The sequence below is a fragment of the Pseudocercospora fijiensis genome, assembly GCF_000340215.1.
Source record: "Pseudocercospora fijiensis CIRAD86 unplaced genomic scaffold MYCFIscaffold_8, whole genome shotgun sequence".
Taxonomy (NCBI): domain Eukaryota; kingdom Fungi; phylum Ascomycota; class Dothideomycetes; order Mycosphaerellales; family Mycosphaerellaceae; genus Pseudocercospora; species Pseudocercospora fijiensis.
Genome location: NW_006921539.1, coordinates 3,478,402 through 3,549,065, shown reverse-complemented (window position 1 = coordinate 3,549,065; position 70,664 = coordinate 3,478,402). Strand labels below are relative to the sequence as shown.

The following is a 70,664-nucleotide window of genomic DNA, read 5'->3' as shown; positions in this document are numbered from 1 at the left end:
TACGATGTCGATAACCTCCGCGACTCGGCGGAACTTGTCTAGGAATACGATCGCCTCTACCTATAACAAGCGTTACGATAGCAAGCGTTACGTTAGTAGGCGGCACGTTAGCAAGCGCTATAATAGCAGGCACCGATAGCGCCGTCCCTAAGCGCGCCGCAGTTAATAGTAGGAGAACTATAGGCTCGGCCTTCTCGGAGGCCTAGCTTGCGTAACTCCTAAAGAACGGCTATATAGAAGGTTAACTAAGCAGCACTATACGCAATAATAGGCATCTCTATCGCGGTATATTACGTTATAGTATTATTGTCTATAATTGAATCGCACCCTACTTTACTTCGTTTTGAAACGCAAATAGTTCACTTTATTATTCCCCCCCTATTGTTGCTCTAAAGCGCGCGGCGACGCGCCTTATTGTTGTTGTTAACGCAGGACGCGTCCTATTATCGGACGGGCCGTACCGTATATATAAACGGCGCAGCGCAAGCGAGGTGAAGTTTGCGTTATAACAAGCGTAGAACGCCCTAGTAACGCTGCAAATTCTTAGTTGCTACGTACACGCAATATACTAAATTCTCTCCGCTTATTTATTAGCATTACTAATATCCTTACTAAGCATACGCCGCCTTAACGACTAGCCCCGACAATACTATCTATTCCTAAAATAGAGCGTACCGAGCGCTACCGTCCGCTAGCGGGCAAGCGCGGCCCTCCTATACAATAGTAATACGCCTATAAAGAAGACGAACTCTTAGAACTAAGCTAGCAGTAGCTACCTTAGCGTCGCAAGGTTAGCGGCCTACTGTTTACCGTAGCACTACTATAAATCGAGTACTACGAGGACTACGTTAGCTCGCCTAAAAATATCGCGTAGGCGAACCTTAACAATATCCCTTACAATAAGGTCCTAGTAGAGTTATACCGCGAGCTCGACCGGCCGCTACTAGAAAACATTAGTAACTTCGTTAACGCTACGGTATAGGCACGAATCTATCGTACGCTAGTGCCGCGCCCGCTATTACGCGGAAGAACTACTCGGGTAAACCCTATTACCTTCGAGGACTTCTTCCTAAAGCACTACGGCTCCGATAGGGCATATATTATACGTATTCGCTTAGTCGACCTCTCCGAACTTACCTACCTGCTACTACTACTACTCGACCCCGAAGCTAATCTAAAGGACCGCAATACCTTACGCCGTATCGCTATCTTATTATAGTAGGGCGCTAGCATTAACGGCTACGAAATAGGTAATTACGCTAGCTAGGCTACGTTTTTCGGCCTGCCGCAGTTCTGTTAGTTCCTAGACGCTAAGCTAGACGTCGCTTAGGACGGCTAGCGATACCGCGTTATTGTCCCCGATCCTTAGTACGCTAAATTGTTTTGCGACCTAGCAGAGATCCCGGACTAGGTCCGTAACTACGATATCTACTACGCGATCCGGACGCTCGCTAAGCTCGACCTTACTCTAACGTCTTATAAGGAGAACGGTATGCCCTTCGCGGTACCCTATACCTAGACCGCCTTTTAACTTATAAGCGCCTTAGCTACCTACGGCTTCGCAAAGAACGCCCTCGATAAGCTATACGAGATCCTTACTAGTATACTAGGCTAGGACGAGACCGAACTAAACCTTACATCCGTATACGTATAGATTGTATAGATTGCAGCACGTACGGTAGATAGACTAGAAGACGAAACGCTAGAGCAGGCCGACGAGCGCCTTAATTAGACTGCTAATTGCTACAACTTGCTAGGCTAGTTCGAGGAGGAACAGGACGTTACCGTAGAAGCGATAGTCTAGTAGCAGACAGCCGCGATATACGTAAAAGTATAAGAGAAGATTATTGCACTCGAGCCCGTCGACCTAGTTACGTTCGATAGTACCGATTTACTAGAAGCCTACCCTAAGTAGTACGCCGCCTCCGCGCGATTCTAGACGGAATGCCGTTACTAGAAAGAGCGTACCGTAACTATAGTACTCGGCCCTACTAAGATTGTTAAGATAGTTAAGCCTAATACCTAGTAGATAGACTATCGTAACGATTAAGGACAGGTATAGGGCGACAAGGACCTTCCTAAGCGTCTCGGAGAAGCCGTAAATTAGTACTAATATGCCTCGGACGCCGCAGTAGTACGCGACGCTACCGCGCTTAACGCCGATACTAGCGCCGTAGAGTTAGCTACTAAGCGCCCTAAGGGAAAGGCGGCCCTACGCCCTAAGGGATTACCTATACTCTAGCGATATAAGAAGGAGCTTAAGGACCCTAACGACGCGGCGCATTAGGACACTGTTATAGTAGAAGAGTAGGAACTAAGAAAGGTAATCGTAGGTAAAAAGTAGGACGCAGAAAAGATAGACGTCGATAGCGAGAACGTAGTAGAGAAAGAAGAGTAGGAAGTAGGAAAAGTAAGCGTAGATAAAAAACAGGACGCAGAGAAGATAAACGTCGATAGCGAGAACGTAACGGAGAAAGAGTAGTACGAAGTATAGAAAGAGAAGGCTACGGGAAAGGATATCGGTATAGGTAACGCTAGAGCTAAGGACGGCGATAGCCCCGCTCTGCTAGATAATAAAGGTAAGGACGAACTTTAGAGTAAAGCGATAGACGCTATCCTTATCCGCGCCGACGCCCTAATAACCGCACGCTAGGTCGTAGACGCCGTTTAGTTAGCCTTCCCGAACCTCTACGCTACTAAGAGCGCGGAAGATACGGAGGAATTCCTTAACGCCGATAGTGCTAACGTAGGCTTAGATCCGGACTTAATCCGCATTTCTAACTTAATCTGTAAACAAGACAGCAACGGTATATACGTCTATAAGCTTAGTACCTTTAGCCGTAGAGCCGCACTCTTGCGTAATGCTAAGCCCGCCTTTAGTCCTATATACGGATGCGATGTTACTATATACCTAGTAGAGAACTCTACCGCTAGGGACTCCGCTCGAGATAAGGTAGCACCTCCGTAACAACACCCTACTAAGCAATAGCAAGGTAAGACGCAACCGACTACGCTAGGTAAGGCAAAGTAGCGCGACGGAAGCAAGCAGAACGATAAAGGCGAATAGAATAGCTCCGACGGAGACGAGGACGACGACGCCCTACTAAAGCCTTATCGTAAGCGCCTCCCTTTAGTATCCCTAGACATTAGCAAGGAGGTACGCGATGCGGTTACGGCTTTAGGCGCGCGTTAGCGCGCGGCAAGCTACGCCTTTACGGCGGCCGCAGTAGCAATTATTAACGCCGTACGTAAGGACGACTTAGCCGTAGACTGCCTTATTTAGGTTAACGATACGGCACGCTAGACCTATACCGCCTTAAACCTAGCACGAGAACTTAGCTTTACGAGACGCACGTATAGGGAGGACACTACGCAATAGCGATATAAGAACTTCCTAGCAGAGTATACCGATTCTCTAATAGGCTCCGACCTACGTAGCGCGCTCGTAGCGATATTCTATCGCGTATAGACTATAAATAAGGGCAATATAGAGGAGGGCACTTCCCTACCTTTCTTCGGATAGAACGCTACGCTATAGCTATTACGCGAGGTAACGCCCGACGTAGGACCTAGAGACGCTAGCCTATCTTACCGATAGGAGGACGACGAGATTCTAGAAGAGGCACCTATAGACGTCGACGCTTAGGAAGAGGCCCCTACGCGAGTTACAAATATCGAAATCCCGATCCTATTATTAGCTGCGACAGCTACGCTAATAAGCGTATAAATCGCTATCCCGATAAGCGTACGTACGCCGATAGATAAGAAGGTTCGTCGAGGCGCCGCTAATATAGACGAGGATACCTACCTATAGCGCTCCGGAATGCTATACTCCGACGTCGAGCAATGGCTTAAGTCTAGCTACTAGGCCGATACTACGGTACTAATCTACAACGTATTAGGCTTTATTACGATCGATTGCATACCGCCTACGGGTACGCGACTCTTAGACGTTAAACTTAGCAATATATTTTAAATAATCGATAACGCTACGATTACCTTAAAGGAGCTCGGTACCTAGCATACCTATATAGTAGAGGCGTATAGCTTCCTACGCACTAAACGCAAGCTAATCGGCCCTCTATACCTATACTATACGGCAAGCACTAACGGCAAGTATAAGATCGCCTTAATCTATAGCCGATACATCCTTATAGGTAGTATAGTTTTCCGGCGTAAGGTAGCGCACTAAGTCTAGCTTACCTCTATCGACAACGCCCTAGATTAGGCGATAATCTCGTAGGTCCTAATAGACATCCCCGGCGAGACGGAGCCGCTAACAGCCGCGCGCGACTAGTAGAAGCGATAGAAGAAATACCGCGAGGACCTAGTATACCTACTCTATAGCAAGTAGCTAAAGACTATTACGGCCGGTTAGCTAACCTTTAAGGAAGACTAGGTAGAGTAGCCGACGGAGATTAATATCGTCGCGGTACCGGACTATGTCTTAGAGAATATAAAAGCAGCCCTTAATCGTAAGGTAGCCGCCGGCATTATAGACGCAGCCCTCGACTACTTCTTTCGCACTGCGTACCTCTAACTATAAATAGGCCGTATACTACGAAAGGATCGAGACTAGACGCTAAGATCGGCCTATAAGAAGGACACGACGCTACGCCTAAACGACATCCTATATAACTACGATAAGGAAGACAACTACCTAATCTCCCTCTATTAAGGACTAGGACTAAAAGGCATCGCTAGACGTTACGAAGCGCTTATACCCTAATAGTAGGCCGACCTATACTTATGTATGCTAGACGAGCTCGCTGCCGTAGTAAAAGCTAAGACATACGCTAGCACCGCGGCGATAGACGAGCCCGGCTAGCCGCTATAGAAGACGCGCGCCCTGCTAGCTTAGGCACCGGCACCGTAGGTACTAGTACCGCAACTACCGACGCTAGGTTAGTTATGCCGCAAGTCTAAGTACGTAGCCGCACCCGCAGACAAGCTCGCCTTGCTAGTAAAGCTATCTACTCTATAGGTGCTAAGCGAGCCTAAGGCCCTCGCGCCGCTAAAGATTGCTACCTAGCGCCTAGCTATACGCGCGTCTACGCGCACGTCTACGCGTACCCTAAACTCTCTAGCTACGCGTACGCTAACTAAGCGCAAGGCAGCCGACAGCGATTCGTCTATAAAGAAAAAGATGCGGAAACTATAGAGCTTTACGGAGGGCAAGGCAACTAAGGCTAAGGCTACTAGCTCTAAGACGGAACCGGAATTGATTAACTCTAATAAGTAAGACTATAGCTAGTAGACGCGACATCGATACGAATGCGAGATTTAAACTAAAGAAGGGAGGTAGAGATACCCTAACATGCATAAAAAGGTATAAGCTATACGGACGGAAGGAAGGAGTACGGCACGGCTGTCTTAGTACGCTAGCTTCCGTTCTATCGGACGGGGGTGCTATTACGGTAGGCACGGAACGCCGGGCCTGTATATACTTCCGCAGAACCGTAGATACTTACCCTAATACTATACTATAGCTAACCTACTAATCGTCCCTCGCGTAACAATAGTATAGTAGGGCTAGAACTAAGAAGTAGTAGTATAAGGAATAGTAACTACCTAACCTATAGTAAGAGCGATTAATATACAATTATATTAATTATCCTACCGAGCTAGTACTCCCTCCTACGGCTATAGTAATAAAGAATTTTATATATTCGATCTATAGCAAAATGCCTAGCAAAAACTAGCCTACTAGGTCTAAATATAGATACTAAGACAAGTTAGATCTAGTATATATTAGAACGCTTAATAAATAGCGTAAGAAGGCTAATAGTTATATCCCCTATACTGACTACTTCGAGCGAATATAGCGCTATATAATATATTAATAAGTATAATATATTGCTAGAGAATATTCTAGATATAGATAAGAAGGGCTTTGTAATTAGGGTATTAGGTAAAGGGTTAAGATACTTCTCGAAGAACGCTATTAGGAGTAGAAAATTAGTAGGATATATATAAGACGGTAGTAGAGAGTAGATTATATATATTACGGCTGTCTCTACTAACCTAATACGCCTTCTACCTATACTAATCTATAAGGCTATACCTAGTTAGTAGTAACCTATAGGATATCTAGGTAGAAGATATAGATCCTAAGAACTTAGAAGTATATAGCCTTCTTTATAACCTCTATAACTAGCTAGACTAACGACGAGCTTAGCTTTAAATAGTTAGAAGAAGTCTACGAGCGATTTATAAAGAAGGCGGCTAGTAATATTCGCTATTAGCGGCTTCTGCTAGTTAATAGATACGGCTCTTATTTAACTATAAAGCTTATCGACTAGACTCTATCTTAAATGATTACTATTAGTATATATCTACCGTATTTGACTTATTAATTTGTAAGAAGGGTATATTAGCAGGTAGATAGGGTAGTAGTAGGTACGAGTAGTATTCGATAAGGAGCTAGGAGGAGAGGGAGGAAGGCAGGCAAGTTGGCCTATTACTAAGCGCTAAGCCCTGCCTAAGGCACTAAGACCCTAGCTTTACTTAGCCTAGTTACATGCCAATTACGTGTAGCCTCTTTAGCCCTAATATACGCTTCCCTTCTAAAGGCCGCGCCCTCGTAGCCTGTCTATATTCTACGACCTCTATTGCCGCTAACTTAGTAAGTCTAATAAGCTACTTAGCCTGCGCTAAATTAAACACTCAACTACCTAATTATATAACTATATCAAACCTTACCTCTAAATAACACAATATACAACTCTAACTGCGCTATCTCTATATACAATAAACTATAAAGTAATATATATCTATAAGAATTGAAGGCCTTCGACTAATTACAATACGAGCGCGTCTTCCCTGCTATAATAGGTAGACGTACGAGGTATTGCAGCACTGCCTCCGTTCTAAGTAATATCGTACTAAGTTCTTTGCGTCTACTCTTAAAAGACCTAGCAATGTCCGCTTCCGAGGGTTTGTCCGCTTCCGAGGGTTATTGTTCTTATTATTCGTAGTTTCGCTAGCCCTAATTAGCTAGGTTTGGCAGCCTTTAAGTGTCAATCTTATCTTATCTTTTCAAAAAACACAGCTCGTCTAGTTTCTATAGGTAAAGGCTATTATAAGTATAGTAGTAGAGGTTCGCCTCGCTTAAAGGGTTAGATAGATCGAGAAGTAACCTATTGTCCGCAAGATCGACCCCGGCTAGCTTAGCTCTATAGTTTTGCCCTTAGTTAGTCTATTAGTCGCTTAATCTTTTAGGCGGCTTAAAGTTTTAACTTAGCCTTAAAGTTTTAATTAAAGTTTTAATTAAAGGTGCCTTAGGCTCGTAGTATAGGTAAGGTTAATAATAGTAGCGACTAGGTAATATTAATAATAGCGGCGCTAGTCGTCTTAGCGCTAACTTTACCTTGCTTTCGATTTCCTTCTTCGACTAACAATACACTCTATAACACCGTTACTAACATAGCCGCGCCGGCCGTGCCGTTATAAGCGCGACGTCGTCTTCGCCGATTAGTTAGGCCTCGAGGCCTTAACAGAATAAAGGAACAAGAGGGGGACCTAAATACTAGAAGAAGGGCCTCGTAGGGCGCGTTAGTAGAGAGGTAGTTTCCTAAAAGAGTAGCGAATAGTTAACGCGTTATAGCGCGCTTATTAACACTTAGTGCGCGTTTACTATAGTAGTATAGTCTTATTGTCCTTTATTGCTAACAATTGCTTGCCTCTAATTAGTTAGCTAATAGCACCCCGGGGGTAGCATTATTCCTAGGCTTAGTAGTAACATTATAGGCATTATAAGCTCTTAGCCTTCTTTGTGTTCTTTACGCTAGTCTAATACTTATCTAACAACTTAGTTATATCCTTAAACGAGTCTTTAGCCTCCTATAAGTCCTATTTAGGTAAATAGCTTTACTATCTTAATAGGTACTCCTTCTTGCCTTGCCTAGTCCGATACTTTAGGATACGTTCTATAGACTACAGCTCTTCGCTATTAGCTAGTATATCCTCGGATTTAGCAGGTGCTTTATCGCCTTCGCGCTAGTAGTATAGTTTAAGGAGGGAGATATAGAAGGTGTTATAGATAGTATAATAAGGTAGAAGCTATAACTAGTAGGCCTAGCTATTGCCCTTCGGTTCTCGGATGCGAAATAGGCTAATGTATCTTAGTACGAGCTTAGGCCTTGTTTTACTATTAGGCGATAGGTGTTTGCGGATGCGGAGGTTCTTAGTGCTAAGTATAACTATATCGCCTTGTTTAAAGGTTATTAGTATATAACGCTTATCGTAGTAGGCCTTTTAGTATTCTTAAGCCTTTGTCAACTTCTTAGCTATCTTAGTATAGATTTCTCGCATCTTCTAGATACGTTCTATTGCCGCTAGTGTCTCTAGTACTTAACGCGCTTCCCTTTCCTTGCGCTCGGCCTCGAGCGATAGTAGGTCTTATAGTATAGCAGCGTTCTAGCCTATTATAGCTATATAGGGCGAGATCTTAGTTGCTAAATGTATACTATTGTTATATACGAATTCTATAGGCTATAGGAGGTTAACCCAATCCTCGGGGTTCTTATTAATATAGCTGCGTAGGTACTGCTATAGGGTAGCATTCTGCCTCTCTGTTTAACCGTTAGTCTATAGATAGAAGGCTGTTAATAGCCGATGCTTTAGTCTCAGCTATAGGCATATTTCGCTCTAGTAGTGCGATATAAATATCGAGCCCCTATCGGAGACTATCCCCTTAGGGGTTCCCTAATAGGTATAGAAGATATTAGTCTATAGCGCCTCTACTATATTAATAGCAGTCTAATCCTTACGCGCCGGGATATATCAAGCGCCTTTAGTAAATCGATCTACTATAACAAGGATAGTATTATATACGTCCCTACTACCTCTACGCTTAGTAGGCGGAAGGCCTATAATAAAGTCTATTATTAGCTTAGTAAATGGCTTCTTTAGAACAGGGAGCGAAGACAACTCGCCGAACGGCAAGTACTTCGGTGCTTTAACTCGCTAGCATACTATATAGGTCTGTATATACTCCTTTATATGCCGCTTACTACTTAGCTAGTAGTATATACGCGATAGTAACTCGTACGACCTCTCTATACTATAGTAACTAGCGAGCTTACTATTATAGTGCCTCTTTAAAAGCTCTTATCTAATTGATTGTTTAGCGGGGACATAGTATCTGCCCCTAAACCTTAAGCAACCCCTATCGTCGATCGACTAGTTGTTACTCTTACTAGATCGAGTCGCCCGCCTACCTACAAGCCTACTAACGCGCTCGATAGCAAAGGCGTCCCTCTGCTAAGTACGTAATAGCTTATCTATAAACGATTAACTATCCCTATCTATAAGGTTATCTAATAGCACCCTCGCTATCGAACGAGGTACGCATTATATACATCTAATAGCACTAGTAGCCGGAACTACTATAACCTCTTCTATAGTGCTATCGCTATATAGGCTATTACTATAGATAGCAATGTCTTTAATCGAGTTATTATAGCTCGAGCGATCTACGTCCTTTCTAACGCGTACTAGAAGAACGACAACTCCGCTATAGCATTTGTTGCCGCCGCGGGGTCTAGAAGTCCGCTTATCCTACGCTTGCTTATTAACAATACGGGCTACAGCAATCTTATACTATAGGGTTAGAAACAATAAATTAATATACTAAGTCTCGCTATCGTAATTAGGCCGCCTCGATAGGCTATCGGCAGGGTTACTTACGCCTAGCCGATATAATATATTAAAATCGAACCTAGCGAGGTAGACGGCCTATCTAGCCTATCGACCTATAACCCTTATAACCTCAGTAATGCTACGTAGGTTGTTATAGTCTATATAGACCTAAATTGTGTGCTAAGTACTATCGAGATAGTAGCGCTAATACTTAAAGGCTTCTACGATTGCTAAGAGCTCTTACTCGTAGGTCTTATATCGACGTTCTATATCGATTATCTTTCGTAAAAAGAAGGCAATCGGGTACTAGTAATAGTTATTATCTAATTGCTATAATATAATAGCCGATATAGCGAACTGTAAAGCGTTAGTCTCAATTCGGATCTACTTACTTAGTACGAAATAGTGCAATAAGGGGACATTAGTAAAGCGTTGCTTTAGGCCGTTAAAAGCGGCTTATGCTCTATTAGTCTATTTAAACTCTCTAGTTAGGTTAGCCTTAGTTTTAGTAAGCTTAGTTAGGGGCATTATATGCCGTAAATAGCCCTTAATAAACCGACGGTAGAAGTTAGCGAAGCCGAGGAACGACTATAGCTCCTTAATTAACGTAGGAACAGGCTATTTAGTAATAGTTTTAATCCGATTAGGATTAGCCTTAATACCCTTAGTTAATACGAGGAAGCTAAGGAAGGACACCTCCTTAGTAGCAAAGGTGCATTTAGAAGGCTTGCAATATAGGCTATAGGCCCGTAGGCAGTCGAGCACCTTACGCACTATAGCCTAGTGCTCTGTAATATTAGGTAAATAGGTATAGACTAGGATGTCATCTAGGTAAACTATACAGAGATAGTCTAATAGACCCGAAAGGGCCCGATTAATATAGGACTAGAATGTTATAGGGGCATTTGCTAGCCTAAATAGTATAACTAAATACTCGAAATAACTATAGCGGGTATAGAAGGCTGTTTTCTATTTATTACCCTTACGGATACGGATGCGATAGTACGCATCCTTAATATCTAATATAGTATAGTAGTAAGCGCTAGAAAGGCGATCGAGGGTCTCGTTAATAAGCGGAAGTAGATAGCGGTTTTTAATAGTAACAGCATTAAGCCTACGATAGTCGACATATAGGCGCAGGCTACTATCCTTCTTTAGTACGAACAGGATAGGTGCCCTAGTAGGGCTGTTACTATACCGAATTCGGCTATTAGCTAGGTTTTCCTCTAGGTACTTACGTAATATAGCAAGCTCTCGTTTACTAAGGTTATAGAGTAGTCTAAAAGGAACCTCCTTGCCCTCTATAATATTAATCTTATAATCCGTCTCTTTGAATATAGGCAATATCGATGCTAGGTAATGTTTAAATATATTAATATAGGTCTCTCGGATAGGCTCTAGTATACGAGCAAGCTAATTAGGATTATTAGGGGGCATAGGTTTATCGTTATTACTACCGAGTAGATCGGTAGTCGGATTAGCTAAGGCGGAGGCTGTTAAGGAACGATTAATAAGTAAATAAATACTATCGCTATCTATAGGCGACGAAGCATAGAAGGTAAAAGTTCTAGCAAACGCTCGAAAGGAAGAGGTTCGAAAAGCTAGTGCCTAAGGCATTAATGCTAAGACCTGGCTATGTAGGACTAGCTTCTAGCCGGTCCGTAACACTAGCCCCCTCTAAAGGCGCTGTCTACGCAGTAGCAGTAACGGCATTAACTCGTAAGGCTACGTTAACAGGGTAGGTAGGTAGGTTGTTCGTCGCTATAGTACTAGGGCGTAGTTTATTAGGATATCGGGCGTAGAAGTTAGCGATAGCCTCTATCGCGTTCGCGACATTGTCTATAGTCGTCTAAGAGGCTTTACTCTTATCGTAGCTAGTCTATAACACCTTATATTTGAATATACCGCCCTTCTTATTCTTTCTCTTACTAAACTATCGGGAGTCTACAATTCCTTCTACTTTATATTCTATCTCGCTATTAACCTCTATAGGCGGTAGCGTTACATTATAGTCTTAGCCTAGCAGTACTAGTTTGTTAGAAAGTGGTATAAGCAGCGAAGCGTAAAAGACGTTATATATATCTATAGACGCAGGCAGGGCGAGTTAGTAGCTATATAGTAACACAACCTTCGTAACCTTATAAGGACTAGCTTTCTTCTGCTCTAGTTTAGGGTTGCGAGCGGTCTTAATTCCTTTAAGCGAAAGGAACACCTTATTACCTTCCTAATAGGCAGGATATAGACGTCGTACTTTATTAGCCGACCTTTCTATCTCCGCTTAGGCCTAGCGTAGGCAACGAGAAGCGTGTTGTTTAATGTCGTAAGCGTGCTTCGCGAAGGCGACGGCATTAGTATCTAGGTCGTCTTCCTAACCCTTAGGGTTAGGCAGTTCTAAGCCTATACGTAGGTAGAAGCTATAATATACGTAGAACGGTAACATTCCGATGCTGTTAGAACGCTAATTGTTAGTAGCGAACTCCGCTATAGGTAACTAGCGTGTCTAGTCGTCTCCTATATAGTTAATATAGGATCGTAGATAAGCTTTAGTTATTAAGTTAAATCGTTCCGTCTGCCTATCCGTCTCTAGGTGCCTAGCCGTTAAGAGGCGTAGGTCTACGCTAGTTAGCTTACATAGTAACCTCTAGAATAACGATATAAACTATAGACCTCGGTCGGAAGTAACGGTTTGCGGGTAGCTATAATGTTTCTAGACTCTATTAATAAACACTCGCGCGATATCGCTTACGGTCGTACTACCCTCCCTTATCGGTATTAAGTGTCGCATCTTAGTAAGACGATCTACTACAACAAGGACGCAGTTATAGTCGTCGGACAGCGGTAGACCTATAACTAGGTCTATAGTAATATATTACTATCTATGCGCTAGTACTAGGAGAGGGCGTAACAAACCCTGTTTGCTTTGTCTTAACGTAGCGACTCGTTTATAGGTAAGGCAATTGTCGACAAAGGTAGCTACGTCTTTTCGCATTTCCGGCTAATAATAGTGTCGTAATAGTAGCTTAAAGGTGTGCTTACGCCCTAGATAGCCCGCTATAGGATACGTATAGCAGGAGTCGATAATGCGGCCTCGCAATCCATTTAGGTCCGGTACGTAAAGGTTGTCTCGATAGTATAGTGCTCTAGCAATTAGCTCGCACTTAGAGGGTAACATTTAGTATAGGGAGCCGTCTGATTTCTTTAGAGCCGTGCGTTTACGTAGGCACTCGCGCATACGCTATACTTGCTTGTTATTAGTACTTGCTTCTAGGATTGCTTCGAAGATAGCTTAGCTATTAAAAGTTAGGGCGTTTAATCGTAGTATAGGGTCGAAGTTCTCGGGCTTAAGCACTACTTAGTTCTGCGCCTAGAGACGTGCGTCGTTAGGACGTTAAGGAAAGTCCGCTAAACGGCGAGTAAGTGTGTCCGGTTTAACGCCTAGCTTACTAGTACGGTATGTAATCTAAAAGCGGAAGCGGCTAAGGAACTTACTCTAGCGGGCTTAGCGGCGACTAAGTTGTTTTGTAGTTATATAGTACTTAAGATTCTTATAGTCTATTAGTACCCGGATGGGTTCTAGGTGCCCTTCTAGTTCCGAACGCTACTATTCGAATGCTTGCACTATCGCTAATAGTTCCTTGTCGTAGATCTTATAGTTACACTCCGCCGGCGTTATCTTGCTAGAGAAATAGGCAACCGGTTTCTATATACTGTCTTCTGTACGCGTTAAACTAGTATGCTATTAAGACAGCACTCCGGCCGTTACGTAATCGGATGCATCCGTTTCTACTATAATAGGCAAGTTAGGATCGTAATAGGCTAGTATAGGTTCTTCGGCGAACGCGGCTTTTAAAGCGTTAAAGGCTCGTTAGTAGCTGTCGGTCTATGCGAAACGGTTCTTAAGCGGATCCTTCTTAGTTAATTCTGTAAGTAGCTTTGCTAGATGCGAGAACTTGTTAATAAACCGGCGATAGAAGTTAGCGAAGCCGAGGAAGCCCTAGACATCCTTAACGTTACGTAGCGTAGGCCACTCCTATATAGCTGCTACCTTCTCTTTGTCTATTTTGATGCCCTCCGTAGTAACGATAAGTCCGAGGTATTTAACCTCTTTAACTTCAAATTCGCTCTTACTAATATTATACTAAAGACCCGCTCTGCTAAGAGCTTCTAGAACGCGGTCTACGTGCACTCGATGTTTATCTAATAAGTTAGAGTAGATTAATACATCGTCTAAATAGGCTATATAGAAGACATCTAGGAAGGGTGCGAGGGTTTCGTTAATATACTATTAAAACGAGGACGGTGCATTTACAAGACCGAAGGGCATAACTAGGTACTTGTAGAGACCGTAGCGTGTCTTAAAGGCTGTCTTCTATTCGTAGCCCTCGGCTACGCGTAGTCGATTGAACGTAGAGATAATGTTAAGCTTCGTATAGTACTTAGCTTTGCTAAGTCGAGAGAGCGTTTCTTAAATAAGTAGGATAGGGTACCTGTTCTTTACCGTAATCTCGTTTAGTCTGCGATAATCTACGTAGAACCGCAAACCTCCGCCTAGCTTCTTAACGAATAGTACTAGCGAGGACGCTAGTAAGCTAGAAGACCTAATAAAGCCCTTCTCTAGGTTGTCGTATAGATAGTCTCGTAGGACTTCTAGTTCTTTATAGGACATCGAATATAGGGGACTATAGCGAGGTTCCTTGCCTTCTACTAGCTCGATCTTATAGTCGTACGTACGATATAGTAGTAGGGTCGCGGCTTCTTGTTTCGAGAACGTAGATATATAACGATATAAGTACGAGGGGAGCTTCGTAGCTAGGTCGATGTCTTTCTTTATAGCGATAGCTTATTTAACATCTCGTAAAGAAGCGGCGAATATACGACAACCGCGCGTAGCCGCAAGACGGTCGAATAGTGTAGCACTAATAGCGAATATGCCTATTACTTGCGCTCTCTTTATTACAGCAACGGCGAGAGGTCTTCGTAGATTCCTCGGAGGTAGCGACGGCTTCGCTATAAAGTCGTCGCCCGTAGACGTAGTTACTAAAGGGACAGAATAATCGTCGCAGACCGTATAGTACGGACTAGACGACAGAGATAATACTAGCGATAGCGAACGATTAGGTCGTACGGGTTTGTTGCGAGTATTACAGTATTCTTAGTAATCTATTATTTCTAGTTCTAGTAATAAGAGGAAAGGAGAGGGCGACGGCGGTAACTATAGTTAAGAGGTTGCTATTAGGTTATCTAGCACTTTGCTAATAGCACGGATCTGCCGGTAGTGTTTATTATAATAGGCCTTATAGTAGTTAGAGTCGAAGAGGACAATATTATTATCAAACCTAATATAGGGTACGTACTGCTTAAGCTATAGTTTGCCTAAGATTATAGGGTAGTAACTAAGCTTAGTTAAGTAGAATAAGATATGCTTACGGTGTCCTTAGATATCTATCTAGGTACGAGCAATCTAAGTAACTAGTTAAACCGCGCTACTATCGAATGCCTCGAGGTCTCGCGGTAGAATATCGTAGATCGGAAGTTAATATTCTTACGCATAGTTAGTATTTATAAAAGCGTAGCTAGTACAGCCTATGTCGAGCATAGATTTAGATTTCTGCTCTATCGAGTTATAGGATATAGTATATAGTAACACTAAGTAGTCCTTATCCGGCAATAGTAGTTCCCTACCTATTACTACGGCACTAAGACGAAGTGTAGATCGATCTGTGTTCTTCTTGCTATACTTCTTCTTCGAAGTATCGTAGGTATCGTGAATATGCTATAGCGGTAGGTATCTATACTAATGCTATACTAAACGCTTAAGGTCTGAATCTGAAACTAAATCTAGAGGCAAGACTAGTAGTACTATCGGTACTAAATAAACTATTGTTTGTTAACTGTCGGAAGGTCTCTAAGCGCGACTATACTCGGAGACTAGGCGTTTTCCTAGTTAATAGGCACGCCTCCGTAGGTAGATAAAACATCGGAGATGTTATTACTACCGTTAGCAAGAGCCGCAATACGCGCTATACGAGCGTTACGGGCATCGCGCTCCGGCGCGTTCGGATACGAGCTCTTCTAGTAGCCTAACTGTCCGTAGTACCTATATAGGCTAAGACGGCGTCTCTTATCGCGCTGCTCTTATATAAGCGGCGCACGCCTGCCGTTAGTTACCGACAGGTCTATAGCGTTACTACCGTTCGATGTCGTAAGAGGAGTTATCGAAGCTAGCGGTAGTAGAGTAGCGGCCGGGGTAGATTAGCGGCGCTATAGGTTGCTATTGCTAGCTAGATTCGTATTCGTAGTAGTCTAAGGAGCCGAGTTAGCGCGACCGGTAGGGTTTAAGCTAGACGAGGGCTGCTTGTTCGAGAACATGCTACGCTATATACTAGAGGCCTTAACTTCGCCTTTGCGCTACCGGATAGAGTAATCTAAGGGCTTGAGACGGTCGTAGATCTAAGTAAAGGTAAGCAGGTTGTAATCCTATATCCGTAATACTTTATTAGTTAATTCCTCGCTAAGGCCTTCTCGGAAGGCTTCCTTAAGAGCTAGACCGGAGTACCCGACGATAGCATTTAACGTATTAAACTCGGCCTTATAATAAGAGAACTCCTTACCCCCTTGCTTTAGGGCCTTAAGCTTCGCGAGTGCTATGCCCTCCTTATTACTATCTCCGAAGGTATCGATTAGGACCTTCTTAAATTTAGTTACTATACTTAATATAAAGGTAATCCGTAGCTAGGGACCCGTGCGATTAATATTAATATAGGGGACTAGAATAATGCGAGCCTTTAGACTAAGTCGGCTATATATATAGGAAAGCTAGCTATATAGTGTCGGGTACCGATCGGTATTAGCAGTAAGCTTAAGGAACATCGCGATCGACTATAACTTAAGCGTAGCTTTGTTATCGCTATTATATAGCTCCGGGTCCGGCATCTTCTCGGACTTATCGACTTTAGACTAGCTACTAGGACCTAGTCGGCTCTAAGCTTGTTATAGTACTTGGTTTAAACGGGTTATCTCTGCCTACAACTATAGTACCTAGTATAAAGGCACCGCCTACTTGTTAGCCGACCCGGTTCCCGCAGCTAGTAGGCCTATAAGGCGGTCTACCTCGTTCTAAGTATTAATATATTGCCTCTGTACATAGTCTATTCGGTCGTTTATAGCCTTAATCGTATCTTCGCATTACGTTTGTCTCTTATTAACCTCGGCTATAGTAGCGGCCTTAGCGGCTTCGGCAATATCGCGAGCCTGCTAGGCTCTCTATACGTTATTGTCTAATTCGAGGAGTTGTGTTTCGTACGTTTAGAGGTATCGGTGGATATAACGGAACACCGTCTCGGTAGAGGCAGTAGTAAAGAAGCTAGCGAGCTCTTTAGCGGTCGGTAGGATAGGATATATCTAAACCTAGCTAGTACGCCGCTATTCTAGCGTAGGCGGTAGTGCACTTAGATCGCTAATTATATAGTATATAGGTTAGCGATTGCCTGTATTGTCGAACCGCGAACTACGCGGAGATTCTAGCGCTTCTTCTATACTAATGTCGCGTTACGACGCGCTAGCCGTATAGAGAGTAGATTAGTAGACTTCTTAATAGGCTCGAGCCCTTGCTAGATAGAGCTTAGTATATAGATCCTACGTGCTACGGCTTATGTAGTAATTGTAGGTCGGCGTAACGACCTAATAAGTTGCTAAGGGTGCCTCTAGCTCGTAGGCCGAAGGGCTTCTATAGAATAGGATGCTTCGTACTATTAAGGAACGATTAATAAGTAAATAAATACTATCGCTATCTATAGGCGACGAAGCATAGAAGGTAAAAGTTCTAGCAAACGCTCGAAAGGAAGAGGTTCGAAAAGCTAGTGCCTAAGGCATTAATGCTAAGACCTAGCTATATAGGACTAGCTTCTAGCCGGTCCGTAATAGAGGCTAGTATTAGGTTGCTAATAAACAGGACCCGGATATCGTTAGGGCACTCGCTAATATTAATGTATTTAATGTCCTCTTTCCTAGCGATTCTAAATCGCTACTTCTAGAGGCCTAGGTCTATAGCTACAGCGTAGTACTTAAGAATAGAGTTGCTAATAACAATATCGGATAGGAGGCTGTCTATGTCTACTACGTAGGTAGTAAAGTCTAGTAGGCGCTCATTTCCGAGGTCGTCCTTTAGAGCTATAGGAACATAGTAGGCCCTATAGGTTAAGTGCCGAGCGTTATTAAACTAAGTAAGGGTTAGCAGGTTAGTCCTCGGCAGTTGTCGAAGGTCTAATTACTTAGCTAGGCGATAGCTAATAAGGGCACTAACTGAATTTCCTAGATCTAGTATAACCTTGGTTTAATAGCTAGTACCCTTCGTGTCCTATACAAGGTAGGAGCGTATTATAGCTAGCATAATATCGATAGTCTTACGCCGTATAAGGCTAATAGTTAGTGCGGCGCTTACTCTTTTTTCGACTGATTAAAAGAGCCGACTAGGGTAGCATTAGTAGCTAAAAGGTATTTCCTATACTTAGCGGAAGTACGGTTAATTCGGGCCTAGTCCTTAGGTTTGTCGTATTAGCCTAGTAGATAGCTAGTACTATTACAATTGAAGCACTTTAATCCGGTCGGGAGATTATTGCCGTAGCTATTGTTACTGCTATTATTAGTCGAGCGGTTAGCATTATAGGGATACGAGCCCCTTCTACGGCCCCTATCGCGGCCTCCTCTATATAGCCGGCGGCTACGGCCTCTTCTACGATTATTGTTACTGTTCCTATTGTTAGCATTGTTATTATAGTAGGAACCTTAATTTCCTCCGCGGCTACTACGATTGCCGCGGTTAGTACTAGCTAGCCGGATCCTCGATTCTAGTCGTTATTAGAGCTAGACAGCTCGTTCGGCTGTTTCTACTTCGACTATAAATTGAATGCGTATTAGGTTAGCTTATTCGAATATACGGCGACGGTCTAATTCGAGGATAAGTTCCTATCTAAGTTTTAGGCGTATTTCCGAGATCTATATAGAATTAGTCTTAGGCGGAAGGTTATCCTCGAGGGTCTTTAAATAGGCTTTAAATAAGCGAGCCGATTGATTAGTCTTCTATTTAGCTCGAAGATACAGGTCCTAAGCATATTATTGCCTTAGTATAGGGTTTCTAAGGGTATCTAGTATAATAGTTTTGTAGGTCTGCTACTAAATAGCGGTCTAGTCGTCGAGGGAGTCGAAATAGTTATCCTATATACGCTTTAGGTCGCTATTAATATACTACATAGCGTATACGACTAAGGAATAGTCGTCTAGTAGCGCTTTTAGTGCATTGCGCTAGTTGAGTTTACAGTTACGAATGTAGTCGTTATACTGCTTTCGACTAGATCCGTTAAACATAGTGTAGTCCTTAAGTTTAGCGTCCTTCTTTTAGATAGGTAGTAAAGAAGGTCCCGCTATTAGTTTAGTTGTCGGGGCTTCCTAAAGACGACGGAGCTCGAGGAGATTATCCTTTAGCTATTGTTCTTAACGTAGGGTAGTAAGCCTGTTTTAAGTAGCTTCTTAAAGTCTCCTTAATAGTTAAGGGCTAAAGGCTAGTTAGCTATATCGTCGATTAACAATATTGTTAAGAATGTCGTTAATAGGCAACTCTAGGTCGTTACCTAGAATTATAGGTTCTTCGGTAGGCCTAGTAGTAGGCTCTTTAGTAGGAGGCACTTTAGCAGGTACTCTAGTAGGCACTTTAGTAGGCACTTTAGTAGGCACTATGCTACTAGTATTATCGTTGCTAGCGCTGCTAGCGGCGCCGCGATTGTTGTTTCGTAATAAGCCGGCTATTGTAATAAGGGGTAGCACTAATAATGTATTATTAGCCCCTAAGATGCGGATGTAGCGGAATTAGTAGATATCGGTCTAGTATGTTTGACTTAGTATAATAGGCCGTATAGAAGGCCTTGCTTAATAATTGGTACGGTTGTTTCGATAGAATAGTACGTATAGGTCCCGTTCTTCGGGCGCAATATAGTTAGATTAGTCTTGTTCGTAGCTATACCGCTAAAAGCTTGAAATAAGGACTATCTAGCTACTGCCCTTAAAGGGTAGATTAAATACTGTATAAGAAGGGTATATTAGCAGGTAGATAGGGTAGTAGTGGGTACGAGTAGTATTCGATAAGGAGCTAGGAGGAGAGGGAGGAAGGCAGGCAAGTTGGCCTATTGCTAAGCGCTAAGCCCTGCCTAAGGCACTGAGACCCTAGCTTCACTTAGCCTAGTTACATGCCAATCACGTATAGCCTCTTTAGCCCTAACATAATTATAGCCTTTAGATATAGCTATATTCGTACCTCTTACCTCTTAGTATTCTACGGCTTTAAACGACTATCTTTATAGGTTATAAGTTATATAGGATATTGCAAAGCGGTTTATACTATTTTTAAAGACCTAAATGCTTATAGTAAGGACTTATAATATAGCTTCTACCTTTAAGAAGACTATTATCTACCTATTCTATCTTAGAGAAGTACTATTCAAATTAGCACTATCTCCGAGTCCGAAGCCTAGTAATAGCTTAAGCGTAGTAAATGTAACCTAGTTACTATTATAGCCGGCAATTGTAGCCGGTAGTCGAATAAGAGTGTCCTTATAGTAAAACTAATATAGTCTCTAGTTTAAACTAGGAATCTATATAGTTTAAAAAAACCAAACCGGAACTAGGGAGCTAGTTCGCCGCTAAGAAACTAAACTATATACGTTTAGTAGTTCGCAAACCGAACTACTACGGGGTCTAGTAAGAAGTATAAATATCTCTTTACAATTATAGGCTTATTAATTTTCTAGGTTTTGCTAATATATCTTCGTCGCCTAAACGTATATAAAGATACCTTTAGAACTTAGAATAGGGTAAGAGTAAAGCAAGCTAAATATAGAAAGAGCCTAGAAGACTATAGCGAGAATAAGATATTAGAAAAGGAAGACTATCTATAGTATATATAAAGGAAGGGTATTCCTCGGAAAATAGTACTTAAAATTAAGAAGGCTTTTAGTAAATAGATAGGAGAAGGCTAAAGCGCCTAAAAAAAGTAGGCAGACGAAGACTATTATAAAGAAAAGTTATTCTTCTATAAAAAAAGGGTAAAAGGTAGGTTTTAACGATAAAGAAGCGGCGCTTTAAACTAGGTACTATTACCCTTCGCTAGATCCGGCTATTCTAAGATAAAAGAGGGACTAAGCTTTCAATCTCTAAGACTCCCTTCTAGCGACTCGTCCGAGAAACTATATTAGATTTTAATTCTAGTATACGATTTACGGCTAAGGCGGTTAGTACTCTTTAGGAAGCTACGGAAGTATTCTTCGTAACCGAGTTTAAGCTTTCTAGCCTCCTTACTATCTATACGAAGCGGATTACTCTTTAATATAAAGATATATAGCTTCTAGCTAAGATTTAGCGTCGGGTTATAGCGGATTAATTAGGATTTGTATTTAGTCGTTATATTAACCTAGGAAGAGGCCTATTTTCGCATCCTTTTACTAGCTATAGGTACTAGCTATACTTCTAATTTTATCTCCGCGCCGTACCTAAATCTAAGGTACGAAGTAGAAATCTAGCGCCTTATATTTACTCGGTTATTACAGAGACGAGCTATATTTAGACTAGTTTCTTTCTATATTCCGACTTAGCGGATAGTAAGCGAAAGGACGATAGAACGTTTATAATATATCTCTATTTAGACCTAAAATACAAAGGTCCTAAGGAGCCCTAGTATTCTAACTATAAGGAGATTCTTTAGTATTAGTACTTTAATCCTCTATACTACGAGGTAGATAGCAAGCCTATAAGAGAGAAACTTTAACGAGAAATTCTCTATAATACGTAGCGCTATTATATAGCTATAGATACGTACTAGGTCTAGTAACTCGAAGAAGAAGTAAGATATCCCGGCTTTACTCGATAGCATTCGTAGTCTAACTATACTAAGAAGCAGAACTAGATATAACTAAAGGGGAAGAAAAGTCGTTATACGAGCCGGGTATTATCGCTCGCCGCTACTCGTATAGCTAGGGCGGATAAGGAAGAAATCGATAGTATATTAGTAGAGTCGAGCGACGACTCTACCTAGTATAAGTCTAACGAAGAAGAACGTATAGCGTATATAAGAGACGTAAAGAAGCCTCGTTCCGAGATACTAGCTCTACCTCCCCGCTAAGCTTACCTAATCGTATATAATACGGTCTTATAAGCGAAGTACGAGATTATATAGGCTCTTAGTCGTTTAGAGTAACGTACTATATAAATAACTAGGCGCACTACTCTTATTTACTTACGACCTATATCCTAGGATACTCTTCTTATACTTTTTTATATACTTTTTTAATACCTTACCTATAAGCGCTCTACGATAACCGAGTAAATATAAGGTATAGGGTTTCTACTTAGTACCTTAGCCTTCGAGATAGGGCGGACTTAAATTAAGAGGTATAGCTAGCACTAGTAGCCGGTATATAGAGATAGTAGTAGGCCTCTTCCTACTAAATAGCTAGCTTATTTAAAATAGCCTACCGTAGTATAGATATTAATTATATTTTCTAGTAATAGGCTTAGGTTACCTACGAGATTACTATAGCTAGTAGCTCTAGCCGGGTATTTATAGATAGTTAGACGGTATATAGTAGTATTATAGTAATAACGGCGGAAGGTATCTAGTTAGAATTTCCTAAATTCTTCTTATAAAGCGAGTCGCCGTTTTACTATCTAGCGGATAAGTATTTCGACTTCTAGACTAGGAAGCTAGTTTAGAATCTAATCGAATTACTAAAGAATATCTATATTATAGTAGGATACTACTATTAAGCTAACTATTTATTACAAGGAGGCTTTCGCCGTATTACTATACCGGCTATAGATACCGGCTATATTTTAAAGTTTGCCGTACCTATCCCTTTTAGCCGTACCTACCCTTTTAGCTATATCTACCTTCTTTGCTTACTCTAACGTTACTATAATATAGGCTTACGCGACGCTTACTCTTTTACCTAGCAATACCGCGATACTACCTCTCTCGCTATATATAATCTTCGTATCGATACCTATATCTCTACGCTCTATATCTACTACTTCCGCTCTATCCTCGCTCTACGCGCGCCTTCTTATACCTTCGTAACGTACTCTTTTATTAATTCGACGACTTTTATAATAGCGAGTCTACTTAACTAAGTTACGACGTCTCGTAAGAAGGGACCTACTACTACTATAGGTCGTAATAAGACCGTACCTACTAGAAAGAGTATAGTATATCTATATAAGAAGGCTACTACTACTACCGCTAGCTCTAGTACTAGAAAGCGCGTCGTAGGTAAGGCTCTATATAAGACGACGACTAGCGCTTCTACTACTAGTAGTAACAATTATACTAAGCGTCGATAGTACCTAGGAAGTAAGTTTTATCCGTAGCTAGTAGCGTAGCCGGTAGCGTAGCCGGTATTTTTACTTATTTTTACTAATCCTTCTTTAGGCGTAGCCCTTCGTAAGATTCGGAGGTATTAGAGTATTAGTAAACTCCTAATCCGTAAAGCTCCCTCCTAACGACTTATTCGCGAAATTACCTAAGGTAGTATATTAAACTATCGCTTTTAAGCCTCTATAATAGAAGCCCTTTAGGAGGCTATAGAAGCCTACCTAGTTCGTATCTTCGAATATATATTTCTCTTCTACCTCTTTTTAAACTATACTAATACTATTTTAGCTATTAACCTTATAGCTATCTACGCAAAGCGCGTTACAATTATAGATAAGGATTTCGAAGTCCTCGATTAGATTCTTAAAGGCTAGAATATCTATATTCGAGATAGCAGTAGGTAGGTATTATCGTAGAATAGATATTTTAGTAGGATAGATATTCTTAGTATCCTCTATAAGCGTTTCTATATATAAAATATACCGCTATTATACGGCGCTATATAGCGCGCTCTAAATACTCTCTAGATATATATATAGTATAATATATAGTATAATATACATTATTAGCCGTACGGAATCGAAGTCTTCGAGAATTCTATTAGTACTAAGGAGTAAAAATGCCGGCTACGCTACTAGCTACGCTACCGGCTATACTACCGGATCTTACAAAGGGCTTGCTTTAAGTTACGTATATAATCCTATACTTCTTAGAAACCGATAAATTCTATAGTTCGAACCTACTACTTCTACAGTTGCTTAGTAAACTAACCTAAACTAAAGTAAAATTTCGGCTTAGCAAACTAAAGTTACTAAACTAAACTAACCCGAACTACTACGGGGTCTATATTATACGCGTTCCGGATAGTACTTACTATACGCGTTCTAGATAAGACTTAGTATAAGCGTTTCGAATTAGAATTACTATATAGCGCGTTCTAAATAAAACTTAGTATAGGCGTTATAGATAGTAGTACTAACTATTAGCGCTCTAGATTAGACTTGCTATACGCGTTCCGAATAGTACTTAGTATTATAAGCGTTCTAAATTAGAATTCCTGTAAGTGTTTTAGATTAAAAATACTATAAGCGTTTTGGATTAGATTTACTATACGCGTTATAGGTAGTACTTACTATAAGCGTTCCGACTCGGAAAGAACTACTTACTATAAATATTTCGTATTATACGATAAAGTTATATAAGCTACTTCTAACTTAGGGTTAGGAGCGGCGTCGCTTTTTATAATAGTTATAAGTCTGGCTTTACGCTTCCGAGGGATCGCTAATAGCGATATAGCGTAGTAGTTATAGCGTAAAAGCTAAGAGAGAACTAAGCCTATTTAGGGCCTATTTAGGAAAGGTTGCTAGTACTTCTATTATACCGCGAGTAGGAGTATACTACGCTAGTAGCGGGATAAGGATACCTAAGTTAAGAAGACTTCTTTACTTCCCTAAAGTAAAGAAATAAAGGAAGTATTATACGATAAAGTTATATAAGCTACTTCTAACTTAGGGTTAGGAGCGGCGTTACTTTTTATAATATTTCGAATAGTACTCGCTATAGGTATTCTAGATAGTAATTACTATAGGCGTATTCCGGAAGTAGTTACTATAGTACTCGCTATAAACGTTTCTAAATAGTGCTTTCTAGTACCTATAACGCGTTCCGGATTAATATTACTATTAGCGTTTTAGATATAGCTTACTATACGCGTTTCAGATTGGGCCTGCTATAGGCGTTCTAGATAAGATTTTAGCCACTCGTCGCCTTAGGCTTCTCGTGTGGCTCTTCGAGCCACATAAGCACTAGTGAAATGATAATAAGCCAAGCCCCATTCCCGGCTGTTGTGTCGAGGGTAAGGCGTTGGTTTTTCCGGACACGAGGACAAACACATAGTGCCTACGATCGCCAGCTCCAGTACCACAGAACACAATAATCTGACCTCTACAGTCAACATCGACACAGCAAGAACACGATGCGGTCTATACTCACCTTCGCTGCGACTATCGCTCTCGCATTCACCGCTTCGGCAGATGATCCAGCTCCCCCCTTTGATTCTCTATGCAAATGCAGTGATGTCGCTATTTGCAAATCGGATGGAAGTTTTGGATGTTTATCTGACGGAGCTCCACTCTGTCTCGTCAAGAGTTCGAATAAAGCCTGTCAGAAGAAGTGCACTATTTCAGGCATGAGCTATGAGTATACAGAGTAAGTAGCGTGTTTGCGAATTTTGGACTGGTTCCTAATATAAGATATAATAGCGCAAGCGAGGGCACCGCCTGTATCTGCAGCAATCTCGATGCTAGGAAATGTTAGGCGCCGGTGGAATGGGGGACGGAAAAATCCTGGCATTCAGTGCTGTTCTGTTCTGCTCAACAAGTGCTGCTTCGCAAAGACGTCTTACTAGCCGTACGGTGTCTAACACAGTTCTGATGTCTCACATAATCTGATATTTGATCAAGATTCACGGTCCTTCTGCGAGATAGATCTCGGATTTCATCACTTAAGAATAGCTGGTTGACCTCGAATGTGCATCTCAGCAAACTTCACAAGATCACTACTCATCATGAACAGTAACCCTACACTCCCATACGAGCTCAAGCTAATGATCGCTCCCTCTCTGGTGCCCGGCATATGTAAGCTACGACGACACATTGCAATACGCCTCCTTCAGCACCAGCGATTGAACACAACGAAAATACCTCCGCCTCCTGGCATCGACCTCGATTTTCAGCGCCTCGCACGCCATCTTATGGATCATACGGAGTGGAGCCACTTCCGTGAATGGATACATGCAAGTATCGGACCATGTCTTACTGACTTGGCATTCTTCAAAATAGTACGAGACGTAGAGCGGAGTTGGCTTCGCGAAATGGCAATGGACTATCGTGAGTTCAACCACTTCTGCCGTCGGTCAGACGATGAGCAATACAGATGGCGGACCAAGCTTGTCATAGAGCTGTTCCCATCAGCAGATTTCAGTAACCCACCAGAACAGCTGAGCAACGCAAATCTCGTCAGACAGCCGTTGACGATGGCAGAAAAAAGGATACTCGCACATCGCGATCAGTGGTCTTCATCCGGCCACCGACCCCAAGACCCAAAACAGCTTGATCGCCAGATCTTTCAAGGCCTGACTGAGATCTGGCTAGATCTGATCCGTACCTCAGGACTTCCTCATTTCGTTCGGCATGTCTGCGTCATAGCCAAAGACAATGACAGGCCCAGCCCAGCATTCCGTGCCCGTGGAGTGGATGGTCGCGCACTGGGCAACATCACGAGTGCTCTGAAGCATCTGGTAGGAGCTCACAACGTTGTTACCGTCTTCTAGGGTCATTGAGGACGATCTGCTGCGGCCACGGTGGACGAGCTCGAGATCTATGCTCGCAGCACCGCCCAACCGAGCAAGCCCGTGTAAGTACGGAAAGAGAGAAATCATAGATCAAGGTGTCAAGGCTGGTCCTTCTCAAACACCTTCTCTGAATGCAAAGCTTTCTTCCGTACAACATCTCCTCACGACCTTCTCCCTCTTCCTGCCCTACAGCACTCCCGCCCGCCCAGACAAAATTACTAGCTCAAGCTGAAATTCTTCTTCTCATGCTCCATAATAGCCTCCACCTTCTGCGCGCTCGCCGAAGTAGGATCAAACTTATATCCAATCCACTCCTTCGCCAACCTCCTCGCAAGCTCAATACCAACGACTCTCTCACCCATACACAGCACCTGAGCATTGTTACTCAAAACCGCTCTCTCAACACTGAAACTATCGTGCGCAGTGACCGCTCGGATCCCAGGAACTTTGTTCGCGCTAATAGCAACACCAAGTCCAGTCCCGCAGATCAAAAGTGCTCGGTCCGCCTCGCCGCTCTGGACCAGCTTTGCAGCATCGACAGCTGGGTGTGGGTAGGCGGTCTTATCCGAGGACTCGTTCACGCCGACATCGATGACCTTGGCAACTCTTGGGTCGGCTTCGAAATCTGCTTTGATCTTGTTCTTGTATCCACATCCTGCGTCGTCTGCTCCCATCGCGATGACGAGGCCTTGGGTGCCGGTTGATGCCATGTTGTTTCAAAGCTGACTTGTATCGTATTCTTTCGATAACTCTTGCTTGGGCTCGTCGGTCACTGGAACTTCTTTCACTTCAGGCTCCCCTTCGCTCTGTTTCCGGCTCTGGTATTTCTCAGGATCTTCTGGGTTCCCTATCACTTCTCCCTTCACTTGCCAGTGAGTAGGTTCTCGCTTGTCTACGACTTTCGTGGTGCCTGTGTTATGGTCTACGACTTTTTGGTAAAAGGTGTCAGAATGGATGTTTGAAGAGGTTGAGATCTTTATACGCTTGTTGGACGCCATTTTCGGCGACCGACTGCATGGGGTGATCTCTGGTAGTGACTTTCAACAATCTGCCATGAGCTCCGTCATTCGCCTGTGAGGGGCGAGAGGTACGGGCGGGTCGGGATCCCGTTTTGGGGAAATCTTCGGGGAAAAGATGCTCCGTCTCGAGGTGTGTGGAGGATGTCTCCATCTTTCTTCCTCTTCATCACACACTCGTCTCGAAGGCGGTTACTCCAGAACACGAGAGCTGCGGCGCACGAACGTCTCTGAAATATTTACGAAGGGAAGCTCGGCAAGAGGAGGAATGGGATCCAGACGGAGATTGGTCCGAAAGAAAGAGCACAACAGGAGTGCTTAAAATTCGATGACAGTGCAGCACAATATCTGAATCCAGGTGAATCCGCTGTTGCCACGTAGTGATTGACCTCAGCAAGTCTCTCACACTCCGGTCAGCATACTGGGCTTCTCAGCAGTCTCCGGCGTCGACGGCAGAACTCTCTCGGATGTGCTTTGGCTGCTTTGAATGAAGCTCTGTTCGGAATAAATGTGCCCATGAGGATCGCGTAAAGACATCGGGAAGAGCCATCCGACGACTGGCTGCGTCAATCCCGTTAGGATCACGGCCATGACCACGAAAATGGTGAACGTTTCCTGCGAAATGATGCCAGCTTGCAAGCCAATGTTCTATCCGAGTGTCAGCTTCGCCATGGAACAAACTTTGAACGTGTCCTTACCAATGCTATGAGCTCAACAATGCCTTTGCAGCTCATAAGCACGCCGATCGTCAGACTTTCACGAGTCTTGATCTTGCACAGCTTCGCAGCAATGAACCCGCCGACGACCTTTCCTACGAAGGCGATGAAACAGACTGCTGCCACATACCCCCAGTCGGCGCCACTGGTAAGACCAGAGATGTTCGTGTTGATGCCGCAGAGCGCGAAGAATGGTGGCAGAAGCACATTATAGACGACTGGAGCGAATCGAATTTCTAGCTTCTCGTGGTAGCCACCCTCTTTGGGCACAATAGCTCCGGCCATAAATGCGCCAAAGATTGGATGTATGCCTGCTCGGATTAGCAGCAAGACGTCGTGGGCAATAAGAATACTTACCAATCATGCCGGTGAACAGCGCCGAAACCAATACTAGCAGCGATATTACAGCAAGCTGCATCTCGGCAGGCTTACTGGCCTCAGACAGCGACAAACGCACAAAGCGGTGAAGTAGTGGCCGGATGCCGTATACCATCAACAAAGCCCAAGCAGTGCAGCAGAGGAGCATGTAGATGGCTACCTGCCCAGAGCTGGCTTGTGCGAGTGCAATGCTGACACCGAGTAGAGTCCAACCAACTACATCATTCGCAACACCTGCAGATAATGCAATCAAGCCCACTGGTGAGGTTAGGAGATCGAGCTCCATCAGTATTCGAGCAAGCACTGGAAAAGCCTGGAGTTGTTAGCACAGCGTTGCACGGAGAGAGGAAGATGATATGTCATACAGTAATCGCCATTGCCAGTCCGACAAAGAGCACGAACACCCCAAAGCTCGCCGCATTCTCATTCTTCGATTCGATGTGGTGATAAATTCCAACGGCAACAGCAACGCCAAGCCCAAATGGGATTACAATACCAAGTCCCGCTACTGCCGTGGCAGATCGCCAATGTTTACGTACGACTGTAAGATCTGTTTCAAGGCCGACGAGAAACATGAGGAAGATCAAACCGAGCGTAGAGGCTGCGTCAAAAATCGGCTTTGCTGAGGTGGGGAACAGTCTACAAAACCTGTCAGAGCTGGACACACCTCCAGAAAGATCCAAAACTCACGTGTCCATGTAATGAGGAACATGACCGAGCACTGATGGCCCGAGGATCAGCCCGCCGACGACTTCAGATACGACTCTTGGCTGGTATAGTCGTGAAAGGACAAAATGCACCAAATGCGATACAATCAGTATTATGACGACCTTTAAAGCTCATGTCAGTAAGTAGTATCAATACGATCGCACTTGCATTTGCTCGATTCCAACCGTACCTGAAACAAGAATAAAATGATCGGATTCGAAGGATCATATTGCAACGGGCTCTGGCCTTCGAAAAGACCTTTTTGTGAAGATGCCATTATTAGTACAAAGTAGCTTGCTTCTAAAAAGTTATGATACGAAGTGTTGCCAGACGTACCTGTTATCGACATCTCTAACTTCCGAACCTTAAACTTCCGAGCAGCTTTAAGTGCGCTTCTCTTGACCGACCAGTTCAGCCCAAGCGAAGATACGTTCTGTGTATTCTTTGCCATGTCATGTCATCGGTTGAAGAATTGTGAGAAGTGCTGCTGCCCAGGAGGACTTGAATGGTTCCGACTTGGTGAAGTGTGGTTAGCGTGGTGCTGAGATGTGGTGGAACTTCGGCATTCGTTTTCGCTTGACATTGCATTAACAGCAGATCTGAACTGCTTTACTTGTGCACACTTGATTCACATCAACGTAGTTGAGTCTTGTGCATCCTTCAGCGCGTCTGTCCACGCCAGTTTCCCTTTCGACAAGCCTCCTCTCCACCGCTCGCTGCCAACAGCACTTTGCGTGTGCAACTCTTGCGAGACTATTCGTGGTTGTTGCCTGTCCATCTAAATCGGACTTGTGTCCGCCAGACGGTCCCCGAAGATATCCTCTTCGTCCTCTTCCACATCACTATAGCTGATGCGCTTGCGCTTTTTCGCAACGTCGGAAGACTCCTCCACGTTTGCGTCAGGATCGCGAAAATCCGATCGCGAAGCACGAGGGAAAGAAGAGAATGTTGGCACGTACAGGTGTTCTGCCTTGTCGCCAGGCTCGTCTTCGAGGGTGCGGGAAGTGGCACGAGGAATGTACTCGCTGCTCCCAGTGATGCGTTGTGCGTTGATAACATGCATGATGTCTTCATCACTGACATCGTTGACGGCGGTCCGCGACGGCTCGACACCCTTCTGATCAGCGCATTGCTCTGCATTCTTGGCCTCGCGTAAGATCTCCTCGTCATTGGTGTCGTTCTGTGGTGCACAGGGAGTCTGCTCGGAACGTACTCGGAGTTTCCGAATTCCACGGACCGTCTTCACAATCATCTTTCCCGACCGTAGAGCTTTAACCTCATCATGCGAAAGGACATGGGTCAGCCTAACAAGATCAGAGTCCTCGATGCCACGAGGATAGTGCGCATACGAGTCATTGCGATGTGAAATTCTCATATGCTTCTTGAGAGCCTCGCTTTTGAAGAAGGATTCCTCCTCACGTTTTGGATTATTCGCGCCGCAAAAAGGGCAGAACATCTCATACCAACAATTTTCGATCAGTTCGACGTTGGTGAATCGCTTATTTATGTAGATGTGTCCACTGGATGCGAATTGGTCCTTGGCGAGGATGATGTGATCTTTCCATGTAGCTTGACTCCATTCAGGATTCGGAACCAGGCCCGGACGGTGAGAAGCTGAGTTGTGGAGAGCATCTGGTATAGCGGGATTTATGGTGTTGGAGCTGGATAGCTTCGTGCGCTTTCTCGAAGGTGGCTGCGGCAGCGGCATCTGTTGTGGCCTTGACTCCATGCTGGTTTGCGTGGTGAGCTACATTCGACATGTTAGTGTAGGTCATTTTCAAGTGCGAAACGCCTGCTTGCCTGCCGGTCCTGCTTCCTGATCTCCAATTGCTGCGACAAATTCTGCTCAAGTCTGCTTTCTTTCTCAAATTGCTGGTTCTCGGCATGCGCCAATGCGTCCTTGTGTTGGGTGACACGAGCCTTTGCTTGCTCGATTTCTTGCTTGAGGGCATCTGCCTCATCTAACAGCCTGAAAAGATTGGCACGGAGAGCATCAGACGCTTGCTGTTGCCGGCCGCGCATCATGGCGAGCCTACAACGGAGTCAGCATGTTTAGGCAGGTGACAGGGCCATGACTGACGTGAAGTGCAATGGCGCGGTCAGCGCTGATACCGTGGATGGATTCAATGGGAGGATCCTGATGACCTTCTCGCATCTGCCGTGTTGGCGCCGACCACACCGGAAAATGAGGTCCTTGACGAGGAAAACACGAGAAACGGCGCACGCCTGTTTTGAAATTTTGCGTAGGCCCGTGCGTGAGCTTCGCCGTCCTAAACAAGATCAGCCAGTTCAGGGAGCTGCCTTCAGCTTTCACAAATGAAAGTCGAAGCCAGCATGTGAAATGCCAAGCCAGTACCTAGGTAACACATCACGTCTCACATCGCAAGGAGTCATGAGCCCAGCTCATGAGTCCAAGAGCAAAATATGGAGGAAAAGTGCTGCAATTAAACCCGATGGTGATCTGAAAGATATGCGAACATAGTCTTCAAGGACATCTTCTCGCAATCCGTCAACGTCAAGCTACATCGCCTTGAAACAGTATCCTCTCACATGGCAAAGCGTATCAAATCTCTCCTCAGAAAAGGTGCTATGACTCCTTCTTATCCTCTTCATCTGTCAGCTTCTACAATAGCTCCTCAACGGCACGAAGATCACTCACAAGCCACGCTTTCCAACACAGCAGTCAAAAGTCCCGGCCTCTGCGCAATATCTCCCACACTACTTCTCAAGATGCAAGTGCTCGTCATGGAGACAACGGTGGCAGCTTTGCAAGGAGCGCTGCCTTCCTGATGCTCAGAGCAAGACTTGGCGCAGGCCTCAAGGTTGCTGTCCTGGACGTAGAAGCGGGTGACTTCATCTCCGAAGTAGTGCGTGTCGCACTGGATGTTGTAATTGTAGTTCTTGTCGCCAACCGCAATCGTTGCGTTCGTGTTTGAGGCCGCTGGACATGACCAAGTTGTCTCTTGGGCTGAGACGGCAGCCAGCAAAAGCGTGGCGGGAAGAAGGGAGAAGAGCTGCATTTCGTACTGGACTGGTGTCCTACCAAGTCCTTTGTCTGTACTGATCAAGGTGCTGTTGTAGTCAATCTGAACTCCAAACAAACCGAGATCTCGCCCAAGGATGATATAGGACGCACTACCGTTCTTTCTTTAGAACACGCCATATGCCCGATGTCGTGCCGTCAATTTGGTCGTGCTACTCAGCTTCGTATTGAGAAGATCTCGTATTTCGTTCTTGCCTTTTCATGAAGCCGGTAGCTGCTCTTGGAATGTCGTACATATATCATTGCTGCAAGGTCTGCCTCGGCCTCCGTCGCGTGAGAGGTTTCTTGTGAGAGCGCGAGATGCCATTGCAGGCCCACTAATCCTGATGTGAGTCCTCGAACCACTCAACGCTATTATCGAGATGCCTCGAGAACTTGATCGTGAAAGATGCGTTGTTGTCGCGTTTGAGAGCTCCTTCTACAACAGAGATCAGAGCACGGTCTGATTATTTACAGGAGGTAAGCGTTCCCATATTCTATTAGTCATCCCCGCTTGCCAAAGTTAATAGACTGTCCCTTCCGTAACAGCTTGGCATCTCCGGGCCCTGCCATCATCCTTCTACACTTCTCTCACTCCATCTCCACTCTCTCTCCGTCAAGAATAGAACATAGCAACATGCCAATATGTATCGAGTGCCGGTATCCAGTGAGCACACTCTACACAACATACAGCAAAGCAGATGATAAGGCGCTTGGCAAGGGAGTGCGATTGACACAATGTCCGCGCTGTAAGCGCTTCGCGGACAAATATGTCGAGCATGACTTTGTAGTGCTATTCATCGACTTGGTCTTGATCAAGCCACAGGTATGTTTTAAGAGACGAAGTTCTCAATTACATCGGAGCATGGGACTTCTCGCGCAGCAAATGCTGAACCGCGGTAGGTCTACAGACATCTCCTTTTCAACAGACTTGGACGTGAAGATGGGAGATTTGATGTAAGCGTCTCGGGAACCACGAGAAAACTTCGAACATGGACTGATAAGACAAGCAATCGATTGTCCGCCTGGGCATTCTTCTACTCCTGTTCGACGTCTATCTGACATGGGCAAGAATTGAGAAGGCCACTCCAGCATCACCAGCACTTCCTCTATCGCCACCTCCACCTCTACCTCCGTTTCCGTCCGGAGACAGTGGCTCCAGCAACTCGTCCACGCGTGGCAACCAGACTTTGAGCAACTCAGACCCAGACAATTCTATCTTGGCTACCCAGCCCATATTGCTCCAGTATCTCTTCTTCCTCGCTCTCTGCACCTTGGAGACAGTATCTTTCCATGCTCCGATCAGGACTCTCTTGTCGACGGAATTCCCGCGCCCGATTTCAGCGCTGATTCCACATTACCCGCATCCAGCTCTCATCAGCACTGCGCTACTAGTCAGCAGTTTCACCAAGCTCTTTCCGCTCATGCTACTTGTCTGGAACTACGATCTTCCAAGCAGTGCTTCGGCAGTTTCCTGGGCTGTCATCATCAACAACATCGCGGCATTGGAGATTTTGCTGGATTGCGGCTATGTGAGGGCGGCATTACTGGCGGCCGTGGGCGCGGTGTGCAGGGCGGGTATTGGATGGGTGAGTAGCAGAAGACTGGGTACCTGACATTTGCTGACTTCTTCCCAGGGCATACTGCGCGCGGTCGGAGTAGGTGGAGGAGTCGCCGCAGCCGGAGTGGTGGAGACAGGAGATCTAATCGAGGTCTGGAGAACGTTCATGGAGACTGTAGGACTTGGATGAGGAGCCTGACACGGGCATACCATTACATAGCATACATCATCGAGCCTGGGCATCTGTCACATGGCATCTCATGGGCCTGATATATTGCTTCGCTTGTCTTACTCCCGATGCTTCTTCTCATGCTCTTGCGCATCTGTGCTCATCTCTCGCGCTCTTTGAAATCCTACATCCTGTACAACCCGTGCTTCCCAAAACGCCATGTACGCCTTCGCCATTCCCATTCAAGCTGCATCAAAACCTGCTTCCGCCCTTTACCGGTCCCTGATTGAACTCGGGTCGTAGATCGTTTCGTTCAGGCGAGATGAGTGGATGCCATTGTGCGAGGAAGGTTATGGCTGTTGTCTGGTTAGCTTGCCGGCTGATCGCACGCTGTTGCCATCGAATGCGCATACCCCACATGAGCCAGCAACTTGCCGCTGATAGTATTATTGTTGAGCGCCAGACACTGTCCATCTATCAGCACTCGCGCGACCAGTCTTTTCAGGTGCCGGTGGACGCACGTTTGGTTCTCGCCTTTGGGACTGAAGAACCAGGCTCCAGCTGCGACAGCTAGCACCACAATGATGCTGATCAGGATGCTCCAACTAGTGGCGATGTCAGCACGTATCCTAGAATCCAGCGAAGAATGCTCACCCGTTCGCCATTTGGTCTTTAGCCGAGACTCAGTGATGTTGCTTGAGCTGTTGCAAGCAGCTTCGAGGTTGTGAGGTCAATGAGCCGGCATGTGCACAGAACGTAACGGGGCTAGCTCCGTGCCAAGACTCGGCCTGCATCTCGGATGCCTGACTTTCCAACCTCACATTGCACCCACAACACAGCACATTTCCTCTTTAGCAGAGGATCGCGACGCCGCGAGTCGCCAGCTTAGAAGGCCTGTTACTTAGGAGTTGGAAGACTTCGGAAATACATATGAAACAGGCCCAAGTCAGTTCGGGCGCAGAGAGGCCGGCCGAGACTTGATTTCACGCTTCCTCCTTTGCCTATTGTGCTTGCTTCACCATCTTTCTATGACTGACTATGCATTGCCTGAGGATGTGAAAGGTCACTATATTTTCTTGATCGGTACACGCCTTTCCACTGTCCAGCCCCGATCCATACCCTCAATGCACCTCGACCATGCCGTAGTCGAAAACTGGCACTCATCACTTCTCCGATGATAATGGCTGCTTGATATCTTCCTTGACGTTCAATGGACCTCACTATCTGCTTTGCTGGTCAGTGCGAACTGTCATCGTTGTGAAGACGGGGATCACGACGTACAACTTGGCCGGACACTGCTGCTGGCCTGACGGGTCTCCTGACGAGACTCGCTCAGCATCTTGGGTGCGTAGCATGCCTCAATCGCAACGTCACGCGGTGCTAAGCCTTGTTCCATGAGGCCAATATCCGATGCGCTCACTGGACGCATGATGCAGCAAGTTTCTGCAGTTGGAGCGAAGCTACCACGAGGAAGGTGACACCGCGTGTAGTGGAATCTCAGCCCACGAAGACCTTTGAACCACGTTGAAGTTTTCGACTTGATGTTGGCGCCACAGCCTTTGCATCGGATTTCGTGCCACTGGCCGTTGATGTTGACGACGGTTGGGAACCGCCCATGAATCGCATCGACAGGCTTGAATAGCTGGCGACTTGCTGTACCAACGGAGATGAGTGCTTCATCGCCTTCACCCTCTTCCTCCTCGTCACTCTCAATGATGATGGTCTCGACTTCTTCCGTCGGTCGTATCCTGCTTGACGTTGTGGCCATTGCCGGATTGGGTGCCTTCGCGACCGTTGGAAGGCCATGTGGTGGTGCAGCTGCAGTCTCGAGGCCATTCTGTCTTGTTGAATCGCTATCACGAGCACCCGTGAGCGCCGCGATAGCCTGTTGAGTTCTTCGATACTCTTCGTTGCGCTCATGCACCTTGACACGGATCGAACCCTGTTCTTCAACCAGAGCGTTCTTCTCTCGCATCAGCGCTTCGTACTCATTCTTGAGCTGCGCGAGCCTTGAGTTGATCTGACCCCATCTTGGTCTATATTGTTGATCCTGTTCGGCGAGCTCATGCAGTCTGCCTTCGAGCTGGGCGACGGTGCTGTTTGTGAAGGACAGGGCTTGAAGTGATCAGTCAAGGCCTCTGTACACGTGCAGGTGCAATGAACAGCGAGACCGTACCTTGCAATCGGATTGGCTTGTGCTGCCGCAGTGTTCAGACATTATATCTGTCTCGACTTGCAGCAATGTCTTATCCGCAACGACTGAAGCTGTCGTGGCTTGCCTTTGACGGAAAATCGATGCTAGTCGAAATGTATCTGCGGGCACTCGTCATTCCGGAACAGGCTAGAAAGCCGTTAGCTTCGCGCATATATAAATTGAGCTCAAATCGCTCCTGCAGCACCAAAACATTCAACTTTGAGACGCGACATTCGAGCGCCACAGAGATTTGCTCGCCATGGCGCTTTCAAGGCGACCGTCGTCTAAAGACCTACTGGCTCAGGCCAACAAGGCTCGAGAAATAATTAAAGCGCAAGAAGAGGAAGAGCGACGACTCCGCCAAGCAGCCGAAGAGGCAAAAGTACAAGAAGAGGAGGACGAGCGTCGCCACAAAGAGTTACGCAACAGAATTGCTGATCTCCGCAAAGAGAGGGTGGCGAAGGAGTCAGCGATTGCGAAGTACCTAGCCGAAATGGACTCCCTCGACGCAGATATTGAAAAAGCACAGGCTGAACTTGAGGTCTGTATAACCTACTTCCACCGAAAATGTTGGCATGACTAACACCTCAGTAGAAATACGCTACACCACACCTCGAGTCTGTAGATGAAGCACTCGCGTATAGTCACCAACCGATTGATGACATCGGGGCGGCCCACCATTCAACGGCCGCTACCTCTGCTCATGAAGACACCCAGGGTGACGGTCCCAAAGAACCCACACAAAACGAAACCTCAGACGCAGCTTTTGGACAGCAAAATCTCCAGCAGCCAGGCACGGCGGAATTGGGCGACGAGGACAAAACCGATGGCGTTGGCCGGAGTCCCGAGGAGACCCAGCCAAGTGTCAGTTCAGTCACGCAAGAATCGGATGCTCTCGCCAACCAAGACCATGGTTCTACTGCGGAGGAGAGCGATGACAGTGACGACGATGATGATCCTGTCCGTGGAGGTCCACGACGTGGACGAGCGCGTGCATCTAGTACACCTAGCAACTGTCTGCTTGTCGAGGACGAAACTTCTATTCATCGTTTCTTTCCTATGGTCTTGAGCCTCGATGACCAATGGCACGAAGTGAAATGCTACATTTGCGGAGCGAATCGGCCCAGAGACGACCCTAAATTCTTCACTGCTGTTTCGGAGTTGCTCAAGCATATATCCTTTACTCATTTTCGGGGATGTGAGAAGCGACCGCTCGAGAGAAAAGAGACATTGTTGAGAGGCAGTCAGCGCATATTTGGCCCAGATGATGTTAAGACATTGCAATCAGGCCAAAATCTAGAAACGAATCCAATTGAACCGACGCGAGGCACTGCGATCGATGGCTGCACTGATGGAATGAAGAGGAGTCGTTCTCGTGCGAATATCGAAGAGGAAAAGGTGGAGGAGGATGATTCCCATACTGGGGCCAACACTGCATCCGGACCTACTCTTTCGAGCTCTTCGCGACACAATCAACCACGGGACCGAAGAAAGTCAAGCGGAGATGCGAGCGAGCCTGTCAAGGTCAAGGGGCATGCAGGTTCATCAGTCGCCAGAGCAGCAAGCAGCGTTCGAAAGCCATCACGCCTATTGCCACCAAATTTCGCTTTCGGAGCAGATCTCATGACCGGTGATATAGCTCCACAGCCTTCCCCAGGCCTTGCCGAGGCTCCTCAGATCCAGCATCCCAGCATCATCGAACTTGTGGAGAGTATTCCGCCTGGGCATTCACAGTCGTCTCCACGAGAGGATGCTATTGCCTCATCCCCCACGACTACCTGCCGAAAGCCAACTCAACACCATCTGGAGGCTTCTCGCCAGTCTCTCGAAGTTGAAGAGAGGCGCGAAGAATTACCCGAAACGATCCAAGATCATTCCCAAAACGCATCTGGGCTCACCCAAAAGACACATCCGCCTCCTGTAAGCGCATCACCGGGAAATGTGTCCCGCACAGAATCAGTTGCAAATTCTGGGAGCAGTCAGTTGCCGCTCAAGCTAGATGCTGTAGCCGCTACCAGCGTACGGTCAAAGAGCGTTGAGGCATCGTCCAGCCGCACCTCAGTAACTCCTGGCATCTTCTCGGGGCGTAGCAGGCCACCTTCCCAAGAATTGCAAGATGCACACGCGCAAGGTTCCGCAAGCAAGACGCTTACTGACAATCCAATATTTCAAACACGTAAGGAACCTGTCGAGTTGTTTCCAGGCAGGCTGAAAAGCAGCGACCGTTCAAAAGCAGAAGCCTCGTTTGGCATATCTGCAAAGAAGCGGCCGCATGGTGACGTTAGAGGCGATCCTCCGGCTGCACTAAATCTCTCGATACTACACTCCAGATACCCGAATACTGCGCATCTTGAGGGCAATTGGTATCTGATTCGTTGCAAAGTATGTCATGCAAACGCTTCGCGGACCGAGTCGGGCGAGCTCATGTTCTTCCGGGGCATCGAAGGCTTACAGCAGCATGTTCGGGAGGCCCATCGTCTGGAAGGTGATTATTCGGCTCCAGAGATGTGGTGCGAGGCTAGCCTCATTCCACGCCAAGATGTGCATCGCTTGAATTTCAACATCGACCTTCCCATCTTGAACGCCCGCTCAGCCGGCAAGTCAACGCATAACCCGGCTTCTGCAGCGCCTCAGCTTGGTTCATCTCCTCGAAAAGCGCAGAACGACCTCAGTCGTGATCCTCGCATGCATGGTCGACCGTCAGGAAGCATCTTGAGCATTGCTACAACTGTGCCACCCGTACGTTCTGCTCGAAGTGCTCAACCTCGCGAGGAGAATTCAACTTCAGGATCGCCAAAAGATCATAGGCTGCAGGCCCAGGACGAGGTATGTGCTGCAACTCTTCCTACCGAGGGCGCGCTCCCAGCTCCCTTTGGTACACAGATGTCCACAATGCCCTTTAACCCACAGCAGCGCGCGAGGTCCACTCCACCACGCGGAGAGCACACTGGGCGCGGCACTTCGAAGTCGCCGCCGTACAAGAAGCAAAAGAACAAAGAGAAGGAATGAGAAAATGGCAGCTTCTTCGAGCGCTCCAGCTGAGAAGACACATGAAAATCATGACAGCTCGCATTGACACCACCGCTACGACTTCTCGGTTAGGCTCGTCCTCGATTTTTGAACATCAGCTCCTCAGAGAGGAGTGACAAGTAAGCCATGCTCATGTTTGAGCTTCGATGAGCTCTGGTCGGGGTGAATCAGTGTTGCCTTGGATAGGTTTGTTTGGCCAGGATGCAGATCGAGTAGCTGGAGCTGATAGCAGATTGGAATTCGAAATTACAGAGATCCTCCATTAAGTTCTTGATGCACCGCGCCAGCTTCGCGTCTTGATGCTTCCGCCGAGCAGCATTCGTTGATGTTCTTGGACCAACTGGAAGAGCCCGCTATCAGATTCCGTGACTCGAGGTACCATGTTATTCCGAGATATCCCTCGATGGTCTTTGTGCACCATCTTGTCAAAAGCGCGAGTTCCATGATGGAATGCGCACTGGTTAGAGTAGCACATGGCCACAGAAGCCGATATCACGGACCAATGCAATGTGACCGGTCAGCAGCAGGAGAAGCCGGAAGCATCCCAAGATCGTCTGAAGAATGTTGAAGATGTCAAAGACGAGATATCAGCGGAGAAAGATTTAGCTTTCGGGATGTAGATGCAAGACGTGTTGAGATTTTGGAGGAAGTGGATGATCAAGCTTCGAGTCCAGCTGAGTAGGTATTTCGAAAGGTAGGCGATAAGATGTCGCAGGGCAGAATTCTTCCGATCGATCTCACCGAGCTTGGGACAAACTTGTGATCTTTCACGTCGTACCACTCGCGTCGTGCAGGCTAAGTCCGGTACCACATCTTCCTGGAAGGCCTTACTGCTATTCTAATCTGCTGCATCCTGAATCATTCCAGAGCGCTCTCGCTGCAAGAAGATCCTGACAAGACGCAATCCGAGAATTGCCCTTGAATAAGTAGTGTCCTGAATGCATATGCTGATAGTGCCATCTTGTGTGTCTTGTTTTCGTTCCACCATGAAATGATCATGCTTATGAATTACACTCCGGCTCTGCCGACATATTTCGCGCCCAACACCTTCAATCCGGCTAGCTTTGCAAATCGCACATGGTAGAGTAGATGTGGGCGACAACGCGATCCGGTCGTACTAGGTACAGAGTGAGGTTCTGCATTCGAGGACAGGCGACGGTCGTGAGGTCGAGGTGTGCACTGAAATTCGCAACTTCCAAAATTCGCACGATGAGCGGTTGCGGCAGCACGCTTGCCCGTGATTTTGATTGCCCCTCGTGGTGCCAGCATCGCATCGATCCCGGAGTCCAGCAGATGAATATGATCATGGTCGGTCCAATACCGCGTCTCATCCCGCCACGCGCCTCTTCTCCAAGCCCCAGTCCACAGCGAACCAAGCTCTTGATGAAAAAAGTTCAAAGTAAATGACCTGTCAGACGACCGACAGCACCTACCTGCAGGAACCGGCCGAAGCCAGACGCTCAAGCAGGGCGAGATCATCGCCAGCAATCTGGAAAAGACCACCACATCGGCATCACTCTTAGGCGCCGCGGTTAGCACTCATCAGCCAGGTTGGAGTCTGTAGCTTCTTTGAAGAATACAGTTGTGGACGTTTACTATAGAAATGATTCCATGAAGTCTGTGGGGCGGAATGCATGCGTTAGTTGCTGATGTTGTAAAGTGTAGGGGTTGCTGGTGGTACTCACAAAGTCGACTGAAGAAAAAAGGAAGAGGAAGAGAGTGCGAAGCAAAGATATAGCAGAAATTCGAGCGGGAGCGCTAGTGGGCGGGCCGCGTTCCGCGTTTTTGCTACTTTCGTCGCTTGAAATATTGATGAGCGGAAACAGGTAAAGAAGCTCTTCACGCGCTTCGAGACTTCACTACGCGTGGAGTAGTAGTACATAAAGCTTCTCTGGCACTGCCACATGGTCTAGCAATCTTGACCCATGTCTACCTCGAGGGCTCCCAAAAGGAGAAAGCTCAATGGCCACGAAGAGCACCAGAGCTCGCCTGCGCAGGCCAGCAACTGCAGAACACCGGTAACATATGAGAAGCAGAGCGCCAAATCCTCTCCCGCGGTAAAAGCCTCTGCCTCGAAAGATGCTCCTCCCAAAAGTGGCGCCGAGATCTACTTTGAGGCGAAGATGAAGACCTGGAAGAGGAAAGCAAAGAAAGACTCCATTGATGTATACGATGATATCGAGGGCGCCAACCATGCCCCTCCCAAGTTCAAGCAGCGACCAGTGGGTGCGAGCAGACCGGGAGGATCGAGAGCAGTGTCAGCTGCAGCGGCATCATCGCCGTTGAAGAAGAACCTGGATCCCCTCAAGAACCAGAGGTCCACATCATCAGCAGGGCCAGCATCTAAGGGAAGGAACAGCAATAGCCCATTCAAGCCAGCGACGGGACGGAAGAGCACGTATGCTGCCAAAGAAGGGCCAAGGATTGCTACGCGGTTAAGACAAGGTACTACGACGGGCAAGGCATACAAGGAGCAAGATGAGGAGGAAGAGTCGGACCATGCAAGTGGGAGCGCAGATGCTAGCGAAGCTGGGCATGACCAGGTCGAGCAGAACAATGCAGGGGATGCGGGAGCAGGCGCGAGCGAGGACGAGAAAGATACCGTGGAAGTGGCTATACCTGCACCAGCGCTGGGAAGGAAACCTGCGAGCATGTCGAAGGGTTTGTTGGCTGCTGCTGCTCAGCCGAAGACCTTCGAAGACGAGATTAGAGAGATTCAAGAGAAGGCACGGAGAGAAGTCGCAGAACGAAGCGATGACGAATTGATGAGCGACGCGGTAGAGCACACCCCATCGAAGAAGACTTCATCACAGCGTAGATCATCTGCCAGATCTCGAAGTACACAGCTGGAGAAGGCGGTTCCTGCGCCTAGTCCTACCAAACCACTAGATCGGAGGAAGCGAAAGCCAGCCGGAACTGTTGACGACTTTGAAGTTCCTGAGAGTGATGTTGAGAATCGCATGGAAGTGGATGAGTCGGATGATGAAGAAGTCCAAGTCGAGCCTATCAAGCCAGTACCCCAGCCTCGCCCGAAGGCTGCTACGGCTACGACGCTAAAGAAGACGAGAGGCGCGCCGACGGCAATAAATGCGACAAAGGCTGCAGGCCCAGAATTCTCACCGGAACAGATTCGGTGCATTCAGAAAATCGTGCTGGAAAAAGCTACCAAGAAGCGACCTACGACTCTTGCCAACCTGGATGATGAGTACTCGAAAGTCTCTACGCTTATCGAGCAGACAGTGACTGCAGGCGAGAGCAACAGCATGCTCCTCATCGGCGCCAGAGGCAGTGGCAAGACAGCGCTTGTAGACCAAATTCTCCGCGAGCAAGCCGCCAAACATGCGGCAGATTTCCACGCCGTCCGCCTCAACGGCTTCATTCACACTGATGACAAGATCGCGCTTCGCGAAATCTGGAGGCAGCTTGGCAGGGAGATGGAGCTGGATGAAGACGAAGGCACTTCCAAGAATTACGCCGATACCATGACCAGATTGCTTGCGTTACTGTCACATCCTACTGAGGTAGGTTTGGAGACAGACCAGGTCAGCAAAAGTGTCATATTCGTTCTCGACGAGTTTGAGCTCTTTGCAGGTCATCCTCGGCAGACGCTGTTGTATAACTTATTCGACATTGCGCAAAGTCGGAAGGCGCCAATCGCAGTGCTGGGCCTCACCACCAGAGTTGATGTCGCCGAGAGTCTCGAAAAGCGGGTGAAGTCTCGATTCAGCCATCGATATGTACATCTGAGCATGGCAAAAAGCTTGCAAGGCTTCGAATCGATATGTCGGAGTGCGATGACAATCTCATCAGAAGACTTGACAGCTGATGAAACAGACATTCTCGACGTGTCGACAGAAGCTTTGAAGTTCCAGCCAGTCGCTGCTTGGAACGCCGTCGTGGACAAGGCCATTGCGTCCGAAGCATGCAGCTCTGTCATTCGCCGCCTATATTACACCACAAAGTCCGCGCCAGAGTTCTTCGCTACTCTTTCGCTAACGGCAGCGACCCTGCCCACCGACTCGCCGACCACAAAGGACATCTTGGAACACTTTTCGAACTCCATGTCAATAGCATCACTGCAAGCACCAGACTCAAAGCTTTCTCTACTATACTCGCTGAGCACACTACAGCTGGCTCTCACCATCTGCGCCGCTCGTCTCACAAACATCTACCATACCGAAGTCATCTCATTCGCACTTGCTTATGAAGAGTACAAAGTCTTGGCAAGCAAAGCTAGATTGCAGGCCAGTGCGAGCGGAGCAATCGCAACTACGAAAGTCTGGGGCAAAGAAGTTGCGAAAGGTGCTTGGGATCAATTGATTGATGTTGGGCTTGTCATGGAGGATGGCAGGACTGGTGGGACTGGGAGAGTTGATGTCGCTTTGGAAGAGATTGGCATGTCTGGCGTTGATCTTGGCGCTTGGGGGAGGTGGTGTAAGGAGATATGATGGAGCGTGCAAGAATGTCGTGCATACCAACATACGGAACACCAGTCGTCCGATTGATTGACGGCTTGCTATAACATCATCAACGATATTTCCACGATCCGTTAGCGTAAGCCGGTCGGACTTCAGCTACCGGTCGCCGTGAGCAAGAATCTAGCACTGCAAGAGTCCACACGCCATCCGCACTCGGCCAAATTGTGCTAGCCCTGACAGGGATGAGAATCCTTCTGCACTCTCCACAGGCTTGAATGAGGAACTTGATCTGGTAGTATACAGACTCGGCTCCAATCGTGCTGTAAAACGAAACTCTTTGTGTCTGCTCACAGAAAACTCAGTCCTGAAGCTTTTCGACACCAAGCCCTATCAATTTCCCGCAACTGGCCCAAACCAGCAGACATCATGATACGTAGGCCTTGATAGATTGCTGCTACAACTACGGATACGACAGCTTATGAATCGGACTCATAAGGCCTCACTGTACCAGATCCACCCATGGTCATTTAACAAGAACGATGTCCATTTCGCCAATTCCAGGACACAATCACAACGATCATCAACAAAAGCCCTCCAAAATGGCAGACCAGAAGATTAAAGACTTCCCGAAATCCTTCGGAGCACTCTACTTCCCAGGTTTCGAAGTCCTCGACATCGCCGCCCCCCTCGAAGCTCTAAACTGTCTCACCCGCTTCCCAGGCTTCGAAGACCTGAACCTCAGCATCATCAGCAAAACCCTCGATCCCATCTCCGTCGGCGAAAATTCCTTCATGAACGCCCAAAAATACCTCCCAACCCACACGTTTGAGACAGCGCCACAGCTCGACGTCTTACTTATCCCCGGTGGCGTCGGAGCTGCGCCCACCCCTTTCCCAGACGGAACCGATCTCTCACACATGCAAGAATATCTCGAATTCATCCGATCCACATACCACGGTTCTGGCGAGGGGGGAAAGAAGCCTTTGAAATATATCCTCAGTATCTGTAATGGCGCTGGTCTCCTCGCCGCCGCAGGGATTCTCGACGGGAAGAAAGCTACGACGAATAAGGAACTTTGGAAATTTGTTACGAAGTTGGGACCCAAGACGCATTGGGTTTCGCATGCGAGATGGGTTTGTGATGGGAATGTTTGGACTACGAGTGGGGTGAGTGCTGGGGCGGATGGGGTTTTGGCTTGGATGAGTGGGTTGTTGCCTGAGGAGAGTGTGAGGGGAGTTGTGGTGGGTATGGAGTGGATTCGTGCGAAGAATGCGGAGGATGATCCTTTTGCGGAGGGGTTGGAGGATGTGGAGCCTGTAAGGTAGGGTGGGTTGTGTTTTCTCTGTTGATCGAGTGAAGATGGCTCGGAAGAAGAGTCTCAATGGGCATTTGTGTTTAGGAGTCTTTGGGATATCCTGGTATGGAAGTATGGTTCTCTTATTAAGCATCCCAGAATCTCTTGCCTACCCACATGGAACCCTTCAAATTCCAGAGTCAGAGTCATACCGCCATGGAAAATCCACAGCGCTCTTAATGTTCGCAGACCAGATCCTGACCTATCGAATTCGTCTCCGCTCAACCCGCCGAGACACAGATGCCCACGCCCATAAGAATTTCTACCCTCGTTCCCTGCGGCTTTGGATCCAGATTCTTCTTATCAAGTTAAACTTACTGAGAGTGAGATATATCCTGAACGAAAATCAATCAATTAATCAAGAAGATTTGACCTGGCCTGGAATTTTTTTTATACTAGCCCGTATTATTTCGGGTGATGCAAAGATTTTGCTACCGTATCTTTCTCCTAAGAGGTTGAGTAAGTAGTGTAACATGTTATTGCTGCTAGATTCTGCGCTCGCTTAAATGGCCGGACGGGCGGGGTTGCGATGGAAGGTGAGGGTGAGAGGTTGAGTGATGTACTTTCTGGGAATGTGTTGATGGATGTTTGTTGGTGGAGAGGATGTTATGATGGGTGATGATATGATTGATTTGAAGGACTTTTGGGCTGGGAGGGAGAATAGTGATGAGAAGAGGGCTAGGATGAGTCAGGTCGTGGGATTGAGGTGAGAAGGGATTGGGATTAGACCGGACTTTGAGTTGGTGAATGGGGTTGGACATGAGTGTGCTGGTCTTTTGCCTGTGATCTTGAAAAGGTCAGAGGAAGTATTGATGCTCTTTGACATATGCCCTGAATTCATGTGCTTGGCTGACTTTCTCCTGTAGCATGCTCCATCAATAGATTGTATGGACTTGAGACACGTTTGGAGCCAGTGCTTGCAATGGATATTGCCCGTCCATCCTCTGTCTGTTAAGACGCAGTATTTGCACCTCGCAGCAAGGCTATCACACCCATGATCAGCAAAATCCGGGTTCACACGGAGGTGCTGGAACCGTCGGCCAAAAGCTGTAAACACCGTTCTGATGATATGTGTATGTCGTGGTGGAAGTGGTGGTGGAAGTGGTGGAAGTGGTGGTGGTTGGGAAGAAGGCTACACAACGTTAACAAGTAGTCTCCTCATGCGCTAGTAGACATACTCCTCATGTAGACATCTTTCTGCATTCCAGCTACTCTTGTAGAGTCCAGCTGGTTGGTGTTCGTTGTGGTAAAAGTCATGCCTCTATTATCGGTTTTGTAAGTACATCGACCTGAACCTGCAGCATTTTGCATGCCATACAGTGCCCCTCCGTTGTACGAGAGACCAGTGCAATTATTTGAAGTATCGCACTCTGGCATGCATGAGGACCAGCTGGGTGCCTGGTAGTTCCAGTTGATATTTCCTGAGACAGCTCCGCCACATATGTATAAGTATTGGATTCCATTAGGCGAGTAGACAACATTCATGTTTCGAGATATGCTTGAGCATTGCTGGCCGTTGGTAGCATATGGAACAGTGGTGTAGCCATCGGTGCCCACGAAAGATCTCGTCACGGTCTGCTGATAGCTTGTGGTTCCCTGAACGGCTTGCCTCCTGCTGAGTCTTGCGTCTTGCCATCGCTGCGCCCCAGCTGTGATTCGCGGTTCGTTGAAGTCGAAATTCTCTAAGATGTAGTCTTCGTACTGAGCTTGCCACTCGGGTTTGTCGTCCTTCGCAAGGATCGGTAGAGTCAGAACGCATAGAAGCAGAATGAGAGTATTGCACACCCAGGCTATGTACATTATGTTGCGAGGTCATCATTGCATTGCGGATCTCTCGTGTGCAGTGAGAGGAATCCGTTGGCAATCAATACGATCGGCACTGTGGCGAAGGAACCGCATCTCAGGAAGGGGCTTCAAACATAGCTGAGTCTATTGCGCGTCCAATTGTTCGATTTGCAACCTGGAATGCCATGTCCACTTGAAAGCTTCATCTGCTGAGCACTTATACAGCTTTTGGTTGGTTCCTCGGAGCTGTAAGATCTTGTGCCACATTCCAAAAGGCATTGTTCTGCCGTGTTATGTGGATGGATGGGGTAAGCATCTCGGCCCCTCGCATTATGAGCCGGTATTTGCGGATCTTCAGGTCATTTTGCGTGTTGAGATGCCTTTACTTCTGCCAGCTGCATTTCTCGGCCAAGGTCTTCGTCGATCGTTCTTACGGCTGTGTTGTGCTGTCCGCCCCGTTACGCGCATTCCGAGACTGTCTTATACCGACCATGGGAAAAGAGAGGTTGCTTTGGTGCCTCGTGTCTTCAATGTTGAGCCAGAACAACGAGTTGCTTGATTTCAAAGCTCCGTCAGATGAAGCAAGCAAGCCGGTCTGAAGATATTGATCCATCAAGCATTAGTCTCTTAAGGACTGGAAACTGACTTGCGACCGATGCATAAATTTTCGAAGGAGGACTCTATCCGCAACGTGTGATGCGCCGGATTCGTGCTATGGAAGCCCGCGCGATCGGTGAGCACAGTCACGAAGAAGCTTCGTCGCCTTCGGAGTCGCGTTTCTCAGCATTAATGGCTGCATCGCCAAATATATGCTCCTCGACCCATATTTGGGTGTAGCTCAATTCTTCGTGCTGGAAAGAGCATTCCCATACACGATCCGGCTTGCCAGGTGTGTGCCGTGGAATTCCAGGAGAAATGGAAGGCGGGTCGTATGGCTCCACATCTTTGTATTTTCAGACTTTGAATCAATGCATATTGAGATTTTCCTAACACTCACCACAATGAGAAGCACACGACTTTCTGAATGCTTTTTCTGCTGCCGCTTCAGTCTTGAAGACACCTTCAATTGCCACTTCAGGCTCATCCCAGTGCTTTGCCGAGGATTTGTAGACCAGCACGTAGACTCTTGAATCCTGATCGCCAGTTTGGTCATCCTGAGCGGCCGATTGAGTTTTCTGCGCAGCATCTCTTCGCTCTCCATCTGCACTGTTGGTTTTTGTGTAAGGACTTTTCTCTGTCAAATGTGCAATACTGATTCGAGACCTTTTCGTTGGTGTGTCTAGATAATCAACAGCTTCCGTCTTTCGCTTCGGCATGGTCGATTCTCAGTCGTTGTTTAAAGTTGGTCTTGTCTGGAATAGTCTTGACTTGAAAGTTGAAACACTGGTTTGAAAGATGCCAACTTCAAGATCGACGCGAAAACGCGTACCCATGTTCATAAATATTCGGATGGCCGCGGCCCGGTGCTCTAATGGTTGAATAACGGGATCGACAGGCGGTGTTCGCGAGAAACGTGGTAGAAAATCGCTTGTTCGACGTGTATACGTCAAGACGCAAAAGGAGTATAGGTCATGTTGAATGACAGCATTGGAGTGACGAGGGATATATGTGCCTGGACAAAAAGAACGCATCCCATTGGCAAGTCTCAGTCGCAACTGAACCTGACCCTTGATGAACTTGTTAGGAGTTGTTATCAATCACGAGAGTGCAGTGCGAGACATACGATTTGAACGGATGACCTTCTAGAATCTCCAGAGAAGACTGGAATCACATGCGCTACCGCTATACAGAAGTCAGACCACAATAATTGGCAGCTTTAGAGAAGTAATTTTTACCTACGCTATAGGTCCGATAACAATTTGTTACGGAAGTATAAAGCGGGGATAGTTTCTTACTGCATATATAAGCTCACCTTTAACTTATCGTAGAACACTTAGACTGCTTTATAGCTGCTAACATTATCTATAGAGGCTTCCCGAGATATCTTAAATATAATCTATCTCGTATATAGCGTTCGAGGTTACTAGTAGTAAAAGGAAGATCGAAGTCTTAAAGGCGGTATTTTTAAATCTTAGAACTTGAATTCTACCTCCTTCTTAGCCGCTCCGTAGTGCCTTAGGTTAGCTTTGCTAAGGCTCTAGCGGAGCGCCTAACGACAAACTCTATAAATCTATTACTAGATCGATATTATATAGATATATAGAATATAATAGCAACGCAACTACGTATATTTTGTATAAGTAATAAAATTAAACGACCTAGCGACAAGCGCAAAGTTTTAAATGCGCTAGTTTAAATATAATATACTCTTTATTCTAGCACTTAAGAAATTGCGCCGTGTTTTTAGGAAGCATTAGTATATCGTAAAAGCTAGAGTAGTCTACGAAGTAGTATATAACAAGATAGCTATAAACCTATTTCTACTATTCTAAATATATAGTATTTACCTTCTTTGCACCGTAAAACTCCTCTAAGTGTTGCCTTAGATATTAAAGTAACGTATTACTAGGTTTTGGCCTCCCGCGCTATAAACGCGCTTCTACCGCAAACTTAAGCTTTAGTCGCCCGCGTAACTAACTCGATACTACTTAGTACTCGCAACTACTTCTAACTGCTTCTTCTTGTTAAAAAGAATAATCTAGAGTATTATAGAAGTCTTACGCGCCTTCGGAAACATATCCTTTATACTAGATTCTCTATATAACCCTAAAGCTATTTATTGCGATTACGACCCTTATATAAACTACAACTCGTCGGGTTACAAGAATGCCTAGTACTACGAAGTCGTAGCGTAGCGTAGCGTATAACAACCGAGGCGGAGGTAGAGGTAGAAGCGTAGGAGGAATAGGTAGAGGTCGAGGTCGGCCTCGAAGAGATACTACTACTACTAGCGCTAACCCGGCTCGACTGCCTGCTAGTATAATAGCAATATCGTATCGCGCGCGTCTAGAAGGTATCGAAGTAGTAGTACCGCTATCCGACGACGAGGCAGATTATATATAGCACTTTACCGATAGATATAATAATATCCCGACTATATCGCTATAGTAGCTATAATAGCTTATATACGATGCTATATAATGCCTATAGTCGGTCGATGTTTACCGCGATATTGTCGAGGCTAGATTAACTAGAGTATTAAAGTAGATATATCTAGAGTACGACTACTCGCCGCGCGATATCTAGGTAGACGGTATTAACGCGCTCTCCTTCGGATAGTTAGATACGGTAATCGTAGTACGTACTAGCGAAGGTAAGAGTATTATCTTCTAGTCTTTCTCCCTCCTAACTAGCTAGACAACTATTATTATTAGCCTACTTATCCGTCTCGAGGAGGAGTAGAACGAGGCGGTCGTATATCTAAATAGGGACATTAAGCTAGTATAGTCGATAGTTATTAATACCGAGACTAAGAAGCTAGATCTAGAGTAGTATAAGAAGATTAAGAAGGGCGAGGTTTAGTATATTATTATAGGCCTAGAGCAAGTAGTACTACTAGAATTTCGCGACTTGCTAGCTAAGCCGTATATACGTCGTCGTATCGGACTAGTCGCGATCGATAAGGTTTATCTTATCGAGAAATAGAAGAACTTCCGCGAGGCCTTTATAGCAATTAACTAGCTACGCTTAATCGTGCGTCGCGACATTGTCTAGCTAGGAGTCTCTATAACTCTATCTATCGAAGCCGGTACCTAGTAGAGTATCCTAGAGAAAGCCGGTTTCCGCGAAGTCGGACTAGGTCTATATATAACGAAGATCCTCCGTAGTAGCATTAATCGCCTAGATATTATATATATCGTTAGGCCGATCCCTTTTAAGAATCGCGGTAACTATAAGAGTCTATTCTTCGCTATTACGCGTAGCGTAACTAACGGAGAGGCGATACCTATAAACATCGATAAGACTATTATCTTCTAAGACGCACATATACTAGTATAGGATATAGTTAAATTCCTCCGTAACTGCCTAGTATATTTAACTAAGGACTGCCTAGACTAGGGCAAGAAGTACTCCTACGATCCTATCGTTAATAGCGGTAGTATCGATGTCCGTATTACTATCTCCTTCTATACTTCCTATATCGTAGAGGTAGATTAAAAGGAGCGATATAATATCTTTAGTAAGCGTAGTAGACTAATCCGGGTTATAGCGAGTACTCTAGCACTAAGTATCGGCTTAAATATACTAGACATTAAGATCGCAGTCTAGTTTAAGTTCCCTATCTCGAAGGATCTCGAAGATAGTATATAGCGCGTTAGTCGCGGCGGTCGTAATATTGCTAGGCAGGTATACGGCATCTTTCTACTACTATACTAGGTTTTTAACGATTAGAAAGATGCTACTATAGGAATAGTATCGGTAGCTACGATATCGATCTAGACTCGAGCCTAAACTAATATACTAGTACGTCTAAGCCGCCTAAGACTAATGCAGATAGCCGGTAAAAGCGAGGAAGATAATAACGATAACTTTCCCGACGCTAGAGAGTCCCTCGATACTACCGATAAAGAGTTTGCTATAGCTAGCTAGAAGAAGTCGTCTACTTAGAACAAAGACGAGCTTAAGCGACGCGAGAACGTACCTATTATCTAGCGCAGCGTTTTTAACTCGTACTTACTACCGCCGCTATCTAACCGCTGCCCTCGAAAGGTAATTAATACCTACCTAGGCGAAGATAAGCGTATATACGAGTTATTAACCGTTACGCTAGAGGGATAGTATTACAATATCTGTAACTCGGAAGTATACGACCCGCTCGAGATAGATACCGAAGCTCCTCTAGTTCTTATTATAAAGGTCGCTCCTCCGCGGAAGGGCACTCGCGCTAGGTATATATTACTACTAGTATAGGAGTAGATATCGGTATAGGCAGACAAGATGTTTCCTAATACTAATCGACGCTTCCGTATTACTATAAGCTTCTTTATACTAGACAAGCTTATCTTCGGTATCTATAATATCTTTATCTCCGTAGATTCCGCTAAAGCTTAGAGAGAGGGTAAAGACTTAAAAGTTAAGGATCTCTATAGTATCGCGCCTAGTCTAGATAAGTAGAATAATCCTAATATCGATAGGTTCCGGTAGGACCGTCTAGCTTAGCTAGAGAATTTAGTCGGGGAGTTAAATCGCATAGCTCTAGATATATACGCCGTATAGGAGGAGGCTAAGAAGAAGAAGGCCGAGAGCGGCAAGTCCGAGAAGTCTCGGGGCAAGTAGGCTATACGAGGTACTAAAAATAGCGGTAATATAGCAACTGCTAATACTAGTACTCTAACCGGAGAAGGCTAGCGACTAGGAGACTAAACCTAGCAGATTGATCTAGACCGGCTATATATACAACGCTTACGCTTATAGCAATAAGCCGATAGCTAGGCCGCGATACGTAAAGCTATTAAGAAGTCCGCTTAGGCTGAATCTACTCGTAAGCTTGCGATCGCTAATAAAGCCCGATAAGCTCGAGAGAGAGAGACTACCGCTACCGCTACCGCTATAGAAGAAGTAGACACTTTAGTAAATACTAGGAGCACTCGTAACCGCCCTACTCGTCTAACCGCGTCTACTTCTATTAGAGATAAGCGCTATATATCTCCTACTACGTAGCAACGCTATATATAGACCCTACTACGTCCTTTAGAAGCGACTCTTCGTGCTACTAAGCAGTCTAAACATCTCCTTAATGCTACTAGTTTAACGACTCGTAGTAGTCGTAAGTATAGACTAACTAAGCGCGGAGAGGGCTTATATAGCATAACGAGTAGTAGCCGTATAGGAAGTCGTATAGGTAGTAAAGAGGGTAGCCGTAGTCGTCGAGCATAGATAAGACTCTATCGTCGTCGCTGCTAGGACTTTATTACGGTAAGCTTCCTCGCGATAGGAGAGGCTAAGTATCTATTATAGGAGGACTAAGTTATACTCTCTATATATTAGAAGCGTAGGTAGATATATAAAAGAAGTCGTCTTATCGTTACTATCTATCTTATCTCTATTTTAGTACGCTTTTAGTACTAGACACTCGGAGAAGGTTCTCTATACCTAAGGACTCTATCGTTATCGTATTAGTTACTTTTGCTAGTGCCGTTACTAGAAATATGCTTAATCGACGTATCTCGCTAAGTTAGGTATCGTACTATCGTAAAAATCGAATATTGTGATATAGAGTCGTAAAGCTAGTATTAAGGAAGCAGTTACGACGTTTAATCCCGCTAATTAAGCGCTCTACTATAGTAAATCCGGGGTCTTAGCGGGATTCGGCATCCTTATCCTTTCCTCGAGTTTACGCTATATCCTCCTCTATATTACTACAATATCTAGAATATTCAAACGACTAAGTCTAATACGCGTATAATAACAACTAGTCCGTAAACGAGTCCGCAATTGCGTATATACGACAAGACTAGTCGCGTACGATATAACGACCGAAGAACGTAGAACGTAGAACGTAGAACGTAGAACGCGAAACTACCGCCTATAAGTAGCGTAAACGGTATACAAAACAGAAAGAGCTATACCTTAGATGCGCAATGTAAACGGCGTACAAAACAGAAAGAGATACGTATAGAGATTAGTAGGTTAAAAGGACAATACTAGAGTAAAACTATAGAGCGAATTAGCCGGGGCTTTATAGCGGTTAAATATAGTTATACCTAGCCCTTCGAGACATATTACGAGTTAACTAAGTAAATATAACTACTACGCTTACTCTCCTTATACCGCTAAAGCAGTAAGTTAATAGAAACTAGACGAACTAAGTTTTTTAATTAGACAATTAGAGGCTACTAAACCTAGTTATTAATAGCGACGAAACTATAACACTTCCGAAGAAGCTCGATAGTATAGTACCGACAATTCCCTACTACTAGGTCTATCTGTTTAAGAGTAGACGCAAAGAACTCGGACGAATACACTCAAAGCAGAGGCAGTACTACAACACCTCTCACGCCCGACTATTATAGTAGAAGGACGCGCTCGTATTGTAATTAGACGCACGGCTGCAATTCTTATATGCTAATATCCCTTCACCGTCGCTAGCGTTATATTAGCGCAGTTAGAAGCGTAAAAAGTAGGTAGCGAGGTAAGGTTTAGATAATAAGAATAAAGTTTGAAAGTCGAGCGTTTAATCTACGTACTAGAAGCATAATTAATTCTTTTAATAAATAAGCAGTCCCCGGCCTAACTCTAGTTAAACTAAAGCTAACGAGTTAAGTCGATTAAACGCGTTTCTACTAAACTACGCGATTTGAGGCATTACGGTACTATTCGCGTACGGAAATTTCTAACAGCTTCCTATTGTTACTTCTACCCGGTCGACAGCCTTAGAAACAGCCTTTATTAGGGCTAAAGAGGCTATACGTAATTAGTATATAACTAGGCTAAGTAAAGCTAGGGTCTTAGTGCCTTAGGTAGGGCTTAGCGCTTAGTAATAGGCTAACTTGCCTACCTTCCTCCCTCTCCTCCTAGCTCTTTATCGAATACTACTCGTACCTACTACTACCCTATCTACCTACTAATATACCCTTCTTATATAGTATTCGATCTACCCTTTAAGGGCAGCAGCTAGATAGTCCTTATTTCAAGCTTTTAGTAGTAGGGCTACGAAAATCGTTAATCTAACTATATTACGCCTAAAGAACGGGACCTATACGTACTATTCTATCGAAACAACCGTACTAATCATTAAGTAAGGCCTTCTATACGGCCTATTACACTAAGTTAAGCATACTAGGCCGATATCTACTAATTCCGCTATATCCGCATCTTAGGGGCTAATAATACATTATTAGTACCGCCCCTTATAATAGCCGGTTTATTACGAAACAACAACCGTACCGCCGCTAGTAGCGCTAGTAATAACAACGCTAGTAGTATAGTTCCCGCTAAAGTGCCTGCTAAAGTGCCTCCTACTAAAGAGCCTACCGGAGAGCCTATTAAAGAAGAACCTATAATTCTAGGTAATAATCTAGAATTGCCTATTAACGACATTCTTAATAACATTGTTAATCGACGATATAGCTAGCTAGCCTTTAGCCCCTAACTAGTAGGGAGACTCTAAGAAGCTATAGACCCCGTAGTAGTTCGGTTTCCGAACTACTAAACGTATATAGTTTAGTTTCTTAGCGGCGAACTAGCTCCCTAGTTCCGGTTTAGTTTTTTCGAACTATATAGATTCCTAGTTTGAACTAGAGACTATATTAGTTTTACTATAAGGATACTCTTATTCGACTGCCGGCTACGATTGCCGGCTATAATAGTAACTCTATTACATTTACTACGCTCTTTTGCTATTGCTAGGGCGTAGTTGCCGTTGCTAGGGCGTAGTTGCCGTTGCTAGGGCGTAGTTGCCGTTGCTAGGGCGTAGTTGCCGTTGCTAGGGCGTAGTTGCCGTTGCTAGGGCGTAGTTGCCGTTGCTAGGGCGTAGTTTTGCTATAAGGACACTCTTATTCGACTGCCGGCTACGATTGCCGGCTATAATAGTTACTAGGTTGTATTTACTACGCTTTATTACCGTTGCTAGGGTATAGTTGCCGTTACTAGGGCGTAGTTGCCGTTACTAGGGCGTAGTTGCTATTGCCGGGGCGTAGCTGCCGTAGTTGCGAAAGCTTACCTATATAACGTTACGTAGGCGGCAACAATTAGGGCTTCGCGATATTCTTACACTTTTAACTTCTTCCTCTATACCTATACCGATAATAACTACTATACGCTACGCCCCTGCCCCTTTCCCTTACAATAGTAAGAGAGAAGCGCGCCGCGCGCTAAATAGAAGATAGAACTAAAGACCGCGAGTTTGTTTTGCCTAAGCGTCTAACTAAAAAGCGTAAGACTAAAGAGGAGTACTCTACGAAGAAGAATTCCGTACGAGACCGCGAGAGAAAGGACAAGATAGATAAGGATAAAAGAGCTAAGGATAAGAGAAGAAAGGCGCGGAATAAGGCATTCTATCGATAGCTAGCGCCTATAGAAAAAAGTGAAGGTTAGAATAAGAAGACAATCTAAGAGAAGGCTAAGAGGAGGAAAGAATTGCGGCTAGTTTTCGAGCGTAAAGTTCTAGTAGCGTAAGTTAATCTAGCTAGCGGCCGTAGCTAGTAGCTATAGCCGGCAGCCGTAGCCGGCAGCTATAGCCGGTATATTTTTCTTTAATACGTTAACTAATAGCATTTAGACCTATAGCCGCTATCTCTATCGATACGACCGATAGTAACGGAGATATTTAGATAGCCGAGAACAACAATGCTAGAGTTTAGGATGCCGCGATAGAGCTTAATACTACGAATAAAGGAACTAAAAAAAGCGAGGAGATACTATACGTCGATCTAGTAACAGGTATAGTCTTAGGGCCTAACGCTATAGACGATAAGCGCTAGGAGTAGATCGAGTATAGTTAAAGAGACGAGATACTAGTAAAGGGCTAAGGTATAAGTCCTATTAATCTAGAAAATTATAGTTAAAGCTACTACGAAAAGCTAGCAAGGATTGGAATCGAGACTAGTCGTCTTTATATCCTCGATATAGAGTAGAAGTTTCTTTATTAGTATTAGAGCGAAGCCTTTACGTCTATAAAGGCAAAGTAGCTTGCGATTAATGCGATCGGGGCTAGGTATCTAGGGACGGTAGAAGTGTTACTATAGGAGGAAGGGGTATAGGTAATTATTCTATACTCGGTATATATAGCCGGCGTTCGTAGCCGGTAGATACTAACAGTTAAATAGAAAGCGTTTCTCGAAGGTAGAGTACTACTACTATATAAAATCTTTACTAAGGCAGAGAGGGCTTGTATCCGGAATCTAAGCTACTAGTAGGATAGGTTAGCGTTGGAATTCTCTAAATCTCTATATAAGCCTCCGAAGGATTATCTATTTTAGCGATACGGCTTTATCTCGACTACTCCGTAGGTACCCGAAGAAGCTCGAGCGCTCTTTAAGGTCTTTACTAAGAAGCGGAAGGAGTTCGAGGATTAGGATTAGTTAATAGAGCTATTAGTTAGTCTTAGGTTTCGTAGTTAGACTCGGCCTAAGCATTTGCTTATCGAGTGTCTTATACCGAAAGAGGATAGATTAAGACTAAAAACGAGCTTAGATTCGTTAGGTATAGTAGCTCGGTTCCGTTAGTAGGAGAGAGCCGCCGTATAGAAGGCAAAATTTAGGTAGTTAGGGTAGCTAGGAAAGAAATTCTAGTAGTTAGGCTAGCTAGGGTAGCTAGGAAAAAAAATCTAGTAGTTAGGTAGCTAGGAAACAAAAAAAAAGGTAGCTAGCTATTTACTGCCTAGCTATTCCTAACGATACGATGCTATAAAAGAAAGGGTGTTTCCCTATAGCTACTAGTATATATCTACTACTCCTAAGTCCTTACCTTACCGTACGAAACCTTAAAACATACCGACCGATATTATATATATACTAGGCGCTATACTAGGAAGAGTAACAACGAGACGATAGTGTAATAAGGGTATGTTAGCAGGTAGATAGGGTAGTAGTAGATACAAGTAGTATTCGATAGAGATCTAAGAGGAGAGGGAGGAAGGTAGGCTAGTTAGCCTAACGCTAAGCGCCAAGCCCTACCTAAGGCATTAAGACCCTAGCTTTACTCGAGCCTAGTTATATACTAATTACGTATAACCTCTTTAGTCCTAATACACGCTTCCCTTCTAAAGGCCGCGCCCTCGTAGCCGGTCTATATTCTATTCTTAACCTCTATCGCTACTAACTTAGTAGGTCTAGCAAGCTTCTTAGCCCGCGCTAAATTGAATACTTAACTACCTAATTATATAACTATGTTAAACCTCACCTCTAATACAATGTTTAACTCTAACTACGCTATCCTTATATATAACAACCTATAAAGTAGTATATACCTATAAGAATTAAGGGCCTTCGACTAATTATAATACGAGCGCGTCTTCCCTGCTATAATAGGTAGACGTACGAGGTATTGTAGCCCTGCCTCCGTTCTAAGTAATATCGTACCGAGTTCTTTGCGTCTACTCTTAAAAGACCTAGTAATGTCCGCTTCCGAGGGTTTGTCCGCTTCTAAGGGTTATTGTTCTTATTGTTCGTAGTTTCGCTAGCCCTAATTAGCTAGGTTTAGTAGCCTTTAAGTGTCAATCATATCTTATCTTTTCAAAAAACACAGCTCGTCTAGTTTCTATAAGTAAAGGCTATTATAAGTATAGTAGTAGAGGTTCGCCTCGCTTAAAGAGTTAGATAGATCGAGGAGTAACCTATTGTCCGCAAGATCGACCCCGGCTAGCTTAGCTCTATAGTTTTGCCCTTAGTTAGTTAGTCTATTAGTCGCTTAATCTTTTAAGCGGCTTAAAGTTTTAATTAAAGTTTTAATTAAACCTTTAATATAGCTATTCTTTTAACTTAGCCGGTAGGGTACGCTCCGGCTTGTAGTATAGGTAAGGTTGTGTCTATAGGCGTAGCGACAATAGCAAGTAATATTAATAATAGCGGCGCTAGTCGTCTTAGCGCTAACTTTACCTTACTTCTAATTTCCTTCTTTAACTAATAACAACTCGGTAATACCGTTACTAATATAGCTATGTCCTTCCTTTCTTAAATAGCAACACACTCCGTAACACCGTTACTAATATAGCCGCGCCGGCCGCGCTATTATAAGCGCGACGCCGTCCTCGCCGATCGCCTAGGCCTCGAGGCTTTAATAGAATAAAGGAATAAGAGGGGGACCTATAGGGCGCGTTAGTAAAGAGGTAGAGTCCTTGAAAGAGCATACGATTAATTAATTAACGCGTCGTAGCGCGCCTAGTATAGTCTTATTGTCCTTTGTTGCTAACACTTGCTTATCTCTAATTAGTTAGCTAATAGCACCCCGGGGGTAGTATTATTCCTAGGCGATATTATAGGCCCTTAGCCTTCTTCTTGTTCTTTATACTAGTCTAGTACTCATCTAACAACTTAGTTATGTCTTCAAAAGAGGCTTTAGCTTCCTACGAGTCCTATTTAGGTAAATAGCCTTGCTATCTTAATAGGTACTCCTTCTTACCTTTCCTAGTCTAGTACTATAGAATACGTTCTATAGACTATAGTTCTTTACTATTAGCTAAGACTTCTTCTAACTTAGCAGGCGCTTTATCGCCTTCGCGTTAATAGTATAGTTTAAGGAGGGATATATAGAAGGTGTTATAGATAGTGTAATAGGGTAGAAGCTATAACTAGTAGGCCTATATGCCCTTCGGTTCTCGGATGCAGAATAGGCTAATATATCTTAGTACGAGCTTAGGCCTTGTTTTGCTATCGGGTAATAGGTATTTGCAGATACGGAGGTTCTTTGTACTAAGCATAACTATATCGCCTTGCTTAAAGGTTATTAGAAGGTAGTGTTTGTTATAGTAGGTCTTTTAGTACTCTTAAGCCTTTGTTAACTTCTCGGCTATCTTAGTATAGATTTCTCGCATCTTCTAAACCCTCTTAATAGCCGCTAGTGTCTTAGGTTAACCCGCTTCCCTTTCCTTACGCTCGGCCTCGAGCGATAGGGGGTCTTATAGTAGCGCAGGGTTGCTTCCTGTTATAGCGAAATAAGGTAACACCTTAGTAGATAAGTAGATACTGTTATTATATACGAATTCGGCTAGTTATAGGAGATTGACCTAATCCTTAGGGTTCTCGTTAATATAACTACGTAGGTACTGCTATAGGGTAGTATTCTATCTCTCTATTTGACCGTTAGTCTGTAGATAGAAGGCTGTTAATAGCCGATGCTTTAGTCTTAGCTATAGGCATATTTCGCTCTAATAGTGCGATATAAATATCGAGCCCCTATCGGAGACTATTCCCTTAGGGGTCCCCTAATAGCTGTAGAAGATATTGTTCTATAGTGCTTTAGCTATATTAATAGCCGTCTAATCCTTCCGAGTAGGAATATAGCGAGCACCCTTAGTAAATCGGTCTATAACGACTAGTATAGCGTTAAAGACGTCCTTGCTTCCTCTTCGCTTAGTAGGGGGAAGACCTATAATAAAGTCTATTATAAGCTCTATAAAAGGCTTCTTTAGAACAGGGAGTAAAGACAACTCGCTAAATAGTAAGTGCTTTAGTACTTTAACTCGTTAACATACGGCATACGTATTTACGTAGTCCTTTATATCCCGCTTACTATTTAGCTAGTAGTATATGCGCGATAGTAACTCGTGCGACCTCTCTATACTATAGTAACCGGCAAGCTTACTATTATAGTGTCGCTTAAGAAGCTCTTATCGGATCGAATACTTAGTAGGGATATAGAGCCTACCCTTATAGCGCAAATAGCTATTAGTATCGATCGACTAATTCTTACTAGATCTAGTCTTACGGCTACTTCTAAGCTAATCTATACGAGCAGTAGCAAAAGCGTCCCTTTGCTAAGTACGTAACAGCTTATCTATAAACGCTCGTCTATCCCCTTCTATAAGTTCGCTTAATAGCACCCTCGCTGTCTTACGTAGTACGTACTATATATATCTAGTAGCACTAGTAGCCGGATTAACTGTAGTAGTGCTATCGCTATTACTATATATAGCGATGTCGACTAGGGAGTTATTATAACTTCTCCTATCTGTGTCCTTAATACGTACTATTAATATAGTAAGAGCATTAACATACTTTAAGCCGTCGCGGAGTCCGGTAAGCCGCTTATCCTACGCTTGCTTATTAACAATACGGGCTATAGCAATCTTATACTATAGGATTAGAAACAATGAATTAATAGATTGCTAAGTCCCGCTGTCGTAATTAGGTCGCCTCGATAGGCTATTAGTAGGGTTACTTACGCCTAGCCGATATAATATATTAAAATCAAACCTAGCGAGGTAGACGGCCTATCTAGCCTATCGACCTATAACTCTAGTAACCTTAGTAATGCTACGGAGGTTGTTATAGTCTGTATAGACCTATATCGTATATTAGGCCCTATCGAGGTAATGCCTCTAATACTTAAAGGCCTCGACAATAGCTAAGAGCTCTTACTCGTAGGTCTCGTAGCGACGCTTAGTATTAATTATCTTTCTCGAGAAGAAGGCAATTAGGTACTAGTAGTAGTTACTGTCTAACTGCTAAGACATTATAGCTAATATAGCGAACTGTAAAGCGTTAGTCTCAATTCGGATCTGCTTGTTTAGTACAAAATAGTATAATAAAGGGACTTTAGTAAATCGCTTCTTTAAACTGTTAAAAGCGGCTTGTACTCTATTAGTCTATTTAAACTCTCTAGTCGGGTTGGCCTTAGTTTTAGTAAGCTTAGTTAGTAGCATTACATGCCTCGAATAGCCCTTAATAAATCGGCGATAGAAGTTAGCAAAACCGAGGAACGACTATAGCTCCTTAATTAACGTAGGAACAGGCCATTTAGTAATAGTTTTAATCCGATTAGGATTAGCCTTAATACCCTTAGTTAATACGATAAAACTAAGGAAGGCTACCTCCTTAGTAGTAAAGGTATATTTAGAAGGCTTGTAATATAGTTTATAGGCTCGTAGGCGATCGAGCACCTTGCGGACTATAGCCTAGTACTCCGCAATATTAGGTAAGTATATATAAACTAGGATGTTATCTAGGTAAACTATATAGAGGTAGTCTAGTAGGCCTAATAGGGCCCGATTAATGTAGGACTAGAATATAGCAGAGGCATTAGCTAGCCTAAATAGTATAACTAAGTACTCGAAATAGCTATAGCGAGTACGGAAGGCTGTCTTCTATTTATCGCCCTTACGAATACAGATGCGGTAATAGGCGTCCTTAATGTCTAATATAGTATAGTAGTAGGTACTAGAAAGGCGGTCGAGGGTCTTATTAATAAGCGGGAGTAGACAGCGGTCTTTAATAGTAACAGCATTAAGCCCTCTATAATTAATATATAAACGTAGGCCGCTATCCTTCTTTAGTACGAATAGGATAGGTACACTAGTAGGGCTGTTGCTATACCGAATTCGACTATTAGCTAGGTTTTCCTCTAGGTACTTACGTAGCATAGTAAGCTCTCGTTTACTAAGGTTGTAGAGGGGGCTAAAAGGAACCTCCTTGCCCTCTATAATATCAATCTTATAATCCGTCTCTTTAAACATAGGTAACGTCGATACTAGGTAGTGTTTAAATACATTAATATAGGTCTCTCGAATAGGTTCTAGTATACGCTTAAGTTGTTTAGGATCTATACTATTAGGGGGCACTAGTTTATCGTTATTACTACCGAGTAGGTCGGCCGTCGGATTAGCTAGGGTTAGGTTGCTAATAAATAGGACCCTAATATTATTAGGGCACTCGCTAATATTAATGTATTTAATGTCCTCTTTCCTAGCGATTCTAAATCGCTATTATTAACTGCCTAAGTCTATAACTATAGCATAGTACTTAAGAATAGGGTTACTAATAACAATGTTAGATAGGAGGCTGTCTATATCTACTACGTAGGCAGTAAAGTTTAGTAGGCGCTTATTGCCGAGGTCGTCTCTTAGGGCTATATAGATATAGTAGGCTCCGTAGGTTAAGTGCCGAGCGTTATTAAACTAAGCAAGGGTTAGTAGGTTAGTCTTAGGTAGTTGTCGAAGGTCTAATTGCTTAGCTAGGCGATAGCTAATAAGGGCGCTAACTAAATTTCTCGGGTCTAGCGTAACCTTAGTCTTATAGTTGTTCCTATATATATCTCCTACGAGACAGGTACGTATAATAGCTAGCACTATATCGATAGTTTTACGCCGTACAAGGCTAATAGTTAGTGCGGCGCTTATTCTTTTTTCGAAGGTTAGCCTATAGGGGTAGCATTAGCGGCTAAAAGGTGCTTTTAATATTTAGTAGTAGTACGGTCGATTCGGGCCTAGTCCTTAGGTTTGTCGTATTAGCCTAGTAGATAACTAGTGCTATTATAGTTAAAGCACTTTAATCCGGTTAGGAGATTGTTGCCGTAGCTATTATTACTACTATTATTAGTCGAGCGGTTAGTATTATAGGGATACGAGCCCCTTCTACGGCCCCTATCGCGGCCTCCTCTATATAGCCGCCGGCTACGGCCTCTTCTACGATCGTTACTGTTCCTATTATTAGTATTGTTGTCTTAGTAGGAACCTTAGTTTCCTCCGCGGCTACGGTTACTACGGTTGCTAGCAGGTCGGATCCTTAATTCTAGTCGTTACTAGAGCTAGACAGCTCGTTTAGCTATTTCTATCTCGACTATAAATTGAATGCGTATTAGGTTAGCCTGTTCGAATATACGACGGCGGTCTAATTTAAGGACTAACTCCTATCGCAATTTAGGGCGTATTTCGGAAATCTAGATAGAGTCGGTCTTAGCTAGCAAATCGTCCTCGAGGGTCTTTAAATAGGCCTTAAATAAACGAGCTAATTAATTAGTCTTTTGCTTAGCCCGAAGGTACTAGTCCTAAGCGTATTGTTGCCTTAGTATAGGGTTTCTAAGGGTGTCTAGCATAATAGTTTTATAGGTTTGCTACTAAATAGCGGTCTAATTAGTAAGGGAGTTAAAGTAGTTATCCTAGGTACGCTTTAGGTCTCTATTAATATATTGTATAGTATAGACGACTAGCGAATAGTCGTCTAGTAGGGCCCTTAGTATATTCCGCTAGTTTAATTTACAATTACGTATATAATTATTGTACTGCTTGCGGCTAGAGCTATTAAATACAGTATAGTCTTTAAGCTTAGCATCCTTCTTTTAAATAGAAGGTCCTACTACTAGTTCTAGTCTAGTAGTAGTTATTAGGGCTTCCTATAGGCGGCGAATCTTAAGGAGGTTATCCTTTAGCTATTATTCTTAACGTAGGGCAGTAAGCCTGTTTTAGGTAGCTTCTTAGAGTCTCCCTACTAGTTAGGGCCTAAAGGCTAGTTAGCTATATCGACGGTTAATAATATTATAAAGGATGTCGTCGATAGGCAATTCTAGGTTATTACCTAGAATTATAGGTTCTTTAGTAGGCTTAGTAGTAGGCCCTTTAGTAGGAGGCACTTTAGTATTACGATCTTAGCGACTTGTATATAAAATTCGAGATTACGTAACTTAAGGTCACGTAATCCAAATTACGTAATCTAAAGCCTACGGACTCCGCTAAGCGGCCTCCGCCGAGCGGATAAAAGGCCCCTTCTATAGAAGAGCTTCTTTCTTTCCTTCCTTAACTCGTTATTAATTTAGATAGCTATTTAATTAATATCTTAATAGAATAACGAGTTCCTTTATTACCTATAATAACGTCGTAGGTACTATCGTATATACCTATATAAGGAATTACGCCGCCGGCGATCGCTATTACCCTTCTACGCTCCCTATTATACGATAGTACTAATAGACCTATATACTAATCTATATTAGGTATAGTAAGCTACCCGACCGTAGTAATACCGCCGATTCGCTATAAATCCTTTAAGACCGCCTACCGATCGCGGTAGCGGCTCGGAATATACGAATACGCCTAACTACGTAGGAATAGCTAGGGCCCCGTTAAACGGTATACTAGAACTACTATAACTACTGCAAGGTCTACGACCTAGTCTCGCCGACATCGATAGCGTACTACGATAGCCGCTACCTAGTAGCCTCTAAGACTTCTATTAGTTCTTTAATAGGGTAAACGAGTAGGAGGCCGCTAAATATATCTTCTAGCGTATAACTAAGCTATATTAGTTAGTAGCTACACTTCGTTAGCAATACTAGTAAGAGGTAGAGATATTAGAATAGGTATAATAAGCTTATTATAAGACTAATACTTATCTTAATAGCGAGCTAGTATAGGCTCGGACTAAAGTAGAATACTAGCGTCGAGCCGCCGATTTAGTACGCAACTCCTTAGTTATTACGCAATAGTAGCGTAATAACCTAGCTTAGTAGGTCGCTCGCCTATAATAATAATAGTCTTCCGTAGAAGATATCGCTCGACGAGCTAGTAAATAAGCCGCTCGCGCTCGTCGCGACGCCGAAGCGTCTTTATTATATAATCTAATTAGTCGAGGACTTATATTAGATAATAGCTAACCTCTATTCCGTCGACCTCTCGATCCCTTTATCTTTCGCGACTAACCTAAGCCTCTCCGACGTTCTCGATTTAACCGTAGTATCGACGATAATAATAACTATACTAGATATAGTAAGAGCGAGAAGTATCTAGACCCCGAGAAATACGATAGAGACCGTAAAAAGCTAAAGCCCTTCCTTACTAAGCTTACGATTAAGTTAATAATTAATAATAATCGCTTTCCGATACTATAAGACTAGTTAATATATACGTATAGTCGTACTACCGGTAAAGCCCGCTCGATAGTCTAGCTATACGTCCGTTACGATAAATAAGGCGTAATCGTAGATTTCGATAACCTCGATAACTTCTGCAACCTATTAGTTAATGCCTTCGGCGATCCTAATAAGGTCGCTACTACTAGTTATAAGCTAGACAACTTAAAGTAGAAGAATAAGGAGTTTGCTTACTACCTTATAGAGTTTAATCGACTTAACGCCTTACTTAGTTATAAAGGCCGAGCTTAGGTTAACGCTCTTAAGCGTAGCTTGTCTTCCGAATTGAAAGTAGCGCTTAGTAATATATATAATAAGCCTACCGACTTCTTAGTATTATACTAACGACTAACTATTATCGATAATCGGCTCCGCTAGTATCGCGTAGAAAGCAGCTACGATAATACTAAGCTAGGATTAAGCAATACTACTAACTAAGGCTCGAACGCTAACTATAGTAATAATAATACTAGCGGCTCTAATAATTAGTACACTCTATAAGGATATATCGCTCCGCGTAATAACTAAGGGCAATTTACCTCGGCGAATAATAATAATAACAACCCCGGCACTACTACGACTACGACTACGACTATCCGCGACCTAGATACTATAGACCTCTCTACTACTTAGGGTTAGGGTTAGGGTTAGGGTTAGGGTAATCGTCGCCGCGTAACGATTAAAGAGAGAGATCGCCGTCGCTACGAGGGTTTATACCGCTTCTATAGTAGTAACTACGTCTGCTCTAATACTACTTATCTAGAGCTCGTCCGCTACGCTTAAGGCCGTAGTAATCGTCTAAATACTAACGTCTCTGCCTTTAGTACCGCCGCCGCCGATCCGACTAATCTACCTCCTACTAATAATAAGAACGCTAATAGTAGCGACGAGGAGGGAAAAGTATAGCTCTTAAATAAAGTCGCGTTTAAGAGCCTATACCGATAGAGTTACTTATACCGTTATTTCCGAAGAACCTATACCCTAATTATAGAAAGAAATATCGATAGTAGAAAGATTTAAAGATTAGTTTATTAGTATTATTAGGAAGTATTATACCCGAGGGCGATAATTAATATCTCGTCTTATATTATACTTTAACGGCTTGTAATAAACCTTAGTCTAGCGTACTAGATATAGGGTAGGATATCGAATATTAATTATTAGCAATAGTTAATTACGGTTATACCGGTTTATCTTTTATCGACTTATATTACGCGTACTAATACTAACTCCCTATCTATAACCTAAAGGAGCCTCGTAGATTAACTGCCTTCGACGGTAGCTTCGTAGCTAACGTTACTTAGTATACTAGAGCGACCGTTAATATTAATAGCTATATCGAATATAGGGCTTTCTATCTTACTACGCTAGGATACTATCCTATTATTCTCGGCCGCCTATAGCTTAATAGGCACAACCCTCGTATCGACTAGAAGCTTAACCGAGTATAGTTTAACTCTAACTATTATAAGGAATACTATAACGACTTATATACTATCGTTCGTACCTACGGCCTATCCGATCGCGAAGATAACAATATACTAGCTTACGCCGAGCCTATAGCAATATAATACTATTAATAGTAGTAATTAGCTTATAACCTATTAGACGATACCGACGCGGTAAAACTTATCGACTCGATATAAAGGCATTATATATAGCGCGACTATCCGACGCGCTAGTTAGTATCGATATAGTTCTTATCTCCGCCCTTACCTCCGCTATATCTATCGCCGCGACTAGCGCTAAAACGTTTATTACCGCCGCTTATCTATATCGCCGGTATAACTATAGCTCCTATAAGTACGTAGGTCTTTAACTAGTAAACAAAGAAGAAGGATTTATTCGTATTCGCCGTATCGCTATAGGATATAGAGAAAGAAATAGCTAAGAAGAAGTATATTAATCCTACCGACAAAGTCCCTTAGTACTACTACGGTAGGTTAATATTGTTCTCGTAGGAAGATATAAAGAAGCTACCGCTATATCGACCTAGGTAAAACTACTATATCGATATTATTAAAGGTAAGGAAACGACGTATAGCCCGCTCTATAGTATATCGTATAAGGAATTAGAAGTCCTATATAACTATTTAAAGGACAACCTTAATAAGGGGTTTATTTAAGTATTAACCTTATAGTACTCTTCGCTAGTACTATTCGTTAAGAAACCCGGTAGAGGTTTACGGTTCTACGTAGACTATCGCAAGCTAAACGAGATTATAGTAAAGAATAGATATCCGATCCCTCTTATCTAAGAGATACTCGATCGGTTAAGTAAGATAGTAGTATATACTAAACTCGATATTATCTTAGTATTTAACTAACTCCGTATCGAACTAGGCTACGAGTAGAAAATAGCCTTCTATACTCGATACGGCCTCTTCGAATATAAGGTTATACCGTTCGGGCTATATAACGCGCTATTAACTTTCTAATAATATATTAACGACGCCCTCCGGCCCTTCCTCGATGTATTCTATACTACGTACCTAGACGACGTACTTATCTATTCTAACTCTATCGAAGAATACCGCTATTACGTACGCTAAGTAATAGACGCGGTCCTAAAGGCCGGATTACGAGCTAACGTATCGAAATCGGAGTTCGAGGTAATAACGGTTAAGTACCTAGGCCTTATTATTAGTACCGATAGTATCTATATAGACGACGAGAAAATCGAGGCTATACGCGACTAGCCTATTCCTACTAACGTTAAAGATATATAGTCCTTCCTCGGCTTTATAAACTTCTACTACTATTTTATCCGTAACTTCGCGCGAATTATAAAGCCTATAGTTCTATTAACTTATAAGGATACTCCTTTCGTATAAATAGCGGCTTACTAAGACGCCTTCGACTAGCTTAAGGCTGCCTTTACCTCTATATCTATATTAGCCTATTATAATCTAGACCTACTAGTAATAATCGAGACTAATACTTCCGATTATATTACTACTAGTATTATATCTTAGTTATATACCGACGGTATATAGAAGCCTATCGCCTACTTCTTAAAGAAAATAATATCCGCCGAATATAATTACGAGATCTACGATAAAAAGCTTCTCGCTATTATTAAGGCTTTCGAGTCTTAAAGACCCGAATTAGAAGGCTATCGGTCTAATAAAAGACCTATCCGTATTATTACTAATTACTATAACCTATAGTTCTATATATCTACTAAGTAACTTAACCGCCGCTAAGCTCGCTAGAGCGAGTTCCTTAGTAGGTTTAATTTCGAGATTATATACTACCTTAATAAATAAGAAGCTAAGCCGAACTCGCTTATATATTACTCTACTAACCTACTTTTATCGATAGAAGACCTATATATTAAGTATAACTACTAACTCGTACTAAAGCTATATAACCTAGTAGTAGACCTTCGATCCGCTATCTATAAAATCTTCTCCTTAGGGTTAGGGTTAGGGTTAGGGTTAGGGTTAGGGTTACGTAACCCTAAGGTAAATAACTATAGTCCTCGAAGAAACGGACGATTTAACGACTTTTACGTTTTTTATAGTAACGACCCTTAGGGTTAGGGTTAGGGTTAGGGTTAGGGTAAACCCTAATTTATAAAAGCTCGTATCGACGCTACTAGCGACGATATAGTTATATTTACTATAGAATCCCTTAGCGCCGAGACTTTAATTAACGCCGAGAGTATTACTAAGCGAATTCGAGAGGCCTCGATTAAGGACGCCCTTTTTTAATAAGTAAAGGGATACCTTTATAGTAAGTCGGATTCCTCTAATAATCTCTTTCTATCCCTTTCGGATTACGAGATTAAAGATAATCTTCTATTCTACTACGATTACTTTTATATACTAGAGGCTAAGGAAATAGATAAATTACTTTATACCGATATTATCCGCGTATACTACGACTATTCCGCTACTAGATACTCCGATATTATAAAGATATTCTACCTTACTAGCTATAGTTACTACTAGCCGTAAATATATAAAGATATTAAACGATATATCGGTATCTACTATATCTATTTTCGGACTAAATCGTTATAGTAGGCGAAATATAGACTCCTTCGCCCTCTATCTATACTAACCGCTCGATAGAAGAGCGTAATAATAGACTTCGTTACTAGTCTCCCCGATAGCTCTAGTTATAATTCGATTCTTATCGTCGTCGATCGATTAACTAAGATACGATATCTTATCCTATTCGTATATAAGGAAGAATACTCGAGCGCTTAGATAGTCGCTAATACCTACCTTACGTACGTTTAGAAGCTTTATAGCCTTCCTAATACTATTACTTTAGACCGCGGTACGTAGTTTATCTCTAAGTTCTAGAACTACTTATATAAGCGCCTATATATTAAGCGTAACCTTTCGACTACTTATTATCCTTAAATCGATAGATAGACTAAGCGATTAAACGAGGTTATTAAAAGATACCTCTAGTTATATATTAACTATAAGTAAGACGACTAGAGCTTATAGCTTCCTATTACCGAATTCGTAATAAATAACGTACTATCCGAGACTACTAGGTTATTACCTTTCTAAGCTAGTTATAGCTATAATCCGCGCCTTAAAAGCGAGCCTTCGATATTACCGAAAGAGGACCTACTAATTAACTACGACGCTTAGGCCTAGATAGACTATCTTTAGACCCTCGAAGCCTACCTCGTCGAGTAGATAAGATACTAACAATCTTATATAGAAGACTCTACTAACTAATACTATCGACCTACCCTTATATACTAAGTCGGTAATAAGGTATTTCTATCTCTTAAAGATATAAGTACTAATCGGCTAAACGCTAAGCTCGACGTTAAGAACTCTAGCCTATATAAGATCGTTAAAATCGTATTACTATACGCGTACTAGCTAAAGCTACCTAACTTAATACGAGTATATAATGTGTTTTATACGTCGCTCCTTATACCGGTACCTAAAGCGAGTATACCTAGTTAGCAATATAAGCTGCTACTACTATTAATTATCGATAGCGACGAGGAATAGAAGGTAGAATAGATATTAGACTCGAAAGGAAAGAAGGACAATATATAATATAAGGTAAAGTAGATCGGTTATAATAAGCTAATATAGGAAGCCGCTAAGGACGTTACTAATACGTAAGAAGTAGTAGAAGACTATTACTATCGATACCTACGTAAACCGCGCCCGCTACGTATTACTAACTCCGCGGCACTAATACGACTAAGCGTACTACTTTTAGTCGCTATAATTGTAACGATCTAAGGATAATAAGTAATAGCGCTATAGACGTCGCCTACGAAGAGGGAGAGTGCTATTACGATCTTAGCGACTTATATATAAAATTCGAGATTACGTAACTTAAGGTTACGTAATCCAAATTACGTAATCTAAAGCCTACGGACTCCGCTAAGCGGCCTCCGCCGAGCGGATAAAAGGCCCCTTCTATAGAAGAGCTTCTTTCTTTCCTTCCTTAACTTATTATTAATTTAGATAGCTATTTAATTAATATCTTAATATTTAGTAAGAGCTTTAGTAGGCACTTTAGTAGGTACTATACTACTAGCGTTGTCGTTACTAGCGCTACTAGCGGCAGTACGGTTATAATTTCGTAATAAACCGGCTATTATAAGGGGCGATACTAATAATATATTATTAGCCCCTAAGATACGGATATAGCGGAATTAGTAGATATCGGCTTAGTATGCTTAACTTAGTAT

At 44.0% G+C, this 70,664-nt stretch overlaps 12 protein-coding genes across 12 annotated transcripts; 5 read left to right on the top strand and 7 right to left on the bottom strand.

Annotated features, from left to right (window-relative positions):
* Positions 1-25,244: 25,244 nt before the first annotated feature.
* MYCFIDRAFT_81186 (uncharacterized protein) lies at positions 25,245-26,387 on the top strand (the record flags this gene model as incomplete). Its single annotated transcript, XM_007932163.1, has 3 exons — positions 25,245-25,264; positions 25,631-25,692; positions 25,897-26,387. The coding sequence occupies 3 exons, from the start codon at positions 25,245-25,247 to the stop codon at positions 26,385-26,387; spliced, it is 573 nt and encodes a 190-aa protein (XP_007930354.1).
* Positions 26,388-26,626: 239 nt separating this feature from the next.
* Positions 26,627-27,118, bottom strand: MYCFIDRAFT_38013 (uncharacterized protein; the record flags this gene model as incomplete). Its single annotated transcript, XM_007931516.1, has 1 exon — positions 26,627-27,118. One exon carries the CDS (start codon positions 27,116-27,118, stop codon positions 26,627-26,629), a length of 492 nt encoding a protein of 163 aa, XP_007929707.1.
* Positions 27,119-27,826: 708 nt separating this feature from the next.
* On the bottom strand, positions 27,827-29,503 carry MYCFIDRAFT_143206 (uncharacterized protein; the record flags this gene model as incomplete). The annotated part of the gene is made up of 6 exons (XM_007932162.1): positions 27,827-28,072; positions 28,123-28,454; positions 28,498-28,831; positions 28,884-29,157; positions 29,209-29,348; positions 29,417-29,503. The coding sequence occupies 6 exons, from the start codon at positions 29,501-29,503 to the stop codon at positions 27,827-27,829; spliced, it is 1,413 nt and encodes a 470-aa protein (XP_007930353.1).
* A 501-nt stretch (positions 29,504-30,004) lies between these two features.
* MYCFIDRAFT_199383 (uncharacterized protein) lies at positions 30,005-32,246 on the bottom strand (the record flags this gene model as incomplete). Its single annotated transcript, XM_007932161.1, has 3 exons — positions 30,005-30,973; positions 31,307-31,452; positions 31,886-32,246. 3 exons carry the CDS (start codon positions 32,244-32,246, stop codon positions 30,005-30,007), a joined length of 1,476 nt encoding a protein of 491 aa, XP_007930352.1.
* A 639-nt stretch (positions 32,247-32,885) lies between these two features.
* Positions 32,886-33,840, top strand: MYCFIDRAFT_124497 (uncharacterized protein; the record flags this gene model as incomplete). The annotated part of the gene is made up of 4 exons (XM_007932160.1): positions 32,886-33,074; positions 33,152-33,205; positions 33,259-33,383; positions 33,444-33,840. Coding segments are annotated over 4 exons (765 nt in total), but the record flags the coding sequence as incomplete, so codon positions are not given.
* Positions 33,841-34,230: 390 nt separating this feature from the next.
* MYCFIDRAFT_37797 (uncharacterized protein) lies at positions 34,231-34,594 on the bottom strand (the record flags this gene model as incomplete). The annotated part of the gene is made up of 3 exons (XM_007931509.1): positions 34,231-34,334; positions 34,392-34,444; positions 34,500-34,594. Coding segments are annotated over 3 exons (252 nt in total), but the record flags the coding sequence as incomplete, so codon positions are not given.
* Positions 34,595-35,185: 591 nt separating this feature from the next.
* On the bottom strand, positions 35,186-36,196 carry MYCFIDRAFT_81181 (uncharacterized protein; the record flags this gene model as incomplete). The annotated part of the gene is made up of 3 exons (XM_007932159.1): positions 35,186-35,202; positions 35,260-36,061; positions 36,155-36,196. The coding sequence occupies 3 exons, from the start codon at positions 36,194-36,196 to the stop codon at positions 35,186-35,188; spliced, it is 861 nt and encodes a 286-aa protein (XP_007930350.1).
* Positions 36,197-36,431: 235 nt separating this feature from the next.
* On the top strand, positions 36,432-39,502 carry MYCFIDRAFT_178269 (uncharacterized protein; the record flags this gene model as incomplete). Its single annotated transcript, XM_007932158.1, has 6 exons — positions 36,432-36,713; positions 36,767-39,138; positions 39,171-39,269; positions 39,301-39,314; positions 39,344-39,372; positions 39,419-39,502. 6 exons carry the CDS (start codon positions 36,432-36,434, stop codon positions 39,500-39,502), a joined length of 2,880 nt encoding a protein of 959 aa, XP_007930349.1.
* Positions 39,503-42,342: 2,840 nt separating this feature from the next.
* On the top strand, positions 42,343-43,650 carry MYCFIDRAFT_108102 (uncharacterized protein; the record flags this gene model as incomplete). Its single annotated transcript, XM_007932157.2, has 2 exons — positions 42,343-43,095; positions 43,237-43,650. Coding segments are annotated over 2 exons (1,167 nt in total), but the record flags the coding sequence as incomplete, so codon positions are not given.
* Positions 43,651-44,076: 426 nt separating this feature from the next.
* Positions 44,077-45,089, top strand: MYCFIDRAFT_212291 (uncharacterized protein). The gene has a single exon (XM_007932156.1). It carries the CDS (start codon positions 44,160-44,162, stop codon positions 44,943-44,945), a length of 786 nt encoding a protein of 261 aa, XP_007930347.1. The 5' UTR covers positions 44,077-44,159; the 3' UTR covers positions 44,946-45,089.
* Positions 45,090-45,476: 387 nt separating this feature from the next.
* Positions 45,477-46,774, bottom strand: MYCFIDRAFT_81178 (uncharacterized protein; the record flags this gene model as incomplete). The annotated part of the gene is made up of 3 exons (XM_007932155.1): positions 45,477-45,540; positions 45,967-46,021; positions 46,153-46,774. The coding sequence occupies 3 exons, from the start codon at positions 46,772-46,774 to the stop codon at positions 45,477-45,479; spliced, it is 741 nt and encodes a 246-aa protein (XP_007930346.1).
* Positions 46,775-47,502: 728 nt separating this feature from the next.
* On the bottom strand, positions 47,503-48,075 carry MYCFIDRAFT_81177 (uncharacterized protein; the record flags this gene model as incomplete). Its single annotated transcript, XM_007932154.1, has 2 exons — positions 47,503-47,702; positions 47,757-48,075. The coding sequence occupies 2 exons, from the start codon at positions 48,073-48,075 to the stop codon at positions 47,503-47,505; spliced, it is 519 nt and encodes a 172-aa protein (XP_007930345.1).
* Positions 48,076-70,664: the final 22,589 nt, after the last annotated feature.

What these genes read in the sequence shown, in the direction of transcription:
- MYCFIDRAFT_212291 (XM_007932156.1), top strand. Translation starts at nt 44,160, where the DNA reads ATGTCCATTTCGCCAATTCCAGGACACAATCACAACGATCATCAACAA.